Raw genomic sequence first — 62,096 nt, 5'->3', positions numbered from 1 at the left:
GGTGTGGGATAGGAAGCAGGCGTCTTTTGAGCCACTCTGCTTGTGGTCGCCTGTGACAAAGCACAGATAACAACACGGAGGCCAAGCCCCAGGTGTGCCTGTAGCCTGCAGCCCCGCCGGAGAGGACCCACATCCAGCGACATGCCAGCGCCCCTCTCCCAGACACCTCCATCCTCACCCGCCCGCTGCCCACACTCTGCAGGCTCTACAAGTCCACATGAGAGGCCTTGAGGCTCAGCTCCTAACACCAGGAGCTGAGGACAGAGGGAGACAGGGAAGCCTGGGGATCGGGACCCCAGGCCCTCAGCCGCCCTTCCGCACAGCTGAGGAACCCCCGGGGAAGCCTGGACTTCAGGGCCTCCATCGCGGAGCAGAGGGCAACCTTATGGGTGGGCCTGGGTCCATGGGGACGCCGCAGGGCATTATTCCGCCCCCCCATCCCCACCCCGGGGCAGTCACGTCTGGCCGCAAGCACGACCCTTGCTTGCCCCGGGGCTGTGCTCAACAATTTCGTAATCACTGCGGCTTCGGGCCGGCTTCGCCCTGAATCGCAAGAAGGGGGAATTCAGGGTACGGGTGTCTCCAGGAGACAGGGGCGTCCACGCTGGAACACAGAGACGGGGTGGGTTCTGTGTCTCTGACGGCTCCCGGGAGCCCCACGTGCAGGGTGAGAAGACCTCTCCAGGGACTGGTCGATCTGGGGAGGCTGTGAGGCTGGGGGAGGACAGGGCTGGGATTCCAGAGAAGGCCGAGGAGGGAGGAACAGCCCTTACAAGACTGAATGCTGATGTCTGGGGCTCCGGCAGGCCCGCCTCTCGGGGAGGGCGGCCAGGGGATGGGCCCAGGAGCAGGGCCCCTTGCCCTCCACCCCGTGGGATGGCCCCTGCCTGCCTCCTGCACCCCACATCCCACATCTCGCCTGAGCCAGCTGCTGCCACTCAGACCGGCAGCCTCCTTGAGGCTGGCGGGTCAGCAGGGAGGGACCTCATGGAGTGCGGTCATGGTCATGGACGGCAGGCTTTGCTGTCCAGCACGAGCAGACACACCCGTTCCCGACACGGCCTGGATCCCAGAGCCAAGGGGGAAGACAGGCGAGTCTGGATGTCTGCTCTCCTGGATGCGCCCTGAGGGTCCCGCCTAGAACGGGGCGACCGACATGGAAGGGCCCCTACATGCCGGGATGGGCCCTGGCTGGAAGGAGGCCGGGGCCGCCCTGAGCTCAGCTGCCCCCCTGCGACTCTCCACCAGCCTCCACGTCTCCCCGGGTCCCCAGCCAACACCACGGGCACAGTAGACGAAGACCTCTAGAACCACCTCAGTGGGTGCAGTGGACGCATTCCGGGTCCTGTCACCCAACCCGTGATGAGCCCTCTCACAAATGAGGAGCAGACCCCCAACCTGGGAAGGGGTCTCCACCATATCTAGTGGAGTCTGAGACGTGGTCCCCAAAAGTCAAGGGTGAGGCCGGGCGGCCCCCACCGCCCCTTCTCGTCAACATCACAGTGAAGGTCCCAGAAAATGCAGCAAGCCAAGGAAAAAGATACAGGTTCAGGGGTTGTTAAAGAAGGAACAAATAGACATTATTCACCAATGACGGTGGTTTACACAAAAACCCCAAGAGAGGCTCGGACAGCTTTGGAATTAACAAGAAGCCAAGTCTGCAGGGAAAAGTGACCAGAAGTCAACTCTGTTCCTATAGAACCAGCACCCATGAGTTATGAAACGCTCTGAAAAGTTGTGCGGTTAAGACTCCTTGCCCCACCAGGTCCCATGGTTTGTTATTAATACGAAGTTATTTCATGGATGCGTGCATGTGTATATGTGTGTGTACGTGCACGTGTGTATGTGTGTAGGTGTGCATGTGTGTGTGGGTATTTGCTCAGTCGTGTCCAACTCTGCGACCCCATGGACTGTAGCCCACCAGCCTCCTCTGTCCATGGGATTTCCCAGGCAAGAACACTGGAGAGGGTTGTCATTTCCTTCTTCAGGGGATCTTCCTAACCCAGGGATCAAACCCACATCTCCTGCACTGGAGGCAGATTCTTTACTACTGAGCCACCTGGGAAGACCCATTTCATGGATACAGGACAGAAATAAATAAATAACTGTGAAAAAATCCAAAGCCTAGTGTTGAACTATCCCACGTGCGGACTCAATAGAAAGCATGCAGACCTGCAGGGAGAAGTCGGATGTTGTAGCTTCTGCAGAGGGACGCTGAGCTGCCCACTGGTGAAACAGCATCCTGACCTCACAGCCTCCTCATACCCACTCCCGTCAGATTAAAGACCACAGGATGGAAAGAAGAACTGCTGTGAACTTCTAAAGAAAAAAAAAAAGGAAATTTTCCTGAGCCAGCATGGGGAAGAATGTCTCCAGAAAGACACAAATAGCACAAGAGGAAAAGATGAACACTTGTTTACCATTAAAATTGTAAACCACTGTGCCGGAAAAGACAGTGAGAGCCGCTCAGTCGTGTCTGGCTCTTTGTGACCCCATGGTCTATACAGACCATGGAATTTTCCAGGTCAGAACACTGGAGTGGGTAGCCTATCCCTTCTCCAACAGATCTTCCTGACTCAGGAATTGAACCAGGGTCTCCTGCATTGCAGGCGGATTCTTTACAAACTAAGCTATCAGGGAAGCTCAGGGCAAAAAAGCCACAAGTTTGGAGATGATGTTTGAAAAGCGTGTATCCAAAGCAGTGTGTGTGTGTGTGTGTGTGTGTGTGTGTTTAGGAGTATAGGAAGGCTCAAGAATTCATCAGATCTGATTAAGAAGCCTAACATGCTTGTACACTTGGTCGGACCATGGACTTCTCCAGGCCAGAACACTGGAGTGGGTAGCCTATCCCTTCTCCAGCAGATCTTCCCAACCCAGGAATTGAACCAGGGTCTCCTGCATTGCAGGCAGATTCTTTACCAACTAAGCTATCAGGGAAGCTCAGGGAAAAAAAGCCACAAGTTTGGAGATGATGTTTGAAAAGTGTGTATCCAAAGCAGTGTGTGTGTGTGTGTGTTTAGGAGTATAGGAAGGCTCAAGAATTCATCAGATCTGATTAAGAAGCCTAACATGCTTGTACACTTGGTCGCTTCAGTCATGGCCGACTCTGCAACGCCATGGACTGTAGCCCACCAGGCTCCTCTGTCCGTGGGATTCTCCCAGCAAGAATACTGAGTCGGTTGCCATCTCCTCCTCCAGGGAATCTTCTTGACCCAAGGATCAAACCCAAGTCTCCTGCAGTTGCCTGCATTGGCAAGCGGATTCTTGACCTCTAGCGCCACCTGGGAAGCTCAAGAAGCCTCACAGTGATTAGTAAACAGTAAAACCAAGAGCGCCTGGCTGTGTTTCAGCGGCACTTGACATTGAAAGGGCTTTGTTTTGAATCCCAGAAGGGCTTGGCTTGGACAGTTCAGAGTAAAAGCCAGGCAGATGAAACGTTTTATGATTAGGAGCCTGGATTAGCAGATGGGAAAGGGTGCCACGTTACAGACCCATCCGAGCGCTGCAGTCCGGAACACCAACATCCAAGGCTCGTGCGGACGTGGACGGGGAGCTCCGGCTCGCCGCTGGTGGGAATGTGGAACGGTGCAGCCATGGGGGAAAGCAGTTTCTTATGAATCTCAACATCCAGCAGCCAGGCTTCCTTGGTATTTACCCAAAGGAATTGAAAACTTATACCCCCACAAAAACCCACAGATGCATGTTAATAGCAGCTTTATTCATAACTGGCGAAACTTGGAAACAACCAAGATGGCCTTCAGTAGGTGATGATGGATAGATAAATAGCTACCATTCAGAGCTCAAAAGAGACAAGCTATCAAGCCACTGAAAAACATGGGGGGGGGGGGGCGGTGGTGACTTAATCACATGTCTCTAAGTGACAGAAGCCACTCTCAAAAGGCCCCAGACTGTATGAGCCTAGCTATCTGACATTCTGGAAAAGGCAACTGCGGGGTTGGAGGAGACTCCTGAGAGTCCCTTGGACTGCAAAGTGATCCAACCCCTCAGTCCTAAAGGAAATCAGTCCTGAATATTCATTGAAAGGACTGATGCCGAAGCTGAAGCTCCAATACTTCGGCCATCTGATGCAAGGAGTTGACTCATTGGAAAAGACCCTGATGCTGGGAAAGATTGAAGGCGGGAGGAGAAGGGGACGATAGAGGATGAGATGGTTGGATGGCATCACCGACTTGATGAATATGGGTTTTGGTGGACTCTGGGGGTTGGTGATGGACAGGGAGGCCTGGCGTGCTGCGGTTCATGGGGTCACAAAGAGTCAGACACAACTGAGCAACTGAACTGAACTGAAAAAGAGCAGGCATTGCCAAGGGCGGTGGGTGACGGGATGAAAAGGTGGAACACGCGTTTTCAGGGAGGGAGACTCCTCAGGATGACTCCAATGACGAGTATGTGTCATATCAGATTTGTCCAAATCTCCGGAACTGGCAACACCAAGAGTGACCCCCAAAGTAAACCGCGGCCTTTGATGACGGTGATGTCCCCGTGTAATTCACCGATCGTAACAAAGGTACCACTCTGGTGGGGGATGTTCATGGCAGGGTGGGGGTCTGTGCGCGTGCCGGTGGGGAGAGGTACATGGGAACTCTCAGTGCCTTCCCCTCAATTTTTCCATGAATGTAAAACTGCTCTTAAAAAAAAATGGACTAAGGGTCCCCTGAAGGCCAGCAGTGTGGGGCAGTGAATCAAGCGGGGTGACTGAACTCTGGGGGGGGCCCCGGGGCTGCCTTGTTTTGTTTTTTGCCAGGCTTCGTAGCTTTTGGGGTCTTAGTTCCCTGACCAGAGACTGAACCTGGGTCATGACTAAGAAAGCTCCCCGTCCTAACCACGGGACCGCCAGGGAACCCCTGGCCCTCTGGTAATTAAAACCCCCCAAACTCCCTTTGGGAAACTGGAAGGGGGCGGAGAGAGGAACGAGGCTCAGTGTGGCTCTCCGGGTGCAGGGGCTGCGGCGACGGCTGGCCAGGGCGACCCCGACCCCAGTCTGGGGACAAGGAAACGTCGAGACGGCTCTGGGAGGCCCGAGGCTTGCAGGACCCCCTGGGGGACGTGAGTGGGGGCCTCCATGTAGGGAGACCCGGGCAGGACCATGGCCGCCAGCAGAGTGGCACCTAGGTCTGGGGGGGCGGGGGTGAGGTCTTCCCTGATAGCAGAGCCGTCTGAGGGGCCAGGCAGGAAAGCCGCTCAGGGTGGCTGAGTTCAGATCCTAAGGCTGCCACGTCTAAAGCCGAGAGTAACACGGTCATGGTCCATGGGGTTGCAAAGAGCGGGACACGACTGAGTGACTGAACTGAGCTGAACTGAGCGTGGTCATGAGAATCAGGTGAGCACGGTCCCGGCCCCAAGTTTCTCGTAAAGCAGGTGGACGTGGGGACCTGGCATCAGAACCAGTTAAAGCTGGGACTTCCCTAGAGGTGCAGTGGTTAGGACTCCCTACTTCCACTGCAGGGGCCCCAGGTTCCACCCCTGGTCAGGGAACTAAGATCCAGCATGCCTTGCAGCACAGTCCAAAAAAAAAAAAAAAAGTAAAGCTCCCCAGATGACTCTGAGAGTAGGCAGAGTGAGAACCCCAATCATTCTGGCCGTCCTGGGCCATGCCCCCAACTTAGGGGCTCAGAAGTGTGAGGCCTGCCCTCCCCTCCTCACCCTCACCCCAGCACAGCTTTTCCAGGGCTCCTGGGTGCCTGGGGAAGGCTGTAAGCATTGGTCCAAAGCAAGTCCTTCTCCTCTTCAGGCTTCCCCTGCTGGTGGGGGACCCTTTCGGGAAAACAGGGGACAAGATAGGTACACATACGTGTCTGAATGGCAGTCAGTCCTTTTTTAAAACCTTTCACTCGTATACAAGAACCTCATCGTTTCCTGTGGAAGCTGTAACAGAGGCCCACAGACGGGGTGGCTTTAGGACTACAGAATGCTACCCTCTGGTTTCTGGAGGCTTGCAGTCTGGCCTCGCCTCCGGAGGCCCTCAGGCAGGAAGGCTCCATGCCTGTTCCAACAGTGGGGGCCGCCAGCGTGCTTGGCTTGTGGCCACGCCATGCCAGCCTTCAAGGGCAGCATCACATCCTCAGATCTCCCTGCTCCATCTCCACACCCCCGCCTCTCTGCCTCCCCCACTGAAGGACACTTGTGAATGCATGCAGGGTCACCCAGATAAGCAGGAGGCTCTTGATTTAACCACATTTCAGGACCCTTGATTTAACCACATTGCCATAAAAGGTCACAGGATCCAAGGTTTTGGGAGTGGACGTTTTGGAGGCTACCATCCTACCTCTCCCTGGAAAAGGCAATGGCCACCGTCTCCAGTATTCCTGCCTGGAGAATCCCATATGGACGGAGGAGCCTGGCTGGGGTTGCAAAGAGTCGGACATGACTGAGCGATTAACACACACATCCTGCCTCTTACATCCATCAAGGGCAACTCAAACGCTACAGGTGGATTTATAGGGCTGGGTAGAGGAGGTGTGGATCCCACCAAGGGCCACAGGGAAGCGGGCGGGGAGGGGTCGGTCCATCCATACCAGCAGCCTGGGACAGGCAGGCAGTCTGAGTCCCATCCCGCCGCCCTCCCTGGGCGGGAAGGAAGGGTGTGGCCTAGAGCCTGGGAACACGGGTCCTCGGTGGGGGCCACCGGCCCTGCAGGAGGCAGGAGGCAGGAGACAGGAGGGCAGGCGGGTTTCCTCTGGGAAACCTCAGGCCCTCCAGCTGCTGTGAGCATCCTTGACAGCTGCTGCCCTCTGGGTCTGGGGTCTGGACTCTGAGAGCTGGTTTCTTTCCCTTCGGGAGGTCTGTGTGTGTGTGTGTATGTGTGTGTGTGTCAGAGAGAGCAGGTGGAGGAATGAAGGTGGACAGGAATTGATGGGGGGACAGATTGTAGCGAAGACATATTCCCACCCGTGTCTGCCTGGCCCCTTACCTTCCTGGAGGGCACTGACCTTGCCTCTGACCTAGGAAGTAGCATCCTCAAGAAATGCCTGCCTGAGGGGCCAGACAGACCCCAGAAGGGAGCTGTTCAGGAGTGTCAGACACTTTTGACACCCTCACCAGGCACATGAGGGACTGAGGACGGTGATGGGGCGTGTCCAAGGTCGGAGGGGCGTGTCAGAGGCCGGCGGGGCGTGTCCAAGATCAGAAGGGTCCCCACTCTGATGCTCAGAGCTAGGCATCTGTGAGCAAGTCACCCCCCTTTGGACTCTTGTTTTTCTCCTCAGTACCATGGTGATAGTGATGTTGATTTCAGGGATTACTGCGAGGATCATGTGAGGGTGTGTTTGTTAAGCACGAGCCCTCAGTAAATGGCACGGTTCTTATCTTTTTCTGGGAAAAGGCTTGAGAAAAGAACAGAAGGATTACTTATGTGCACTGGGCTTTAACCACCCATCACATCCCCGTTGCACGTGCTCGCTGCCTCCTCTGCCCAGCGGGCTCCTATTCACCCCTCAGGACCCACTGTGAATGGCCCCTTCTCTAAAGCCTTTTCTGGATGCAAGGCCTCCCCGCTGGGACTCCACCTTGCTGTCTATATCTCACTGTGCAGCACTTTTCGTCGGAGACGGTCGCCACCTGTTTGGCTGCCGGGGTCCTGCTCACTGTGAGGTCCAGGGTGGGTCCATCCACCGTCTATGCCAGCCCAGCTCTGGGCCAGCCCCTAGGAAGCTCAGGCAGAAGGCCCAGGGGGCAAGGCCTCCTGATGCAAGGCGGGTCCGCGAGGAGTCAGCCCGCTTCCGTGAGGTTGGCTGGGAAGCAGGCGGGAGTCACCCCAGGGGTTGGGGCCCCAGTGGGGGCCCTCGGGGCGCCCTGCCAGCCTCCCTGGGCCCCAGCAGCAGGTGTGTCTTGCACAGCTAAGAACAGGCTTTGAAGCCACACAGAGGGAGACTTGGCGGATTCCTGCACAGAACAGAAAGTTCTTTTCTCAGAAATCCCTGAAGCGCCTCTTTCCCGGGCCGTATTTTTCACCGTGAGTTATTATCGTGTATTTTTTCCACTGGAGGATGGGCCAGGCGGGCCGCTGCTGGATATCCTGCTGCAGTGCTTTTCCAGGCTGCTGTGAAGTACGCGTCAGACGAGCACCCGCGTGGAAACTCCCGCCCTGACCCACCGCACGTGTGCCAGGTGGACGGTGGGAGCCGAGGCTTTTTCAGGACGAAGTACCTGCAGAGACCGTGTGGACATGGCCCCTCCTGGAAGCTGAGGCCCAGGGTTGAGAAGGACGGAGCCCAGACCCCAGGCGGCGACCGTCTCCCGTGAAGAGTGCTGCACAAGGAGTGTAGAGAGCAAGCTGGAGTCCCAGCGGGGAGGCCTTGCATCCAGAAAAGGCTTTAGAGAAGGGGCCATTCACAGTGGGTCCTGAGGGGTGAATAGGAGCCCGCTGGGCAGAGGAGGCAGCACGCATGTGCAAAGCAGCCTGCAGCCCCCGGGGCCCCAACCTGCACCCAGGGTGGTTTGTCCCGGTAACCCTGGGCTGGTCAGGGCCTGGAGCGGACGCACCCTACGGGAGGCGGGCTGGAGCCTGGCCCGTGTCCAGCAGGGGCTGGGATGTCACTCAAGTCTCCCCCGCACCTGAGTCACCCCCAATGCTTTGCTTGTCTCATTAACGGTATATTCATTTAACTGTTGCCCGGGGACCCTGGGCCCACAGCTAGGGGGAAGAAAATGTCGCTGCGATCTGGGATGAAAAATTAATGGCAGGTGTTATTTGCCTACTGAGCAGGCTGAGAATCTAGCTCTGATCTCCAGGAGGCTGGAAGGCCCTGAGGGCGGTGGTGGGGTGTTGAACAGCAGCCCCCAAACTCAGGTTCGCCCTCAGGTCATGACCTCACTCGGAACTAGGGTTTTGTGGATCACCTGTCGTGGATACCCCTAAGCTCCAACACCCTCTGGCTCAAAGCCCGGCCTCCCCCACTTGCATGGGGGCTCTTGTGGTCCAGGGACACCCAGCCCAGTGTCCCTGCACAGAATCACGCCCTCCTCCAGCCGGCGGGGCCCGGGGTGGGTGCTGGGGTAACCCGGAAGAACAGGGCAACCGTCTGCGGGGGGCAGAGGCGGGTGGCCCTATCTCTGCCCTCAGGCCAGGAGACAAAGGAGGGAAGGGACAGAGAAGGGGTTGGAGATCCCACCGGGGGCTGGGCAGGCTTCCGCCGAGGGGGGCTGTCTGGTGCCTGGCTCCGTGTGACAGCGACGTCTCCAGCTCCTGACCGCACTCTCGGCGCTGCCCATGTGTCCCTGAGGCTCACGGGCGCCATGTGTGGACGGACATGGGGGCAGCAGGTGGAGGGGCATCCGGGGCAATTCCAGGCAGAGCCTGGCCTGGGAGAGGCCCTGGACCAGGTCCAGGAGCTGGCGGGTGTGGCCGAGGCTGAGGCCAGCCCCTCCAGCAGCCTCCAGGGGAGGGTTTGGGGGTGAGCAGCTGTGGACCAGACCCCAGGCTTCCCCTAGAGCCCTATGACCTGCTGGCCTTCCATCCTGGACACCCCTCCCAGCGATGGCTTCCACGGATGCTCACCCAGCAGCTGGCACTGGGCTGCGGGTGGTAGTGAGCGGCAAATAATTCTGGAGATGAGACTCCACGATGGCAGAGGTGCACCAGGCCAAGTGCTCCGACTGGAGGAGAACAAAACCAGCAGAACCTTTCTGGAAGGCAAGGTGGCCCCCAGTGCCAGATCTCAAAGGCATTTATAGCCATGGCCCTGCAGCTGCTCAGGTGGGACCCCTTCCCAAAGAAGCCAGCACGATGCCTGCCAACATTCACGCCCAGGAGCTTTCACCCAGCCTTAACAGGGGCAGCGCCCCGCGCGAGGAGGTGGGATTGACTGACAGGCTGGGTGACACGTGGCCTCCAGAAGCAGGCTTTTGAAAACGTTTAACGAAGCAGAAAGGGGTCGCTCCGGGATGTGACTCAGTAAACACGACCACGTCACCATGGGAGCACCCACTGTACACACCCTGCTACTCGCTGGCCCCCGCTCCCCCAGCACCAGCTTTGTCTTCCCCGCTCTGCCCTGTGTCTGCGGGGAGAAGACCCCTTCCAGGCCGCCGGCCAGCTTCCAGCTGAGCTCAGGAGAGCAGAGGCGTTAGGGACGGGTGATGGGTACGGGAGGCACGCCTGGCCAGGCGATCCCAGGAACCGCCCGCCCCCTGCCCCCCGGGGTGGTGGCAGCTTCATGCCCGGCAGCAGCTCTTCTGTAGCTCCGTCACCACCCTGGTACCCGTCACCAGTCTGAAGTGCCCGGAGTGCTTTCTGTCTTCCCAGCAGGACGTTTTTTAACTTTCTATTGTGAAACGACTTTTGATTTGCAGGAAGTTGCAAAGAGAGTACATGCAGAGACCTCCCGTGTACCCTGCACCCGGTTGCACCTTAGGTAACCGCTTCGCAGAAGGAATGCGTGTGTGCGCGCGCATGTGAGTCTGTGTGCCTTCAGCACAGGTGTAGATCCCGACAAGCGCCCTGCGGTGAGGACACAGAGCTTGTCTCCCCACCACCCCACGACCACTTCCCTACGGCTCACCCACCTCCCGCCTCTAACCCCAGGCACCCACGCCCCTGTTCTCCATCCCTGTGACTCTGTCCTTCCAGGAAGGTGACATGAAGGAATCACACGGTGTGTGAAGCTGTGACAGAGACCTTGTCCCCTCCACGTGATGCCCTGGGGGCCGCCCAGGTTGCTGTGTACCAATAGCTCTTTCCCTGGCGTTGGGAGAGGCGTCCCCAGTGCAGATGAGATGGACGGACACACACGGTTGGCTTCACCACCCACATCGGACACCGGGTCGCCCCCGCTCTGGGCCACAACCCAGAAAATCTCTCTGGAGGATGACCTGCAGGTCTCACGTGAACGTGAGTCTTCCTATCTCTGGAATGAACGCCCAGGAATGTGAAAGCTAGGTCATACATAGATGTTTACTTTAGTGGATTTTTTTTAAGAAGCTACCAGAAAATATTCCAGAGTGGCCGCACCATTGTACACGTCTTGGCAAGATTTTGACCACGCTGCATGCCTCGGAGAAAAGCAGTAACGATGGTTATCTGTGGTTGCCATCGTCCAGGATAAGGTTTATTCCTTCTGTGTATATTCCCATATCTTCTAAGTTTTATGAGATACAGGTGCATTTTCTAGTATAAATTTTTGTCATCAAAAGATGCATTCATGAAAATACTTTATAAAATTAGAAAATGTTCATGAAATCGTGTTTTCTTTTTTAATAAATGAAGATACCACAAGGTCTCTCAGTAAAATCTAAACTATAAAACAGACACATACACAGGCCCCAAGACTCAAGGCCAGAGGATGGCACCCCACATGTCAACAAGGACCCACCCTGACGGCTGGGGTTGGGGTCACTACTCTTTTCCTGGACCTGCCATGACTACCACAAATGGAGTGACTTCAAAGTAGAAGGGCTTCCCAGGTAAAGGAGCCACCGGCCAATGCAAGAGACACAGGTTCCAGCCCTGGGTCAGGAAGATCCCCTGGAGGAGGGCATGGCAACCCACTCCAGTATCCTTGCCTAGAAAATCCCATGGACAGAGGAGCCTGGGGCGCTACAGTTCATGGGGTCGCAGAGTCAGACACGACTAAGCAGTGAGCACAGAACGATAGACATTGATTTTCTTACCGTCTCAGAGGCCAAAACTCCAAATAAAGGTTCTGCAGGGCCGGGTCCCTCCCGAGGCTCTCGGGAAGGAGACCTCCTGCCTCCTTCATCTCCTGGGGGCTCCAGGCGTTCCTGGGCTTATGGCCGCATCACCCAGTCTCTGCCTCCATCATCACACGGACCGTGTCTCCTCCTCTGTCTGTGTCTTACAAGGATTCCCGTCCCTGGATTTAGGACCCTCCCAGGGAACCCAGGGGGGTCCCATCCCAAGACCTTTAACTTAATTACATTTGTAAGGACCCTATTTCCAAATAAGGAAGTTCACATTCACGGAGTCTGGTTTGCCTTTTTTTTTTTAAGTTTTATTTTATATTGAAGCATAATTGAATATTCGTTGGAAGGACCGATGCTGAAGCTGAAGCTCCGATTTGGCCACCTGATATGAAGAGCCGACTCACTGAAAAAGACCCTGATGCTGGGAAAGATTGAGGTCAGGAGGAGAAGGGGGCGGCAGAGGACGAGATGGCTGGATGGCATCACCGACTCGATGGACACGAGTTTGAGTAAACTCCGGGAGTTGGCGATGGACAGGGAGGCCTGGCGTGCTGCGATCCACGGGGTCGCAGTCGGACACGACTGAGCGACTGAAAAACAACAGTTGAATGACCATGTTGTGTTAGCTTCAGGTGTACATCAAAGTGACTCCATTATACGTACACATGTATCTGTTCTTTTTCAAGACCTTTTCCTGTTTAGGTTATTACAGACCACACAGCATCATTCCCTGTGCTACGCAGCAGGCCCTTGTTGGTTATCTAGTTTAAATATAGCAGTGTGTATACATGTCCATCCCCGACTTCTAATGTATCCCTCCCGGTCTGGGGCTTAAGAACTTGGATTCAAAAAAAAAAAAAAAAGAACTTGGATCCATCGTTTTCAGGGCCCCACCATCCAACTTACTGTGAGGGGGTGACTCTAAAAACTTTGTGTCTATTCTTTGCTACTTTCTAGATGACCCACAATAATATTTTATTATTGGAAGCAGCCAGGAGGATTAATAATACTATGGGAAATGAGTTGCACAATAATAGTGGTTATTTTCCCCAACTTGAGAGAGAGCTGGAAACAGGGAGATAGCTGAGGAACACGGTGGGCAGAGGGCCAGACTCCTGGGGGCACAGACGTGCCCGTTTGCTGGTGGCATCATCACACAGGCATTTCTGGGGCGTGCAGGGCCAGGGTGGGGGTCCCACGGCCCGAGAGGACGGAGCCATGGTGGAGGTGAGGCGGGATGTCAGGGGGCAGCGGACGGGAGGCCCTGACGTGTTTACTGAGCGCGGTGCGGGCGGCACCTGGGGGTCGGCCTCGGCGGTCAGCCGTGACCACTGGGTGAGGTCAGCGCGGCGGCCCACGTTGGAGGTGAGGAAACGGCGTCTCAGTGGGTGGGTGGCTGCTCGGGGCTGAGGGCCAGTGAGCGGCGGGGCTGTGACTTGGCCCGGGCACCAGGCTCCAGGATGCTTTCTAACACAGACTCTGGCCAAGTGTAGACCGGACCCTTGTCCCCTGGCCTTGCCTGGTGTGTGCAGTGGTGGTTGATAGATGCTCCTGGACCCGCCTGCTGGAGGGCTGCACTCATGTCTACGCCATCCCCGTGTAGCCGGTGGCCAGCTGGAGAGGCGAAGCCCTGGGGCTGGGCCGTGGAGCTCCGAACCCCCCCACCCCACTCTCTCTCGCTCAGCAATGCCTCCCTGGGCCTCGGCGTCCTCACCTGAGACCCGGACCAGCTCGGCTCCTCCCATCTGTGGTGGCAAAGGGAAGAGCAAGGTGTTGTCCCCGGGAGCCTGGCCTTCCCAGAACCACGCTCAGCACTGTGCTGTCAGCATCCTGGCCCCTGCCAGGGCCCAGCTGGAGGTGCTGGCCTCCCCCGTCCACCTCCCCCTCCTCCCCTCTCCCTCCTCCCTCCCCCTCCTCCTCCCTCCCTCCCCCTCCTCCCCTCCAGAAGGAGTCCCAGGACAGGAAGTCAGGGGAGAACTCTCTCCAGGCCCTGGGAACAGGCTCCCTCAGGGACCAGGACTGTCTGCTGGGCAGGACAGTGGCTGGAGTGTAGATGCCGACACACACCAAGGGAGAGCGTGCACACACTGCACCCACCACACTCACACTGCACACACACGCACCCACACATACACACCACACCCCTGAGCATACATGGACATGCACTGCACACCCAAAGTCATACACACCACATTAGCACACACACACACCACATACACACACATTGCACACACATATACACGTGGGCACATGCATATGTGCACACGTGCGTGCACACACATCTCTTAAAAACCTCCATACGTGTCAACGGAGAAAGAGGCAATCAACAAAGGAAAAATTCACCCAGGGCCCCTTCACCATGGTTCACATGGAGAGTTTCCTTCCAGATTTTGATAGAAAAATGTATAGGCATAGACCCAGGCTAATTTTTACCAACGTGGCCTCCTAGGAGGCCACCAAATGTCACACCAATCTTCAGGGTCATAAATAGCGCTGTGGGAGACATCACAGCCAAGCCTCGATTGTTTATTGATAAATTCCCACGAGCCCGTCGTGAGCAGCATTTTACGTATGCAAGAATCAGTCCCTGTCCGCCCGTCTGTCCAGGAGTCCCCGGCCCCCCACAGGCGCCCAGCACAGGGGGAGAACACCGAGGGTGCCCCCAGGTGAAGTGGGCATTCCACTTGGTTGGAAAGCGGCGCAGGCAGAGGCCTGGAGGTGGGCACCGAAGCTGAAATCTCCCCAGGTGCTGCAGAGGGGATGGAAGTGGGCCGGCGGGCTGACTTCCACTATAGGAGGCCCCTCATTGCTGGTAAAGGAGGTGTAGACTTTTTCTTTTTAACTGTAGTAAAACAGATATAGCATAAAACTTACCTTTTAGATCATTTCCAGGTGTACAGTTCAGGGGCATTAAATACATTCACAACACACAGCCGTCGGCACCATCCCCCTCCAGACAGAAGCGTCACTGCGGGGACCTGGCCAGGCTGGGAGGTAGGGAACTGGGAGCTGGGGGCCCAGGAAGTGGAGAGGAGGACCCAGAACTGCTCCCCGGGGGCGGCCCAGAGCCCAGCCCGCGCTCCAGAGCGCCAGGCCTGGAGCCGGGAGGGGAGCGGGGTGTGGGCAGGGGGCATGCCTTGGGGCTGAGGTCACTCGGGCCGGCTGGGCCGGCGGAGCAGGAGCCCATGCGCTGCGTCTGCACAGACTCAGGGAGGGCTGGGGGTGACCGGAGCCGGCCGAGGGCGGGGTGGGCCCTGAGGCCTCTCGGGGGCAGGGAACCGCAGGCCTCGGGGCTGAAGCTCCCGACCCACCCGCAGGGAAATTACAGGGAACAGCGTGGCGAAGTTGGCAAGGAACACATCCACTCTGGGGCTTGGGTTAAAGAGGCATCGTGCTGGCAGCTGAAAGTGCCACAGAAGTGCCGGGTCCAGCGCTGGACACCCTGGGCCAGCCCAGGCGGGCACCATGCTCTCTCAGCTACTTCGCCCCTCCCCTCCACCACGCAGTCCTTGCCACCCTCAAGGACACGTCAGCCCACCCTCCCGCCCCCTGGCATCCCAGCTTGGAATCTCTAGCCCGAGCCCTCCTCTCCATCTCCGCCTTTCCCCGCATGTCCCCTGCCCACACTCTGGCCACAGAGAGCCAACTTCAGGCTCCCCGGAATGACTGACTCCAGAGAGGGGGAAGGGTCCTGGTGGTCTCCAGGGCTCAGAGCTGTCTCAGAGGGCATGTGAGCAGGACTCAGGGGGTGGGCAAAGGGCGCTGAGACCCCAGCCTCCCACACGCGGATGAGTGAAGCCGGGTCCCTACTGCTCACCAAACACAAAAATCAACTCAGAATGGATCGTAGACCCAAACAGAAGAGCTAAATCTACAGAACTCCTAGCAGAAAATATAGAAATAAATGTTCGTGACCTTGGGTTAGACAAAGGCTTCTTAGATAGGTCACCAAAAACACAAGAAACCAAAGAAAAAACAGACAAATTGGACTTCATCCAAGCCAAACCTCTGGGGAATTCCCTGGCTGTCCAGTGGTTAGGACTCTGTGCTCTCACGACAAGGGCCTGGATTAGATCCTTGGGTGGGGAACTAAGATCCCCAAGCCATATAGCTTAAAAAATAAAAATAAAAACACTCGAAATTTTCGTGCTTCAAGTGTTAGTCGCTCAGTCATGTCCAGCCCTTTGCAATTCCCATAGACTGTAGCCCAACAGGCTCCTCTGTCCATGGAATTCTCTAGGCAAGAATACTGGAGTAGGTTGCCGTGCCCTTCTCCAGGGCATCTTCCCGACCCAGGGGTCAAACCCAGGTCTCCCACATTGCAGATTCTTTACCATCTGAACCACCCGGGAAGCCCGCAAAAGATACCAGTAAAAAGCCCATGGAATGGGAAAAAATATTTATAAACCATATATTTGATAAAGGGCTTTTATCCAGAATGTATAAAGAACTCTTACAACTCAGTATTAAAAATGGCATGTAACCCAATTTAAAGATGGACAAAGGATCTGAATAGACATTTCTCCAAAGGAAATATGCAAAAGGCCAATAAGCACATGAAAAGATGCTCAACATCAAGGGAAATGCAAATCCAAACCACAGTGGAATACCACCTCATATCGAGTAGGATAACTATACGAATTTTTTAAAAGACAGAAAATAACAAGGATGGGCAAGGATGTGGAGACATCAGAGCTTCTACCGCTGGTGGGAATGTAAAATGGTGCAGTCTCTTGGGAAAACAGGCTGGCGGTTCCTCAAATGGTTAAGCATAGAGTTACCATCCTGCCCCGGGGGCTCAGATGGTAAAGAATCTGCCTGCAATGTGGGAGACCTGGGTTTGACCCCTGGGTCGGGAAGATCCCCTGCAGAAGGAAATGGCAACCCACTCCAGTATTCTTGCCTGAAGGATTTCATGGACAGAGGAGCCTGTCGGGCTACAGTCCATGGGGTCACAAAGAGTCGGACACAACCTGAGCAACTAACACTTTCTTTACCATATGACCCCGCAATTCCACTCCCAGGTATATATCGAAGAGAATTGTAAAGTTATCTCCACATAAGCATATATGAATGTCCACAGTATTTTCCCTAAGAACCAAAAAACTGAGCACAATCCAAACATCCACTAACGGATAACAATGGATTATAAATGGACGTACAACAGGTGGCATAGCCATAGAATGGAACAGTACCTAGCCATGGAAAGAAATGAAATACTGTTACATAATGACCACCTGATGAACCCTGAAAACCTCACACTGAGTGAAAGAAGCCAGTCCCAACAGGACCATGTGTCGTGTGAGTCCGTTTGTGAAACGCCCAGACTAGGCAAACCCACAGAGACAGAAACTAGACCAGCGGTTGTCAGGGGCCGCGGTGAGGGAAGGTGGGGAGTGACGGCTGACGGGCACAGGGTTTCTTTTCAGAGTGGGAGATGTTGTAAAATTAATTGTAGTGAGAGTTGTTTTTGTCATTCAGTCTCTCAGTCATGTCTGACTCTTTTCTGCGACCTCATGGACTACAGTACACTTCCCTGTCCATCACCATCTCCCGGACTTTACTCAAACCCATGTCCATTGAGTCGGGGGTGCCATTCAACCATCTCATCCTCTGTCATCCCCTTCTCCTCCCGCTTTCAATCTTTCCCAGCATCAGGGTCTTTTCCAATGAGTCAGCACTTCGCATCAGGTGGCCAAAGTATTGGAATTTCAGCTTCAGCATCAGTCCTTCCAATGAACATGCAGGACTGCCCTCCTTTAGTATGACTGGTTGGATCTCCTTGCAGTCCAAGGGACTCTCAAGAGTCTTCTCCAACACCACAGTTCAAAAGTGTCAGTTCTTCAGCGCTCAGCTTTCTTTATGATCCAACTCTCACATACATACATGACTACTAGAAAAACCATAGATGGATCTTTGTTGGCAAAGTGATGTCTCTGCTTTTTAATACGCTGTCTAGTGATGGTTGTACATAGTGAATATGCTAAAAAAAAAAAAACAAAATACTGAATTGTACTCCATAGAAGGGTGAATTGTATGGCATATGAATCACATCCCAACAAAGTTGTTATATATTTTTTCAAACCAAGGTCAGGGGAAATTCCCTGGCAGTCCAGTGGTTAAGTCTCTGAGCTTCCCCTGCAGGGGGGCATGGATTCAATCTCTGATGGGGAACTAAGATCCCACAGCTAAAAAAAAATAAATAAAACCAAGGAGGATGGTTAGAAATTGAGATTTCAGAGGTGAGCGGTTTCTGGTGATATGAGATCCAGGATGTGGCATGGGGTCCAAGGAAGGGTGGAAGAGGAAGCCCCTGCGGTGAGAGGTCCTGGGAAGAGCCCACAGAATACACGTCCACTCAGTTACTGGGTGGGATGCGGACTGACATTCAGGTTTTGGGAGGGGTGAGGTAAGGACGTGGCAGAACCTACAACTTGAGCTAGGAGCCGCCTGCACCCTGGAGCTGGCTCAGGCCAACACTGTGCTCCCTCCCACGCCCAGGACCCCTGCAGGGATTCCCCCAACCAACCAACACTCCATGACATGTGTGGTCCAAGGAGTGCCAGTGGACTTGCAGGCTGGCTGGCAGGATGGGGTCCACACAGGAGAGCCTCCCCAGATGTCCAGTGTGGCCAGGCTCTGGGCTCCAGCTCACAGGCGCTTCCCCTGTGAGCACCCTCCCTGTGGGAGCGACTGCCCAGGGGCAGAGAACCCACACGGGCTCTGGACTCGGACAAGCCCAAGTTCAAATCCTAGCCTTGGGTAAGGCTCGGAGGATCTATCTCAGATCCTCGCCCACGCAAACGGAACCTCGCCGTGGGGACGTAAAATAGACAGCTCCCGGCACGTGGCAGGCAGTCCGCTAAGTGGCGTAACCCCCACCAAGGGGCTGAGTTCTCGGGGATCCATGTTTATTGTCAGGGTTGGCTGGGCACAGCCCCTGAACAGCAATCTGAGCTGCAGGTATCACAGGAAACTCAATGAAGCTGACCTCAGCATTACGGAGGCTCAGTCATCTGACAGCCGAGAAACAACAGCTTCAGGCATGGCACGATCCAGGCTCAAGACCAGCTTGCTTTCTCTCCTCCGCTCGCTTCCACTCCTCAAGCGGCTCCATTCCAAGGCAGACTCTTCCCTCAAGACCATCAGATGGTGGCCGGTCACTTTTTTCATGGTTCCCACACCCAGGAAAAGAGTCTGTGTAGAAAGAAACGTTTCTTCCTGACAGTGCTAGTGAATGATTGATCCGTCATGCAGATTGGCTCTCATTGGCTAAAGGACTCGCCCCTGAGCCAATCACCATGGAAGGGGGGCAGGGTATGCTGATGAGCTCAGCCAATCAGGGCTCACCCCTGAAGGCACTGGGTTCAGACCCATCTGAGTTTCACGAAGGTCAGGAAACCAGGCTCCGCGTGATGAATAAACGATAAGCAGTTCCAGAAAGGCACCGGGGTCTGCCTCCAGAGCTTGTACGTCACAAGGTGGGCTGAGAGGCAGAGGGGAGCCCAGCCTGGCTGGAGAGACGTGGGTGTGAGGGTCTCCCGGGCCCAGGAACAAAGCGGGGTGGGCTGCCCTGGAGGTGTGCCGGAGGGGTTCCCCTTCCTGCCGGGGGTGCAGGTCATCAGGAGGTTCCCGGAGGGGCCTCTAGCCTCTCAAGGGGCTCCCGCAGGCCCGCACCACCTCATCTTGGCCACTGTGTGACCTCAGTCTCCAGCTGGCCACCGCACAAACCAGGGCCCAGCCGTGAAACCCGCCGGCCAGCACCCTGCTCTTCCGTGCCCTGGCCGTGTGACCCTGGAGGAGTCACTTCCCCTTCTCTAAACCTGTAACACGAGGATGGTAGGAGTTTCTCCGCAGGGACCCTGTGAGGGGTACACCTGGGCGCGGAACACCCTGGGGAAGGGCGTGAATGAGGACCGTTGAGGGGGCGCGGGCCTGGGCAGCAGCTGGACCCCGTTTAGCAGCTTGAAAGCTTGGAGGGGAGCCCCCGGAGGGCCAGAGGCGGCCTCCTCGCCTTCAACACTGCAGCCCTTCCTCTCTGGCTCGTCTGCAGCACAGCAGGCTGCCAGGAACGTGTGGACACCGCTCAGGGGTCCCGGAGGGCAGCATAGCCTGGGGGCCAGGGGAAAGCGGCTCGAGATGCCCTCCCAGCACTCCCACCCAGCCGGCCGGCCTGACACCCTGCGGGGCCAGAGCCAGTCTCTGGGCATCCGCTTGACCCCAGCCCTGGGGAGGATGGAGGACGGTCTCGGGCTCTTCAGAGGGTGGCCAGGGGCCGAGCAGCCTCCAGGACAGCTGCGCCGTCAGCTGGGGTGGGAGGAGGGTGAGCCGGCAGTCCAGGGAGGGCTGCCTTTCTGGAGAGGATGGACAGCATGTACCTTCCCAGTGTGGGGAGGCAGTCTGGTCCAGGGGAAGCTTCACGTCCAACTCCTATCAGCTCTGGGGTGGGGCGGGCAGGGTGATTTCCAAGAAAGTCTTGGGCTGCAGACAGTCAAAGCTAAAAGCTGTTGTCTTAAAAGAAGGGAAAAGGACCAAGCCCTGCTGGCCGGGTGGCCCTGATTTCGTCATTCCATTCAGCTGGGGCCCCTTTCCGACGTCTGTCTGCTCCTTCCTACCAGCTTTCCTTACCCAATCCTCAGTGTCCACTGGTTCTGAACCAGCTTTTGTAGGAGAGGCACGTTGGCTCCCGACTTTATAGCTCCCTCACTTGCTCTGTGACCTTGGACAAGTTATTGAACCTCTCGGTTCCCTCCCTCTTCATCTGTGAAATGCGCATGTCAGCGGGAGCACGGGGTCAGGATCAGATACAGATGGTTTGGGCTCAGTCCGTGTGACCTCCTGTTATCAATTAGCCTGGAGTCTCTGCAACCCACCTCCCCTTCCTGGGCCTCAGTTTTCCCTTCCATAAAATGGACGTAGAACAGAAGTGTGGGGCTGAGGTAACAGCATGAGCTTTGGGGTCAGACCCACCTGTGTTCTAACCCTGGGTCCATCACCTAATGCCTTTGGGGCCTTGAAAAACCACAGCCTCTCCCACGTTGGTTTTCTGCTCCCATTTGGTGGATATCAGTAGTGCCCACCTCATTGTGCCCTCCCTGGAACTTAAAAAGCTCGCAAGAAAGGGCAGACCTGGCCCAGCAGGCAGGGCTCAGGAGTGGCTGTCTCCCGGGCTGGGACCCGGCCCCAGGGTGCAGGGGGTGCCTCCCCTCCTCCAGGCCGTTGTCCCCCCCAGCCCTCCAGTTGCTCCCCGACTCTCTCCCTCTGCTCCTCTGAGTTAACCACCCACCTACTCAGTCCTCACCGCCTATGTTCATTGTCTATGCTCACCACACACCTAGCGGCTGGAAACCGTGCACATTTATTATCTCATGGTGTCTGTGGGTCAAGACCCCAGCACGTTTCAGCCGGTCCTCACTCAGCTGCCCCCACCCCCGGCTGCAGGCTCAGCAGGAGAAATATCTTCAGGCCCTTCAGATTGCTGGTAGAATTCATCTCCTTGTGGGTAGGGCTGAGATCCCCACTATCTTGCAGGCTGTTGGCCAGGGACCACTTAGCTCCTAAAGGTCACTCCAGATCCTTGCCTTGCAACCCCCTCCATGGGTCCCTCACACTTCCGATCTCTCTACACTTGTGTGTCTGACTTCAGGAAGGGCCCAGGGCCTTTTAAGAGCTCACCTGATTAGGCCAGGCCCACCCACACTCAAGGAGAGTGTGAGGGATGTGTACACCCGGGCAGGAGTGTTGGGGACCATCTTACAGCTCTACCTGCTGCCTCTGGTGGTCCTTAGGAACCCCAGGAGGGTTTCCTTCTTTTCATTCTCCAGACAGAGAGAAAACTGAGGCCCAGGGTCACATGGGAACTAATAAGAGAAGAAAGCGCATGAGGTCCAGCCTCTGATGTTTGCAGTCTTCTTCTGGAGATGAGGAATCAGCATTTCCTCCCCAGCCTCCTCGGGTCCAGCAAAGCCGGCAGGTGGGAGTTGCAGGAGGAGCACCTAACCAAATCAGAGAAGGAGCGTTCTAACAGAAGAGAGTGCCGTGGGGGGCAGTGAGCGCCCCAGCACCAGGGGTGTGCAAGCAGCGCGTGCAAGCCTGTGAAGGGTCAGTCACGGGGCAGCTTCTCTCAGCTCGGCCTCTGAGGTGTACCTTCCTGCCATCTGGGACGGTCATCTGGCTGCGAAATGCCGAGCCCAGCAGGAGGTGATCAGAGCTGGACTGGGGGCAGCCCCCAGCTCTGCTGCCTTCGTGGCTGAGTCAGGGATGGACGTGAGAACCACCCTAAGACACACTAGATTTTTCTGGGACTGGGAGGGAAAGGGACCCTCAGAGGACGTGGGTCTGGCTCTGACAGCTGTCCTGCAACCCCCAGGGCCTGAGAATGAAACCAGCGCTGTGGGGAGCACAGCCCACCGGGAGCTCCCGGATCAAGCCACACCTGACGCTAGCCCACCGGCACCCATGGGGAAGCTGCACGCATATGCCCTCTTCAGCTGAAGCCAGGCTTTCTTTCATTTTTTTGCATACAACTTGGGGCCAAAGCATCAGCTTGCCCCTGGGCCCCTGATACACCCTGCTCTGGCCCGCCTGGACCCTCAGGTAACCCCACGTCACGCTGCTACTTCCCCTCCTCCAGGGGTCCTTGCCACCCTAGAGAGAAGGCCTGTCTTCCTGAGCCCCGCTGACCCCCCTTTGCACCCCTGCTCCCTGTCTTCTTGCTCTGCCTGGCAAGCCCCTCCTGCCTTCAGAGCCCGCTCAGGGAAGGCCCTCTTTCCTCCTGGTCCCCTGGACTTCCCTCCGGCCCGGCATCTTCTGGGTGTGCAGTCATGGTGTGGTCGCCCCGAGACAGAGCGTGGACTGACCGTGGGCATGTGCTCTGGAGCCAGACTGCCCGAGTCCACAGCTGGCTTTGTCTCGGGCAGGCTGTGTGCCTTCGGGCATGTTACTCCACCTCTCTGAGCCTTAGCTGCCTCACTTGCAGGGATCTTTTTTTTTGAAAGTCCTTCAGTCCTGTCCAACTCTTTTCAACCCAATACAGTCCATGGAATTCCCCAGACCAGAATACTGGAGAGGGTAGCCTATCCCTTTTCCAGGGGATCTTCCCGACCCAGGGATTGAACCAGGGTCTCCTGCATTGCAGGCGGATTCTTTACCAACTTCCCTGGTGGCTCAGATGGTAAAGCATCTGCCTACAATGTGGGAGACCCGGGTTCAATCCCTGGGTTGGGAAGATCTCCTGGAGAAGGAAATGGCAACCCACTGCAGTATTCTTGCCTGGAAAATCCCATGGACGGAGAAACCTGGTGGGCTGAAGTCCACAGGGTCGCAAAGAGTTGGACAGAACTGAGCGACTTCACTTTCACTTTTCTTTAACAACTGAGCTATCAGGGATCGCAGGAAGCAGGGATCGTGACATCCTGTATCTCCCTGCTTCCCTGAGCAGTCCTGAGGGCTGGCTGGTGCCTGTCCGTGCCCCTCCCCCTTGAGGTCAGGGGCCAGGGTGGGCGCAGGGCTGGGGAGGGAAGTCTCCCTCTCTGAGGGACTTCTTCCTCTCAGTGTGGGGAGGGCCCAGGGGGCAGGGGCTGAAGGCAGAGTGGGTCCCACCCACCCCGACCCCCCTCCCCACCCCACCCCTGTGCAGGGCCCACCCTCTGAGTCACGCTGATGAGTCTGACTTACTGCAGGCCGAGGTGTGGCCGGGATGGCCTTCAGGTCCCCAAAGTGACATGAGTCATGACCTCATCCAGAGTGAAGCCGTGAACAAAGCTGAGGTCAAAGGGCAGAGGCTGCCCAGAGCCCGGGGACCCAGGCCCGGCCGGCTGTCCAGTTCTGCGCAGAGATGCAGGCATGGGAGGGGGGTGCCCCAGGGAGCCCGCACACCCTGGCCCAGCTCAGGTCCCCAGCCGAAGGGACCCGACTCCATTCCCATCAGCGGAAGTAACGTTGGCTGATGCCTAGCCTGGCCAGCACTGCGGAGGTGAGACACTGTCCCCATCATCTGTAAGGGGCTGGCATCTAGAGGGGAGCCAGACCCAGAGAGTGACCGTATTATGATGGAGACCTGGAGCAAGGTCACTTTCTGTAGCAGGAAGCCCGACTTGCAGGTGCAAGACCTCGAGCCCCACAGAAAGCATCCCCTTGGCCCAAGAATCTAGGAGTGTTTCCTGCAGGGTGCTTCTCCCCCAGCTCACAAAGGAGGCGGAGTGCGCAGGGAGCAGGACCGTCCTCTGCCCGCCGCTGCTCTGCTGGTGGTCAGGAACGTGCTGGCCAAGCCTTGGGGCCCTTGGGCACCAGCCTACAGGGAGATTACCTTGGTCCCCTGGGCTATGTTTTGTTAGAGGGCCCTGAAGCGCAGTGTTGGGGCCCTCGCTGACACAGTTCTGATGGCCTTCAGTCCTCGCGGGCCTCCCACCTCTTCTGGAACCTTCTCACCCTGCTGGGTTGTGGGCCACTAGTTAGATGGGCCGACCCAGCCCGTGCACTGGACAAAGGTTCCTGCAGCTCTTTCCCTGCGGTTTAATGTGTCGTGGAGGCAAGGACGGGCGCAGGGAAGACATGCTCATGAATCCGTGAAGCCGGTTCTCATCAATTTCAGTATCACACGCTCTTGCTCCTAAATGAGCTTCCAGGATGTTCTGCCAAGCCTGGGCACCACTGCAGAGCTCCCCTGCCCGCCCGGGGCCAGTCCGAATCCCACCTGCTAACGAATGGCGCTTCTTGAAGCATGCCCAGGCTGCTTGCCCCTCATTCCCACTGAGAACTGTTTTCTGGGGAACCACACAGGACCCACTATGCGGGTGCCAGGACATATCACAGCGTCCTTTCTGAGGGTCCCCTGGGGACGCTCTCTCTTCTCTGTAGTGACAAGTCAGGCTGCTCCAGAGTGACGGTTTGTTTCTGCAACATGGGCATCACATCTCCATCCTTGCCTCGCCGCTAGGAAGCCGGGAGCCAAACTTAGGGCCATGCACCAAAACAGGGGTACCCAGCCCCTGGGATCTGATGCCCGATGTTCTGAGGTGGAGCTAATGTAATAGAAATAAAGTGCACAAAACATGTAATGCACTTGACTCATCCCAAAACCATCCCCTCCAACCCAGGTTGGTGGAAAGGTTGTCTTCAAGGAAATTGGTCCCTGGTGCCAAAAAGTTTGGGGACCACTGCACCAAAAAACAGCGTCTCAGGGCAACAGTTTGTGTCCCAGCCCTACCTCTGGCTACCTGGTTTTTTCCTATCACTCTTTTTGACTTGATTTAGTTTCTCTTCTTTCCTTTTTATCTTGATCTTGTTTGTAAAGGGGCTTAAGTACTGAGGGCAGCAGTGGGGGCTGGGGGATTAAATATAAATGAATAATAAATCGGAGGAACCTCCAACTTCCTTGAAGCTCCACCCAGGAGCATCCTAGGGCTTTGAGGACGCCCACCCTCAGCAGCCATGAAATTAAAAGACACTTGCTCTTTGGAAGAAAAGCTATGACCAACCTAGACAGCATATTAAAAAACAGAGACATTACTGTGCCAACAAATGTTTGTCTAGTCAGAGCTATGGTTTTCCCAGTGGTCATGTATGGATGTAAGAATTGGACCATAAAGAAAGCTGAGCACCAAAGAATTAATGCTTTTGAACTGTGGTGTTGGAGAAGACTCTTAAGAGTCCCTTGGACTGCAAGGACAACCAGTCCGTCCTAAAGGAGATCAGTCCTGAGTGTTCATTGGAAGGACTGATGTCGAAGCTGAAGTTTCAATACTTTGGCCTCTAAGAGCTGACTCATTGGAAAAGACCCTGATGCTGGGAAAGATTAAAGGCAGGAGGAGAAGGGGACAACAGAGGATGAGATGGTTGGATGGCATCACCGACTCAATGGAGATGAGCTTGATTAAACCTGGGAGTTGGTGATGGACAGGGAAGCCTGGCGTGCTGCAGTCCATGGGGTCACAAAGAGTCAGACATGACTGAGAGACTGCTGAACAGAAGTGACCCTCAGGAGGGGCAGGTCTGTGGGGGAGACTGAGATGCGGGGGCGGGGGGCGGGGAGGATTCCTGCCGCCCAAGGGGAAGCCCTGAAGGTGTCCTGGTCTGCACCTGGAGGCAGGACAGACTCTGAACAGCAGGGGGCACTGCTCCCTCTGGCTCCTGGGCACTGCCCAGTCATCTGGAACCCGGTTCCCTTTACCAACAGAGCGCGCGGGGCCTCCAGCCAGCCATGCTCACGGCAGCTTCTGCGACCGGGGGCCTGCCCTTTCCAGGCAAAAACTAACGCGACCCCAGGGGCCTGCACCCCAGTTTCAGATGGGAGAAGGAAAGCGAGGAATGGGTCCTTTGACTTAAGGCTTCAGTTTCCCCATCCGTGGTTCAGTCGCTCAGTCGTGTCCGACTCTTTGCCACCCCATGGCCTGTAGCCCACCAGGTTCCTCTGTCCCTGGGATTCTCCAGGCAAGAATACTGGAGTGGGTTGCCATTTCCTCCTCCAGGGGGTCTCCCCGATGCAGGGATCAAACCCGCATCTCCTGAGTCTCCTGCATTGGCAGGCGGGTTCTTTACCATATACTTTAACAACCGTGTTAATAACAGCATGGCTTCCCCCAGTAAGGCCGTGCAGCTTGCTCTTTGCATGTAAAGCCGTCATTCTGAGCAGGGCTCTCCAGACCTCAGCAGGTGGCCGCAGGGCCCTGCAGAGAGGGTGCAGACCCCCAGCTCCAGGGTCTGCACCCGAAGGCTTTCTCCGCCTGACAGGTCGCCCCTCTGACCTGGCTTTGCTTCCGAGCCTTCACCCAGGTGAGAACTAGCTCCCCACTTGATGCCCACAGCCCCCAGGCCCACTACGGCATCCACTACACCCTCGTAAAGCTCACCTCCAAAGAGGGTTGTATCCGCTCTCTCCTTGGCCCACACCACCCCCCCACAGCCCCGGTCACACTGCAGGCAGCTGGGTCACCAGGCTCTGGGCCCTCGGGGCAGGGCCCCGGGCCTGGAACGGCTTTCCCGAGAACGTGTGCAGAATAATCAGGGGGATGCCACCTGTGGGTTGACTGCGCGCCACCCCTCAAGGTGTAGGATGCCCCCTATACGGCACAGCCCTACACCTTCCCCTTTCCCAGAGAGGAAACTGAGGCACCGGGCTTTCAGGTGACCACACCAGGGTCCCAGGGCACCAAGAGCTCGGCGGGAACCAGACAGACCTCGTGCGGAGCCTGGGGGAGCAACTCCTCCAAGCTCTAAGGACCTGGGACATTGGGGTGTGGGCGCTTCCTGGAGGTTTGTCCCCAGTGTCTCCCCAAGAGGGGCGATGTCCACCTCAACCACCCGCATGGAGGGGGCCAGGCCTGTGTGTCCTGAGGGCACCCAGGCCCAGGAGGCCCGGGATGGGGGGGGGGAGTCGCTGGGACCCAGGGGAGGGAGAGGAGACAGGCTGGGGAGGAGGGGACTAACGGTCTGGCCTTGCCCATTCTATGAAGGGGGAGCTGGGGGGGACCAGGGGGAGTAGCTGAGGTCACTGGAACTGGGACATGAACTGGGCCGGGTCAGATTCCCCGGGGTGGTGCCCGCGGCCTGCACGCGGGGTGGCTCCTCCCCTGCAAGGCCCCTGACACCCGGGGGTGGGGGCCCGTTGCATAGCCATCACCCGGTTTCCCAGACCAGGCAGGCCCAGCTTCTGGCCGCGGGTGGGTCCAGGCCCGGAAGGCCGGGCGCGGGGGTGGAGGGGGGCGGCAGTTGGGCCTGGGCGGGGCTGGCGGAGGGGCCGGGCCGCCCCATTTCTGCGAGGGCGGGCGGCCGGCGCCTTAAAACGCGGCGGGGGCCGGCTGCCCCGCAGACCGTCGGCCGGGCCGGCACGGGGCGCCTCTCCAGTCCCCCTCGCCGCCGCGTTCCCCGCGCCCCGGGCATGTCCCTGCGGTCCCGGCGCCCGCTCGCCTAAGCCCGAGCCGCCGGCGCAGGTGGCCGCGTTCCCTCCGTCGGCGTTCGGAGCCGCGGCCTCCGTGCGCGTCCCCTCCCGGGGCCGATCCCCCGCGCTGCCGCCCGCCGCCGGCCGGTCCGCCATGCAGGCGCGGGCGCTGCTCCTGGCCGCGCTGGCCGCCCTGGCGCTGGCCCGGGAGCCCCCGGCCAAGTCGTGCCCCGCGCGCTGCGATGTGTCGCGGTGCCCGAGCCCCCGCTGCCCCGGCGGCTACGTGCCGGATCTCTGCAACTGCTGCCTCGTCTGCGCCGCCACCGAGGGCGAGCCGTGCGGCCGCCCCGTCGACTCGCCGTGCGGGGAGAGCCTGGAGTGCGTGCGCGGGCTGTGTCGCTGCCGCTGGGCGCACGCCGTGTGTGGCACGGACGGGCACACCTATGCCAACGTGTGCGCGCTGCAGGCGGCCAGCCGCCGCGCGCTGCAGCTCTCCGGGACGCCCGTGCGCCAGCTGCAGAAGGGCGCCTGCCCATCGGGTAAGCGCTCCGCCGGCCGGGGAGGGAGCACCAGCGTCGCTGGTGGGGGTGGGATGGGGGATGAAGAAGCGTCTCCTGGGAAACGGGGCTCAGAGCCACAGCGGAGCGCTCCCCAGGGAACAAGTGACTTTTTCTTTTAGAGATCATCTCACCAGGCTTCTGGTCTTCTGGTCGGGGAACCCAGACGGGGAGAGGTAAAGTGCTGTCCCCAAGGTCACAGAAGTAGCCCACAGTGGTGAGACCAGGGGCTCTCTGACCACCCCAAGGGGCCTGGTCCGCCCAGCATTTCTCCAGCCTCATTAAAATGTACCCACCTTGTGTCTCGTTTCCCCTGGCCCCCATATCCCTGCCCTGCCTGGGTGTTGGATGCAAAGCACTCTTTCCTGGCCCTGATGTCTCAATATTCAAACGCGGATGAACCACGTGTAGTGTTTTCTCTTTTTTTGTACTGCATTTAAAATGCGTCTCTGGAAGGTCATTTAGTAATGGTGAGCCAGCGTGTGGGGTCTCTGGACTGTGTGTGGGGGCTCCGTGGGGACACGCTGTGGGGTAAGAAATCTCTCAGTCCCATCAAAGCTTAGAGCACGCGTGCGTGCGTGCTAAGTGGCTCAGCCGTGTCTTTGTGACTCCATGGACTGTAGCCCGCCAGGCTCCTCTGTCCATGGGGTTCTCCAGGCAAGAATTCTGGAGTGGGTTGCCATGCCCTCCTCCAGGGGGTCTTCCCCACCCAGGGATGGCAGCCACATCTCTCATCTCTGGCCTTGGCAGACCAGTTCTTTACTGCTGAGCCACTGGAGAAGCCCAACCTTAGAGTAGCCCCCCCAGCCTGGGGTTGGCTCCAGATGGCTTCTTGCCACACAGGCTGACCCTGTGAAAGAAAATGCTAGAAAACCCTGCTGTGCCCATGCTCGTCTGGGGCATCTCTTGGGAAGGCAGGCTCCAGCGTTGGTTCCTCAGTGCTCTGAGGGCACACCCTGCACTGAGTTCACAGCAACCGAGAGGAATCAGGCTCTGTGTGTGTCCTCAGCCTGCAGCAGCCGGGGCGACGATAACCCCCAGGACGGGCTCCGCCATGGGGCACAGGGCTGCCTGGGGGGCCGGGGAGCCTGGAGGGGCTGAAGTGCTAGCTCTCCTGGGAAGAGAAGGCAGTGTGAACCGCCACATGGAGACCTTACCGTGTGTGGTGAACTGGGTCGGGGAGAACATGCAGCCCAGAGCAGCTAGTGTGCAGGGGGATGTGTGTGTGCATGCATGTGTGCATGTGTGTGCATGTGTGCGTGCACTTGTGTGTGTGTGCGTGTGCCTGCATGTGTGTATGTGTGTGTGTGCACTTGTGTGTATGTGTGTGTGCACGTGGGTGTGTGCGCGTGCATGTGTATGTGCATGGATATGCGTGTGTGCATGTGTGTGTGCACTTGTGTGTGTGTGCACGTGTGCATGTGTGTATGCGTGCATGTGCGTGTGTCTGCATGTGTGCATGTGGTTGTGTGTGCGTGCATGTGTGTATGTGTGCATGCATATGCGTGTGTGCATGTGTGACACCCAAGGCTGGACAGCTTGGTAGGGACAGGACCACGCATGTCCCATGAAGGTTGTACCTTAGACTTCACCCTTAGACCAGGCTTCCCAAATCGGGTCTGGATTCTGAAAACAAGTGTCCTGGGGCCCAAAAGTTCTGGAAAGTAAACTCCAGCCCTGCAGTGGGGAGTCACACTCAACTTGAGTCTATCAGAGCTCCTGAGAAAACCTGCACCAAGGTAAAAACAAAAACAAAAAAACCCCAAAATGGTAAAAACCCAGGGTTTCCCAAGAGAACTTCAGCAAAGAGCTCCTTCCTGGGAGAATGCACGGGACCTCCCCCAGGCACGCGGGGTTCCAGGGAGCCTGGTTTGGGAAGCATTATGTGGGATTAGCCATGATTATATGGGACAGCCTTTGAAAGGTTTTAAGAGAAGTGAGGGTAATGTGGTCAGACTTGTGCTTGGATTGTGCCCAGGAGACTGGGGGCGTGGGGCCGCTCAATGTCTTGGCGGGGGGGATGTTATCATTTACTGTGCGCCCACCGCACCCTCTGCCTTGGGGCTCAGAGCCAGCGGGCCCATCTCAGGCTATGCTGGCGGGTCAGACAGGCAGAGGGCTCAGTCTGGGCCTGGCGTGGGCACCCCCCAAAGCCAACTCTCCCAAGTAGTGGATGCTCTTAGAGTCAGGCTCCAGGGCGCCAGGGGCTGGAGTGGGTTGGAGGTGGTCTAGGCATTTTGAAGGCTTTATTTTCTTTAATAACTATTAAGTGTTGTATTCTTTTTTTAAATGTTCATTTACTTGGCTGCACCGGGTCTTAGTTGAGGCCCAGGGGATCTTTAGTTGTGGTTGGTGAGCTCTTAATTGTCCCAAGTGGGACCTAGTTCCCGGACCAGGGATTGAACCCTGGGCCCCCTACATTGGGAGCACAGTCTTAGCCACTGGACCACCAGGGACGTCGTGAAACCTTTCTTCTTGGCTGATGGAGTCCCGGCTTGCGAAGCCCCTGCTCTGTGTTTCCTGCTGGCCGTGGGGTGGTAACAAGGCCCCTGCAATGAGGCAGAGCTTGGCTGTGTCCTGGAGAAACTCAGATGCTGGGGGAGACACGGGAGGCTGAGCAGAGAACAGTAACCTGGTGACCACAGGCAGACGCAGAGGGCTCAGGGGCTGAGTGAAGGTCACCAGCTGGGGCCGTCCCTGCCCCTCCTACTAACGCGGTGCCGCCTGCGAGGTCCTTGTCCTCAGTTTCCTCATCTGTAAAGTGGGATGACTGCTCAGTTTTGGGGAATTGGTGCAGAGAGTAATGAGCTCCAGCAAGCAGACACGTGCCTCTAATGAGCGGTGGACCGACAGTCCGTGTATTTTGTGTATGATAAGCATGCTTCTGACGCCTCCCACCGCCCTTTCCATCACCTGGCGAGGCCTGGGAGGCTCCCCAGAGGCGGAGCTCCGGTGCTGAGCCTGGGAGGTGACCTGGGCTCTCTGGACATATGGATGGGGAGGATGCAGGGAGACGGGGAGCCGGGCAGAGGCAGAGGGACCGGCCGCACCAGGCGGGCGCGCAGACCACAAGCCCTGCCTTCAGAGCCCCAGGGGGCAGGGGGCACCCAGAGGGGCTGAGGCCACCGGAGGGCGGGGAGGGGCTGCCTCGGTGGGCGGGGCGGCCTCTGTGGGCGGGGCGGCCTCTGTGGGCGGGGCCAGACGGGCCCAGCCTCCCCTGGGCGCCTTGCACAGCGGGTCCCTGCGCCGCCCGCCCTTGCTCCCGGCGCCCACCGGAGCACAGGGACCTCAGACACCCGGCTTCCCGCGAGGCAGGGGCAGAGTCCAGCCCCTGTGGGACTGGAGCCGGTCCCAGGCTCCGACCGGCGCCATCTCACTTGGCGAATCCGTTCCTTACTCATGCACCCCAGATGTGCTAACAGAGGCTGGGAAGGGCCAAGTGATGGGGCTGAGGTCACTCGGCGGGGAAATGACCGAGGCGGGCCTGGCCCGGGTCTGGCTGGCACTCTTCTGCAGGCAGGGCGGCGGGCCCCTGAGGTCTGGGGTCAGGGTCAGGCCTGGGTCTCCAGCACCAACAGGCTCAACCTCTATAGAGCATCCTGGCAGCGTTACCCACCCCCCAGCCTCCCTGGGGCCTGGTCAGAAATCACCGGGTGACCTCCACGTGTAGCGGCAGGTAAAGGGCTACTGTCTCCAGCGTTTCCCCCCTGGACGTGAGTCCTGCAGCTCCACCCTCACTTGCCTTTGGATGCACCCAGGGTCCTGTCTCCAGCCCCCTCCTTCCCTGAGCCGGAGCCCTGTGTCTCAGCTGGCCCTTACCCTCAACCGACAGGACCACCCCTGGGGAGTTTAGGTCAGAAGCCTTCGTCACCCTTTGACCCCTTACTTCCCCCCATTACTCACTCCCTGTCTGCAGGAGGGTCCTCAGCTCGACCTTGAGATGTTCCCCGCAGGGTCCCTCAGGCCACGCTGGCCTCCGCGGACCTTTGCCGCCTCCCTCATCCTCCCCTTGGTCACTTCTTCACACGGCGGCCAGGATGAATCTGTGCTGCCCGTCACAGGTGGGACCTCTGCAGCAGTTCCCCAACGCCTACCCTGACCCCCAAACCCCTGTGCCGCCTGGGCCTGCCCACCCCTCCAACACCGTCTCCTCCCCTGCTCCAGCCACACTGGTCTCCTTTCCACCTCAGGGTCTTTGCACGTGCGATGTCGGCTGCACCAAATTCCCATTCCCTCACCTTCGTGGGACTGAGTCCTTAACTTGCCTTAGCCTGGATGAGCGGCCCCCCCTGATTGCCTGGGTAATCCCCTTCATTAGCCTCACGGCACACCTTGGGGACTCCTCTGAACCACCTCCCATTTCTTCTCTGACTCAATGCCTTATTTTCATCTTGCGGACGTCTGGTCTGTTTGTTCTCTGTGGGCCTGGTCCAGCAGCTGGGCTCATTTGGTGCCATTGGAATGAAAGGCCAGCCCATGTGGTGGGTGTTCCCTCCTTGCATACCCCCAGTGATGGTGGGCTCACTACCTACCCGGGGAGCTTGTGCACCTTCCCATGTCTGTGCTAGGCAGACGCTACATGTTGGGGATGAGTATCCATCAGCGGGAGAGTAAATCCAAGAGCGCGGCGTCTGCGTGGAGCAGAGGTGTCCCTTTTCACAGCCTCCGCCCACAGCTGCAGACCAGGAGGCCTGCGAGGCTGCAATTAAGTCAGAATTTCAAGCCCCGAGGCGGTTCATTCGTCCTCAGTCGCTTCGTTGTCCAACTCTGTCCGTGGGATTTTCCCAGCAAGAAGCCTGGAGGGCAATTCACAACGTGGCATTTAATCATCGGCTTTTATTGTTCAGCCCCAGAGCAGGTGCCAGTGGAGACTCTGGGCTCTGTTTATTTAAGAGCTTTGTTGACTTTCGGTGTTTAATCCTCTTAGCGGCTTCCCGGGCCTTGCACTCGGGACTCACGGGGCCTCCACCTCTCCCCTCCCCCGCCCAGACCAGGGGCTGACTGCAGCTTCTGGCGACTCCTGAGAACCCGTGAGGAGCCAGGGGTCCGGCCGGGAGGAGCGTAGGGCCTGGAGTGCTGTGCCGCCATCCTTTCCCGGCCAGGGCTTGGCCTGGATGGCACCCTCACCCCACCGTGCTCCCTAAAGCTGTTCTGGAGGTGCGCTGGGATCCCACAGCACTCCATCTGGTCCTGTCTTCCCCAAGGCTGTCCCCTTCCCATGAACCTCCACACGGGACTCCCACTTGCCTTTGGGGACCAAGCAGGACTTCCCTTGCAGCCTGCCGGCTCAGTACCTCCTGGGCTCTGCTTGCTGTCCACCACCACCACCATCACCAGCCGAGTCCCTGTGAAATCCCTGATCATCTGTGCCATGAGGGACAAAGGACAAATGGGTGGAACTCAGGGGGAGAGAGAACCCATCTTTGGGACGGGGAGGGGGAGTGATGAGGGAGGGCTTCCTGGAGGAGGCAGCATCTAAACGGCCATGGAGATGGCAGATGCAAACAGAGCCCGTGCAGAGGAGGATAGCAGGAAACGCTGAGCACAGGCTGGAGGAGCCGTGAGGGTGGCCCATCTTCAGGAAACGAGAGACCCCTGAAGCTCATGGGCAATAGGTGTGCAGAGCAGGGTACAGGGGCCCAGACTGTGGGAGTCTGGTGCCTGAGTGGGTCTGAGCTTGGCTGACAGCTGAGGGGGACAGGCTCCAGAGGCTCTGGGAGCTCATGACTGAGGGGGGCAGGGGCAGGGCAGGTGGGTGGCCAGGCCTTTCCTGAAAGAGCAGGTTTGGAGGGCTCTGATTAGGTTCTGGCGTGGGTTCTGGCAGGGAGAGTGGCCAGTGGGGGACGGGCTTCCATGGCAAAAGCCTGGCTGGCGAGTGGCTCTGTCCCTGCATTGGTGCCGTGTTGCTCTATTTGCATCACTGAGAGGGGACGGTCGGTGTTTGGGGCAGGGCCGCAGGCTTATTGCCCCTCCAGACTGTGGGGCCCCCTCCATGACCTGCAGGGCCCATGGAGCCCCACCCCCACCCCGTCCAATTCTGGGTCTGAGCTGGGCTTCAAGTCCACATCCCAAGGGGACCCGACAGGGACCACCCAGCCACTTGGGGGATGAACTGCCCCGAGTCCGTCACGCCGCGACCATTGTGCCGGGGAAGCCGGAGCTCAGGTGTGACTGGCTCAAACCGCTGACGGCGTCCACCTGGCCTGACACATGCCCCCTCGGCTGCCAAAAGCAGAGAGTCACGTGGCCTCCTTGCAAGCCCGGGGTTCGTGCGAACCGGATGTGGAGCGGTGGGCTGCTGGCTGAGTCCCACCGGAGGGACTGAAAGCCACCTCCTCCCTAGCTGCTCTGATGGAGGGAAGCCAGCAGGCTTTACCAGGGCCAAGGGTGAGACCTTGTGCTGCAGGCTAAATGCCCATCGTGTCTGGATGTGTTTGTCATGGCCTTTATAAGAAAAGACCCCGGCAAGGTACAGTGGCCTGCCCGAGGTCATCAGGTGGGAAGGGACAGCTCTGCCCTGAGCCTGGTCCCTCTGACTGTCCTTGTACACCAGGCAAGCCTCCAGCACCTTGAGGAAGTAGCCTCCCAGCTTAGTTTTGATGAAGGTGTTGAATAGTTGGAAGAAGAGTGAAAGCACAGACTCCTTGCCCTAGAGTAGCACAGACATGGCCAGGACATGTGGGTGTGTGCCTCTCAAATAGAATGCCAGGTCTGCTGCAGAGGGTAGCAGGGGGCCCCCCGGAATTGTGCAGTGCACAACCTGCCCAACCGTATGCTTTAGTCCTCTGGCAGAACCAGGACTGAGACCCAGTTCTGCCCCAGCTCCACCACTTCCCATGATGAGGCCCTGCAAGTCTAGGCTCTCCACACCTTTAGCTTCCCCATCTGTGAAGGGGGGACAACAGACCCTCCTCCCTGGATCATTGACAATTGATGAGATAATTTACCCCAGTGTAAGGGCTAACAGGCATTAGTGGGAACAAACCTAAACATTGCCAAGTGGACGTTTCTGACATGAATGGAGTTTATGAGAGGGAAGCAGAGCCTTTGAGGGTGGGAAGGAGCCAGAAGGCAGCGTTGGCAGAAAGGCTGCCACGTGCCAGGCCTTACCCACGGGGGTTCCCCTGGCCTCGTTTAACCCCCACGTCACAGCTGAGGACCCTGAGCCCAGAGGAGTCAACTGCTAAGCCAGTAGGGCAGGGAAGGCTTCCTGTAAGAGGAAGACCAGGGGGTTGACCCCACCTTAGCTTGCAGGCGGCCCGGAGTCCTCCCTGGCCTGTGGGCCCCTTCAATAAAGTGCAGACAGGCTGGTGGCAGAGCCCTCTGCTCCGTGGCGTTGGCCGCAACCGCAGTGGGATTCACAGCCAGAGGAGCCGGGCTGACCCCAAGCTGAGGACGGGCCATGCCAGGCTCTCCTGGGAGCCAGACAGCCCGTCACCCTGGACAAGGACCAACGAGGAGAAAGAGACGTGTCAGGGGTCGAGGGGCCTGGCTGCCAGCCTTGCTGGGTGCCCTGACCTCTCTGAGCCTTTTTCCTCGTCTGTACAATCGTGACGATCCCTGCCCTGCAGAGCGGCTGTGAAAAGTCCCCAAAGCCCAAATGCCCGGAGCCTGGGCTGGCGTGGCCCGTGGAGTGGAGGTCTGGCTGCAGCCCTCAGCCCTGTGTTCCAGGGACGGGAGGCTGGGGGTCGCAGACAGCAGGGGTCCCCCCTCCCCACCACCCCACCCCGGGAGCCGCAGCAGGATCTGAAGTCACCGTCTTTGGCTGCAGGGAGACAGTTCACTCCGGGACAGGCATGTTTTCAAGAAAAAGAAAAACACAGGCAGGGAGCCATCCTGGGAACTAATTAGATCCGGAAGGCAGCCCCTGGGGCTACAAAGCGGCCCCTTGTGGGTGGTGGGTGGGGCCTGGGGGTGTGGGCGAGAGGCCGCGGAGAGGCCCCTGGGACTGCGCACCCACTCACAGGGCCCCTGTTCCCCGCGGCTCTCTGCTCCCCGCTGTGGGTCAGGGGTGCCCAGGCCACGGGGACATTCTTGAAGGACAGGTCTGGGAGGGGTCACATAGGGCCTTGGGCCCCAGATGACAGAGCTTGGTCCCTGAGCCCACTGAGTCAGGCAGGGGGGCTCCCCAGGGTTAGTGTGTTGGCCTGGGCCTGGGGGGCCACAGGAGAAGCGGGGGGCACTGCAGAGCATGTGTGGTTGGGGAACCACAGCTGAGGGCCCCAGGAGGCTGGTGCGGCACTAGCGAGGCAGCAGGCGTGGGACCTGGATACCCCGGTCCCCAAGCCCTGGTGAGAGCTTGCCATCTGGCCTGCAGGCTGTAGTCAGCATTGTGGACAGATGGGCCCAGCATGGGACCTTGTGGGCACCTGCTGATGACCCCTCCATCCTCAGCTCTTAGCTGACCGCTGGGTGATGGTGGGGGTAGTGGGGGAGTCTTCTGATTGCAGGAGGCAATAGAAGAATGGGCAGTGACCTCCGAGTTAGAGGAAAAAAACTGAGTCTCAGCCCTGGCTCTGCCTGTTGTGTGCTGGACGGGTAGGTGTACAGCCGGGCAGGTTGCACACTGCACAATTCCAAGGGCAGCCGTCATGCTGTGATCTCTGTTAATAATGGTCCCAGAGTTGTGCAGTACACAACCTGTGCGGCAATACGAGTGGCCCTGGGTGGGGTGTCTGGGCCAGTCCCTCTGCCATCCTGGGCCGGGACTTCCCCATCCATTTCCCTGGCCATCGTGAGTATCCAGAGTCAGGACCACACAGTAGGTCCTCTTTCAGGGTCCGCCACTGTCAGCCCTCCCGGAAGCCCTGCCGCCCAGAAACGCAGGAGGAGGGCCCCGGGCACACTCGGCTCTTCTCGCGTCCCCGGGAGGTGCCGCTGGCCCCTGGCCTTGGGAGCTTTGCTCTGATGTCAAGTTCTTCCTGACTAGGACTCCCAAGGCCTGCGGACTACAGCTTATTTTTGAAAACACACACACACACAAATGCTAACAGCTGAATCTGGTCAAGACTGACTGTTGACTTCAGAACTTTGGCTCCAGGACAGGGTGAGGCCGGGGTGGGGGTTGTCAAACCCACCAAATAAACAGAGTCTGCCTCCCAGCCGTGGGGCCCGAGGTTTTCAAGTGGAACGCGGCGGTGGGAACCGCGTCTCTCCTTTCCCACTGATTCATGGGATGATTCATCCGTGTGTGGGGAGGCGTCCCAGGAAGCCCGCCCTGCCCCGCCTCCCACCCCATCCCCACCACCCACCTCGCCCGACTGATTAAAGGGACAGGATCTGGTAGGGGGGCTGTGAACCATCCGGCTGACCCAGGAGCTCTTGGGGTGCACAGAGTCAGGGAGGGCAGAGCCTCAGGAGGCACCAGGCCTGCGTCCACCCTCAACTGTCTTCACCTTCAGCCCGTTTCCTGGCATGCGGCTCCCGCTGCGAGACCTGCTTAGCAGGAACAACCTTTGTGGAGATGTTTGCAGACCTACTGTGTGCTGCTGGATCAGAGGGGGTCTGCCAGAGCATCCCTGCCCTCCATCCTTCCCACCCTCCCCGTCTCAGGGGCCGCCGTGGGGGTCGCCTCTGCTGGTGACAGCTGGGCTGTGGGGCACCCCGACAGGTCTGCTGTGTCCCAAAGGGGCTGGTGCGCGGGTGGGAGGTGAGCCTTGCCCGGCTTCTCCCTGGGGTTCCTGCAGCCACTGGGGCCCTGCCACCTGCCCGCGGGGGCGCCGGAGACACAGCGCAGCCTCCGGCTCACACTCACCAGTCCAGCTCACAGCACCCCCCCACACACACGCCCCGCCCCAACCAGGCCTCTCTGTCTCCTGTCTCTGTCTCACTTGCCTGGGGGAGAACCTTCAGAAAATCCAGAAACCCAAACAAAGTCACCCATCACCCTACCTCTGCCCCAAACGGCCGTCGTGAAATCTTTCGGTGTGTTTTCCTGCCAGCCTGTGGCCCGTGAATATTTTACAGGGGGTTTTTGTTTTTAAATCATCCCATGAAATTGAGTGTCGCCAATTTTAACGCATCTCTGGAGAGGCTGCGTTGGAAAGAACAGCACCTGCAGGGCGGTCCGGATCTGCGGGCGGCCGGGTCGGTGGCTCAGTAGCTTGGTCAGCTTGGGGCGCCCTCAGCTGGCCAGCGGGACCTGGGCTGGATCAGCTGGCAGGGAGCAGACGTGCCTAAAGCTCTGTGGAGTCCCTGAGATGGGGGATGGAGTCAGAGTCCCAGAGGTCGGGGATGAAGCCCCTGAGGTCAGGGATGGGGTCCCTGAGGTTGGGGGATGGGGTCTCTGAGATTGGGGGATGGGGTCCTTGGGATCAGGGATGGAGTCAGAGTCCCTGAGGTTGAGGATGAAGTCTCTGAGGTCGGGGATGGGTTCCCTGAGGTCAGGGGACAGGGTCCCTGAGGTCGGGGATGGGGTCCTTGAGGTCGGGGACGGGGTCCCTAAGGTCGGGGGTGTGGTCCCTGAGGTCAGGGGACAGGGTCCCTGAGGTTGGGGATGGGGTCCCTGAGATGGGGGACGGGGTCCCTGAGGTGGGGGACAGGGTCCCTGAGGTCGTGGGATGAGGTCCCTGAGGTCGGGGACGGGGGCCCTGAGGTCGTGGGATGAGGTCCCTGAGATGGGGGACGGGGTCCCTGAGGTCGTGGGACAAGGTCCCTGAGGTTGGGGACGGGGCCCCTGAGGTCAGGTCACGTGGGTCCCGTGGTAGCACGGCCTCTTCTGACCCGATGCTCTCACCCCTCCTCTGCCTTGCTCACACTGGGCCTGGTTTGCAGTCGGCCGGATCCAGCGGCAGCTGCCCTCCTGCTGTGTCTTTGCACCTCTGTTCCCCCCACCCAGCGCGCCCTTCCAGGCACTGGACTCCACAGCGCACCCTGGGCCTGCCTCTGTCCCGTCGCTGGTCACACGGTGCTGGGACTGGCCAGCCACTGGCCTGTTCCCAGCACGGGGTGTGCGCCCAGAAGGTGCTCGGCATCCCTATGAGAGCGAGCGCGGCGGACCGGGCCTTATGCCGAGAGCCCCAAGGAGGATCTGGGAGAAACCGCCAGGGGGCTGCCTAGAGGAGGCAGGCTTTGAGCTGCACCTGGGACAGGCCGGAACGTCGTGGTAGGGGGGATTCGGGAGAGGTCCGGATGGGAGGAGGCACAGAGAGATGGGCGATGGAGCCGGGGGTGAGTGGCCCCACCGGGAGGGGTGATACCTGGCCTTGCCCATGTGGGCTTGCCTGTCCCAGCGCAGAGCGGTGGTGGGCACGAGCCTAGGCCTAGTGCCAAGCCCTCCCCTGCCTGCGTTCTCCAGGAACCTTAGGGACATGGGGATTGCCTGGTAGGGGAGAACTTTGTGAGACCACGGAACCTGAAATAGCCACTCCACCTTGAAGACAGACATGAATACAGGTTCCCAGCGCCCTTGGACGGGGCAGCAGAGCTAGGCTCAGCCCCCACGGGCTGGCAGGCCAGTAGCTTCTCCCTCAGAATTTCGGGGACTGTTAGCCATCCACCTGGAAATAAACGTGCTGGGCATCTGCGTGTGCTGGGAGCCGCAGAGCCCTGGCCTAGGGTGGGCCCCAAGTCTGTGACCATGACCTCTGAACCTGAGACGCCACCCCTCCACTGGGCTCTGCCTCTGCAGGGGGGCCCCAGGCGGCCCGCAGTTTGATCATCAAGGAGCCAAAAGTGGGGCACATCCCAGCTAGGCTCCGGCCACCCTGGACAGGCGGCCTTTGATTCAGGCTGACCGCGGGAGGCTGGGCCCTCCACGGTCAGTGACCATGGGCTGATTGAGAGGCAGACATCACAGGATCGGTGGGGTGGGCCCTCCTCGCCTCCCCTGACCACGGAGCCCAAGGCAAGCTCTGTTCTGGGCCCCGAGTCCCAGTCAGGCTTCAGTGCACAGTCAGGGCCTTGGAGGGGATGGTCCGGGGCGAGGGAGGGCCCCAAGGACAGGGAGACCTGTGGCCCCATCCAGAACCTGGCTCTGCTCCAACGGAGTTTCCGTTTTTCCACCTTCGGGATGGAACCGATGACCCCTGCCCTGGCCGCCCCCTGGACAGCCGGAGAGATGAGTCTGGCTGTGGGTGGGGACCTCACTTGTCCACAGAGGCTTCCGAGGCCCCGATCGTGGGCCTGCGCTCCTTCCCGTCCCCTTGGACAGTCGGGAAAACCAGATTTTCTCCAGATCCTGGTGGCCGGTCACCTCCCAGAGACCCTCAGCTGCGGAGCTGGGCTTTATGGGCTGAGCCCTCTTCGTTCAGCACCTTCAGGGAGCCTTAAGGTTTGCAAGTCACGGCCTGTTCCCGCAGCTCTCTGGGGCGGGCAGGGGTGGAGAGGCCCAGAGACTGTAAGCGATTTGCCTAAAGCCACACAGCTGGAGCCCAGCCTGGCGCTCCTTTCAGGCCCTGGGAGCCGCTTACAGGCAGTGCAGGGCAGTGTGGGCTCCAGATAACCCTGCTGTCCGGTGGGGGCCCTGAGAGACCCCAGCACGTACGCCCGCAGGGAGACCAAAGGGGCTATGGGCCTTGTGCCACCCACACGCCTCAGGCCTGTGGTCCCGGCAGGCGGCTGCTGACGGCAGCAGAAATCTGAGCCGGTGAAGGCTCTGGGGAAGGTCGCGAGCTGCCTGGCAAGGCGGCCTGGGGCCGGGCCAAGCTCGACACACACAGAGGGGCCCTGGCAACTCAGACGGCGGCAGCCCGATGTGGCCCAGGAGGGGGCCGCCCCACGGCCAGGGAGCGCCCACCCAGGGGGCTTCGGCCGTGACCTTGTCCAGCCACTGCACGGGCCCAGGGCCTGCAGGGACAGGCCAGAGCTGCAAGCTGGGGTGAGGTGGGGGACGGTTTCCTCACGCCAATACACTGCTGTCTCGGAGAGAAAGGGCAAGGGCCCTTGGCAGCTGGCCCAGAGAGATCCAGCCCGAGCTCTGTGAGAGTGCTGTGTGGCCCAAGATAAGTGTCCTGACCTCTCTGAGCCTCTCGGCTGGCCTGGCGATGTGAGGTGGGGAAGCCCGGCGTCCACCACCCTGATCCTGGCGGTCTGGGCCGCACTAATGCACCTGATTCTTCCTGCCAGTGTAGGTCTCCACCAGCTGACCAGCCCGCGGTACAAATTCAACTTCATCGCCGACGTGGTGGAGAAGATCGCGCCAGCCGTGGTCCACATAGAGCTCTTCCTGAGGTGCGTGGAGCCCCTCGTGGCCCGCCCCCACCATCTCCTGGGCCCAGACGAGACTCGATCCTAGCACTGGGGGGGGGCAGTAGAGACCAGAGTGGCTGTGCAATCCAGCGGACCTCGATCAGACCTCCTGACCGCGGCTGCCCTGGGGAGGATGCCCCTCCCCAATCCTGACCTCGTGGCCTAGAGAGGCATAAAGCAGCTCGCACGTGACCCAGCTGCAGTGGCTGCCGCAGGCTCACAGGGGCTGTCTGAGCTGATGCCTCCCTGCAAACCCCCGGCTCCCATGGAATCCTCCCAAATCGACTTAGACACTGCAGCGCTGTCTTAACCTCACGGCTGCTCTGTGTGGAGGGGGCCGGGAGGGGCCCAGACAGGACACACAGGGTCAGACCCACCCCCACTTCCAACCTGTTGCGGTCGGAGGGAGTCAGCCCCTTGCGTGCCACGCTGCCCGAGGGGACCGTCACCAAGGCCTCGGCCACAACCCCAGGGCCTGGCTTGACTTGACTTCACAGCACTTTCCCCGAGCGGTGGGGGCGGCCAGCGTCATCTAACCCCCCCAGGGCACAGGGGACGAGGCAGCCCGCCCCGCACCCCATCCTGGGCAGGGGGCCGGGAGAGGGCAGAATCACTCCCACCCTGACTCCTGGCCCCAGAACAGGATTTGGCCCCTGCCCGCTGGCTGTGGAGCTTGGCCAGTGGGAGCCCCTCTCTCCCGGCATCCCGCCCCTGACCTCTGGAGGGCTGGGGCGGTTCTCAGCACCGACGGTGCTCCAGGGGCCGAGCAGACGCCTGGCGCGAGCTCAGCAGGGTCCTCGGAACCCGCTCTGTGCCCGTCACCACAAGGGCTGCCCTTCCTGCCCTTCCGAGCTGACCCACAGCCCCCGGCCTGGTGCCACCTCCCGGAGGAGACAGCCAGGCCCAGCCGCCCGCCCCTCAGTGCTGACCGACGGCACATGCACCGCACTCCGAGGCCCTCCCACACGTTGGGAAGGCAGGCTCCCATGGCCCCATTTTCTGGATGTGGAAACAGAGACCCAGGCAGCTGCCCCAGGCTCAGGGCTGACTCCCGGGTCTCTGGCATCTCAGAGTCGAGCCCATCCTCCTGCAACATGCTGACCCCTCACTGCACCTTCCACGGGCCTCAGACCCTGAAATGTGTCTTTAGGGAAACGACAGCCCAACATGTGAATGGCCCGTCCTTGGCCTTGCAGGTGGCTTGTGGGGGGGGGGGGGGGCAGCGTCCTTCCAGACACCAGTCCCTGAACCAGCTAGTTTGCTGACTACAGTGGGAGGCAGCAATGCTGGGTCCAGCCTTCCTTGGAGGCTGACGTCCCGGGGTGGGGGCGGGGAGATGCCAAGGTGGGCGTCATCCCAGACACGGGCAGCGTGGTCCTCCTGCACGGGCACCTCCGGCTGTGACCCCGGAGTGCGCGGGGGGAGGCCCTGGGCCACTTGGGGCTCTTCCTCAGACCCGGGGCGAGTCCTGCACCCAGCAGGCCCCGCAGGGCTCGGGTGCAGTTACCTCTCAGGGAACCGCACGGAACCGGGCGGAGGGTGTGGGCAGGAGCTGGTCTCAGGCCTGAGCGACCGAGGGGCTGAGTGGCCAGGCTGCCCGGGGCAAAGCCTGGCTCTGCCCTTCCCCGGCCTGACCCGGGCGGCTGCTTCATGTCCCTGGGCCTGGGTCCCCACCTGTGAACTGATGTGGGCACGAGGCTGACCCCTCTGAGCCTCAGTCTCCTCATCTAGGAAATGGGCTGACACCGCCTCCCCTGAGCTGGGCGGCTGCCCGCCTTGCTTCCCCACCTGTGAACTGGGGGGGCCTCTCTCTCTCTTGTAGGGTGGCTGGGAGCACGATGTGACTTGGCCTCTGGCTCTGTGGGGGCTCTTGGTGACCTTGGTTGTCCCTGACCTGCTGGGGAGGTGGCGTTTCTGCACTTCCCAGAGATCCGCTCCGCTGTTCCTCCCCGCCCTGCCCCATCCCTGCCCCCTAACACACACACACACACACAGTTAGACCCTTTATGTCTGGGGTCTGTCCAGCAGCCTCGGGCATGGATGACTTGCCCCGTCCAGGCCCCAAAGACAGAGGCGACCCTCCCCGGGGAAGGCTCTGAGCCTTCCGGGACTTCAGGGCAGACAGCCAAGGCTCCGGAGGGAGGTGGGAGCATGGGCCCCTCAATGTTTACGACCTTCTCTCTGTGCAGCTGGAGATCTGGGACACTGACGTTCCCCAGGGACCTGCTGAGTCCCGTGGAGCCGTGTGCACACCCTCCTGTCTTCCCTATGGCTTATTGACCAACTGCCTGCCGGCGGGCACCCTGCTTGCTGGAGCAGGTGGTGTTGGCCCATTTCCCAGATGTGGAGACTGAGGCTCAGAGGGGTCAGCCTCCTGACTGTCCACAGCCAGGCAGATGTAAGTGGGGACTGGACCTGAGGTTACAATCCTGGTCTGTCTGGCTCCAGGGCAGGAAGTGCCTGCTGCATCATCATGGTGCTGACAGTCACAGGCCTCATGTCTCGTCCTTGCAAATAGCAAGTCACAGGTCATCATCCCCCTATCTGTGGCTGTGAAATGAGTCCAGACTTAACGACTGGCCAAGGCCACAGCCAGGAGGTGGCAGAGCCAGGATTCAATCCTAAGGCCCGGTGGATGCTCGTCTCCCTTGGCCCCTGGCTGTGGCCGCCCCCACCCGCAGTCCTGACCCAGCCCACCCACCTGCCTCCCCCACAGACATCCTCTGTTTGGCCGCAACGTGCCCCTGTCCAGCGGCTCAGGCTTCATCATGTCAGAGGCGGGCTTGATCGTCACCAACGCTCACGTGGTGTCCAGCACCAACACCGTCTCGGGCCGGCAGCAGCTCAAGGTGCAGCTGCAGAACGGTGACACCTACGAGGCCACCATCAAGGACATTGACAAGAAGTCGGACATCGCCACAATCAAGATTCACCCCAAGGTCAGTGGGTGGTGAGGGGGGTGGGGAGACCTTCCTGGACCCTGGAGCTCAGAGACCTCTCAGCCCCACTTCCCATCAGACACTCAGAGGAATCAAGGCCCCTGGGGACTGGCAACATGTCCTAGTCTTGGGTCTAGTCAGACTAGAATCCCGATATCTGGACACTGCCCTCCAGGACCTAAGTGGCCCGTGCAGGGCAGAGCAGGCTGCCTTCCAGGAAATGTGCCGCTCCCACGCGGAGAGCGGAGGATCTCCAGGGCTGGGGACACTTCCATTGTCCCTCCCGGGCCTATTGCTGGAGATGCAGTGTCCCCCTGGGGGTCACAGAAGAGGCAACACCCTCCTGCATGTTTCTTGGTGTTCAGCATCGTGGTTCCGGCTCCTTGGGGCACTGTGGGCTCACCTGGGGTGACCTGTGCCCTGAGCACGCCATGCAGTCCATGGCAGGGGGGGACGGGCCCATGTGGGCCGGGGAGTCCAGCTTGGTTGAGCTTGCACCCAGCTTCTGCTCTTTCTGAATAAAAGTTGCCAGGATTTGAGATGACCAGCGCTTTGCAACGAGGCCTCCCCTTGCCCGGTCACAGGAGAGGGAATTCAGAGGCTCCACGAAATTATCCTAACGGAGACCCTTGCCCACTTTCAGAGCCCGTTCACAGTCGTTCCTGAGCCCAGGACACCATCTTTATGTTGGAGACGGGGAAACTGGGGATGATGGGAGGGCCGTACTCAAGGTCAGAGGATGGCAGACGTTTTCCGTGAAGCGCCGGACAGCGAACGATGTAGGCTTCACAGGCCCTGTGGTCTCTGTCGCAACCTCTCCACTCTGAACCGTCCTGGGAAGGCAGCCACAGGCCAGACAGATGGCTGGGCTGCGGTCCAGGGAAAGATGTGTTTACAGAAGAGGCTGCTGGATCTGGCTGGATTTGGCCAAGGGCCGCAATGTGCACCCCCTGCCCGAGGACCCCTGTGGGGAGAAGCAGAGCCTTTAGAGCCCCAGGTGGGCGGTCGTTGGGTCTCTCCCCTTCCAGGCGCTGGAATCTCCCCCTGGGGAGTGGAGGGGTGCATCCTAGCAGCCACCAAAGATGCTGGCAGGGTCAGTAGGACCAGGTGCCCAGATATTCCCGGTGCCTGCAGGGGTTCTGCTGACCGCAGGTCTGACTCCCGGCCCCCAGCCCTGCGTTAAACTGGGCTCTGGGCAAAGTGCTGACCCGCATTGTCCCCTCTGGGTCCTCGTCCCAGATGCCGCTCCCTGGGTCCTCACCTGGGACGCCGTGTGCCTCTTGCCGAGGCTTCACTGCCCAGCAGCATAGAGTGTGGCGCGCTGAGGCTCCACGCCTCCCACGTGGCCACAGCTCTCAACGCCTGCTTAACCCTCGCTTGTGTGAACAGCGTTTTTCCTGTTTATCAAGAGCTGCTGGGAAAACCAGAAAACTCCTCACTTGACTTGGAGGCAGACAGTACGCAGGGGACGCTCCTGACACGGGAGGAGAGGCTGGCTGGATGGAGCCCACGGTCCTGAGGGTCTGTGGCTCAGGGTCCCGCCCTCTGACCTCCTCCGGAGTCAGCAGAGGCCCCTGGGATCTGGGCGCGGCTGTGCCCCCGGGCCCTGCCCAGCCGGACCTCTCTGTCCTCCCTGCCATGGACCCTGTGGCCTGCCTTGGGGAGACCTGTGGTCGCTGTGAATGCCAGCCCTGGGTCTGGTGGCCCCCAAGGGTCAGCCAGCCTTGCATTGGCGTGGAGCTCTGGGGACCACCCTGCCGGGGGCCTGGCCATAATTTGGCTCTGGTCCCACCAAAGGCCCACCACTGAGCTTCTTTTCCCACGTCCTCCCTGCCTCCTCCCCAGAAAAAGCTCCCGGCGCTGCTGCTGGGCCACTCGGCAGACCTGCGGCCTGGTGAGTTCGTGGTGGCCATTGGCAGCCCCTTCGCCCTGCAGAACACGGTGACCACCGGCATCGTCAGCACAGCCCAGCGGGACGGCCGGGAGCTGGGCCTCCGGGACTCAGACATGGACTACATCCAGACGGATGCCATCATCAACGTGAGTCCGCACAGCGGCCTCAAGATCGGTCCCCAGAGCCCCGCCCCAGGGCCCCGCCCCCAGAGCCCCGCCCCCCAGAGCCCCTCCGTCTCTGACATGTCCACTGGCTGGAAAGTTCTTTCCTTACATTAAGTGCAGCTCTGACTCCCAGGACACCAGGCCAGTCCTCGCAGTCTTAGAGGCTGCAACCCTGATCTGGGACAGCCCTTCAGAGTCGTAGAGACACAGCCAAGACCTCAGAAATATCTTTGCCTAAATCACACACCCCGTCAACGTCATTATTACTGCTACTATCGTTATTCCATTGGATGCCACCTCTTGCATTCACAAAGCCCTTTGCCCAGACACCCAGCACCTGCCGCCTCTCTGCTTTACCATGGTTCAGACCCTCTTCTGGGAAGTGCTGGTCTTTGAAAGACTTCTCGATGCCAGTGGGATGAGAAGCAGTGCCCTGTCTTGCATCCGCTGGGGAGGGTGGAAACACGGATGAGAGGCTGGAGGGAACCCGTGAGGTCTGGGCGGACAGCACCGGCCAGCTGAGACTGGGATGGTCAGAGTCGGCCGTGCACTGGGCCGCCGCGGGCCTCAGCCGTCTCGTCTGTGGAATGGGCGCTGAGGCCTTTCAAGCCTGTGGTGCTCAGTCGCTTCATCGTGTCCGACTCTTTGCGACCCCATGGACTGTAGCCTGCCAGGCTCCTCTATCCATGGAATTTTCGGGGCAAGAATAGTGGAGTGGGCTGCCCTTTCCTTCTCCATTCAACCCCGTTGCGGGAGGAAATTCAATTACATGTTTCTGGGCCAGTTGGATGGTAATTTCTGAAGAAAAGCTTCAGAAACCCTCCAGGAGGGGAGATTTGGGGCCCGGCTCATGTGGTATTTCCTCCTCTGCAGTATGGGAACTCCGGGGGACCGCTGGTGAACCTGGTGAGTGTCTCCTAGAGTGGAAGCCTTGAGTTTTCTGGGGCCCTGTTCACACTGGGGCGGGCGGCACAGCCTCGAGGGGTGCTTGGGACCCAGAACACGGGCCTGGTGCCTTCACACCCAAGGGTCTGGGGGCCCTGGAGGGGGATGCGACCCCAAGCACGTGCTGCCCCCAGGGGAGCTGGTGCCGTCGGAGGAGTGAGGGAGGTCTGAGAGCAGCAGGACCCGTGCCTGTGGTGGGCCTGGGGCAGGGGACACGGGTCGGGGGCCGGTCCCCTCGTCATCGTGTTGACGGGGGAGGGGCTGGGCTTACCACGCACCCCGGCCCCCAGGCTCCCTGGGGCTGGCCCCTACATCAACCGTATAAGGATGGACACGGGGGCGGGGGGGTCCCGCAGGAATGCTGGGGCAGGGGTGTCTGCCGGGCACCCCGGGAAGAGCTGCGGCCAGGAGTGGGGTCTCAGGTGGCAGATCAGGCCAAGCTGCACCCGCCTCCTGGGGGCTGCAGGACAGGGAGGGAGCCCAGCTCGAAAGGGACGAACAGTGGAGGAGGCTGGGGGCTGCCCTGGCCCCAGGTCCCCCCACCTGCCTCCCGAAAGAGGGGATAGAGGGTCCCCCAGTCCTCACCACGTCCCTCTCGGCTCCAGCCCCTCAGAAGGCTGGCTGGGGGGGGTCCTCGGTCAGTAGGCGCAGCTTCTTGGGGGCAGACTGTAGCTTCCCAGGTCAACACTCTGCAGTGATGGAGCTAGGGGGTCAGGTGTGGAGGCGAACGGTGGGAGAGGTGGGGGACCCTGACTCAGACCTGGACCCCAGAGCACCTTTAGGGAGCTTCTCAGGGACGGCGCTGATGGCCAGGGCCACCCGTCTGGGAGCCGAGTCGCACGGACACGCTGCTCTGCCACTGAGCCCAGTGGCCGCTTGGGTTCTCGGAGTGACCGCCCGCTCTGATCTCCCGCCCAGGACGGCGAGGTCATCGGCATCAACACGCTCAAGGTCGCGGCCGGCATCTCCTTTGCCATCCCCTCGGACCGCATCACACGCTTCCTCTCAGAGTTCCAGGACAAGACTGGCAAAGGTACGGAGCCCCCACGTGGGGTCAGGGACGCTGTCCCAGGGCTGAGCTCACAGCCTCCAGCAGGGCCAGGCGATCCCGCAGTGCTCTGTGATGGCACCCACTCCCCATTCCACCCTGATGTCCCGAGACCCCCACACCTCAGCCTCTCTCCCATGCTCTCCTCACCTCATGACGATGATCACCCCCACGCCTCTAGACTGTCCCCTCTGGCTGGGGATCATCTATCTCACCTCCCACCTCCTAAGGTGGTGGCCCCCAAATTTCACTTGTCTGAGCTGCTCCACAGTTGTCAGAACCCAGGTAGAACTTCCTTCTATCCCATTAACCCATCTGCCCCCCAACCACCAACCCATCCACCCATCCACCAACCTATCCACCTCCTCACCAACCCTCCCATCCATCCATCCTTCCTCCCACCCATGCACCAACTCATCCATCCATCCACTCATCCCTTCCTCCGCCTATCCTTCCTTTCTACCTTCTTTTTCTTGCTTTCCTTCCTTCCATCCTTCCTTCTGTTCATCCATCCATCCATCCACCCCTCCTGCATCTTTTTATCTATCTAGTTTTTGAGATGATGGTTTTCTTTCTTCATCTTTTGATATGGTAAATTTCTTTGGTTGGTTTTAAAATATTAAACTATCCTTGCATTCCTGGAATAAAACTCACTTAGTGGTGATGTATTATCCTTTTTGATATATTGTTGGGTTTGATTTGCTGAAAGCATTTCAAGACTTTTCACATCTATCTTCATGAGGAATGTGGGTCTAGTTCTCTTTCCAGTTCGGGTGTTGGGATAATGAGTTGCAGACTGGCTTAGGAAAAACACTCCCTCTTCTACTTTCCATTTTCTACTGCAATGCTGTTTTACTTCTGACACATCTGGTCAGCAAAAAGTGGGGTTTCCCCCTGCCAAGCAGGGTGTCTTACAATTTAACTCAATTCTGACACTGTCTACCCAGAGATAGCATCAGACCCCACAAGTTAAGGGCTCAGTCCTATGACTGCCCCAGCCCTGCCTTCAGATGCCCGTTGTACACTGTGACGATAAAATCAGAATTGCCCATGACCCCTTTCTGGGGTTGGATTGTTTACTAGAGCAGGAAAGCTGTTTGCTTGAGAGATAACCAGTTTATTGTAAAGCATACGTCCCAGGAACAGCCTGATGAAAGAGACGCGTCGGGCAAGGTGTGGGGGAGGGGCGGGGAGCCCACGGTCTCTGGGTGCCCCTCCACACGATCGCCAGCCCAGAAGCTCTTCAAACCCATCTTTTTGGGGTTTTGTGGCGGCTTCATGACATAGGCATGGTTGACTAAGCTACTGTGTGTGTGTTAGTCTCCCAGTTGGGCTGGACTCTATGCAACCCCATGGACTGTGGCTTACCTACTGCAGACCATAGCTCCTCCGTCCATGGGGTTCTCCAGGCAAGAATACCAGAGTGGATTGCCACGCCCTCCTCCAGGGGATCTCCCCGACCCAGGGACTGAAGCTGGGTCTCCTGCATTGCAGGCGGACTCTACCATCTGAGCCACAGGGAAGCCTCTGAATAAGTTACTAGCCATTGGCAATTGATTCAACCTCTAGTTCGTCTCCTCTCCCCGAAGCAAGGCAGAGAAGGCTGAGGAGGAACGTTCCAATCCTCCAATTACGTGGTCGGTTCCCCTTGCAACCAACCTGACACCCTTACAAACTTTCCAAAGTTTACCTCATTAACATAAAGTCAAGTGTGATTGAAAGGGACTTGTTGTGAATAACGAAAAGCCATGTGAGAGTTAGACCATAAAGAAGGCTGAGCACCAAAGAATTGATGCTTTCAAACTGTGATGCTGGATAAGACTCTTGAGAGTCCCATGGACAGCAAAGAGATCAAACTAGGCAATCCTAAATGAAATCAACAATAGAATATTCATTGGAAGGACTGATGCTGAAGCTGAAGCTCCAGTATTTTGGCCACATGATGCAAAGAGCTGTCACATTGGAAAAGACTCTGATGTTAGGAAAGATTGAGGACAGGAGGAGAAGGGGATGACAGAGGATGAGATGGTTGGATGGCATCATCGACTCGATGAACATGAGTTTGAGCAAACTCCAGGAGATGGTGAAGGATAGGGAAGCCTGGCGTGCTGCAGTCCATGGGGCTGCAAAGAGTTGGACATGACTTAGCGACTGAACAACAATAACAATTTCACCTTTAGAGGTCTGGAACTATTTCAGGAGCTGCGAGAAAAAGATGTCCCTTAGAGGTCTAATCACTTTAGGGAAATACAAAAGTTTTAGAAGCTATGTGTTAGGAACCCTGGATGAAGACCAAATTACGTATACATTTCCTATTATTAGTCACAGTATCACAGAAATAGTCACTCATTTTCAGTTTTCTGGAACCATTTGTTTAGAACTGATATGATGTCTTCCTTAGGTGTCAGTTAGAGATTCTCCTGTAAGACCGTCTGGGCTTGAAGTTACTTTGTGGCAAGATTTTTAACTACTTCAATTTCTCTAATAGACACGGGGCTATAAAAACTGTGAGTCTCTCAGTCTTGTCTGACTCTTTGCAATCCCGTGGACTGTAGCCCACCAGGCTCCTCTGTCCGTGGGGATTCTCCTGGCAAGAATACTGAGTGGGTTGCCAGTCCCTCCTCCAGGGGATCTTCCCGACCCGAGGATTGAAACCAGGTCCCCTGCCTCACAGACTCCTTACTGTCTGAGTCAGTAGGGAAGCCCATACAGGGTTATGGAGGGTATCTGTTTCTTCTTGAGTGAACTTTGCTAGTCTGAAATTTTCAAGAGGTATATTCAGTTTACCTCTGTTGTCAAGTTTATTGACATCTAGTTGTTCATATTAGTCTCTTACCTTCTTAATACCTATAGAATCTGTAGTGATGTCACCTCTCCCATTCCTGATATTGATCATTGTGTCTTTTTACCCCTAATTAGTCTGGCTAAAAACTTATCAATTTTATTGATTACAAAAAGTCAACTTTCGGTTTTCATTTATTTTTTCCACTTTTTCCATTTTCTATTTCTTTGATTTCTATTCTTTATTATTTCTTTTCTTCTGCCTACATTAGATTTCATTTGATCTTCTTTTTCTAGTTTTAAGGAGAAGGCTGAAGTCAATGATTTGATATCGTCCTTCTTTTCTGATATTGGTACTTTAGTGCTATTAATTCCCCTCTAAGTACTGCTTTACCTCCATCCCACGAAGTTTGGTATGTTGTATTTTTTTTGTTTTTTCAATTTAAAATGCTTTCTAATTTCTCTTTTGATCTATTCCTTAGAGTTGGGTTTTTTAGAAGTATATATATTTACTTTCTAAGTTATTGTGACTCTTGCAGATACCTTGTAGTTTAATTCCACTGTGGCCAGGGAGCGTGTTTTTATGACATGATATTTTAAAAATGTGCTGAGACTTGCTTAAGTTTGTTGTTGTTCAGTCGCTCAGTTGTGTCCGACTCTTTGTGACCCCATGGACTGCAGCACGCCCGGCTTCCCTGTCCTTCACCATGTTTAGGTTTGGACTATGTGAAGGCTGTTTTGGGGTCTAAGACATCTGCTGCATCACAGACTGGAGAAGCTGGGGGCCTAGAGCTACCACCTCAGCCTCTATGTTTGTATTGCCCCAGCCAGGGGGCCTGCTGCGTCGTTAGAGCTCACTGGGTGTTATCAATTAATATCTGGTTTATGGAGAAGGCAGGAGAAGGTGACCAGTTCAGATCAGAGCAAGGCAACTTGGGGAGCCTTCAGGATGGAGGCTGGGTTGGGGAGCTCCCCTGTCCACTGGGGTCGAGTGGAGCCCAGCAAGGGAGCAGATGTCAGAGCCGATGTGGGTGAATGTTGCCTGGCGATGCGGGTGGGCCCGAAGCCACTAGATCAGAACCACGACCTCTCCCAGGCCCTCAGGAGCAGCCAGGTGGGGAGAGGTGCCTCTGAGCACCTGAGCACACAGGAGCTGGGCTGGCCCGGCCCCTGCTGCCTTCTGCTCCTTAGCCCGGCCCCTCGGGGAGCACTGAGGCTTTCATGGTGGCGCTAACCGAGTCCCGACATGCTCTGTTTCTAGACTGGAAGAAGCGCTTCATCGGCATCCGGATGCGGACCATCACGCCAAGGTGAGTGTCCAAAGGACGCTGGCGCCCACCGCCCCTCCATTCTCGCCCCTCACCCCCACCCTCCTCCCGGACCCTGGCCCCGACATGCCTGGCCACCGGCAGGTGCTCCCATGGACCAGACACACCCAGGCTTCTGAGCCTTTGCTCAGGTCAGTCCCTTGGCCTGGAACACCTTTCCCCCTCAGCCTGATCCAAAGGACTCCGTTCAGGTGCTCCTCCTCCAGGAAGCCTCCCAGATGAGTTTTCCTGGGGCCACCATAACAAATCACCCCCGAGTTAGTGGCTTAAAACAACAGAAATTCATTCTGTCAACAGTTCTGGAAGCCCGCAGTCCAAACTCAAGGGGTCAGCAGGGCTGCGCTCCCTGGATGCTTCAGGGAAGGGTCCTTCCTTGTATCTCCCAGCTTCTGGTGGTTCCTGTTGTTTCTTGGGTTGTATTTGCATCACTGCAAGCTCTGCCTTTCTCGTCGCATGGTGGGCACAAAGCCCCCAGATTAGAGCCAGGACATCTCCCAGACTCTCAAGAGCAGCCACGTGGGGAGATGTGACTCGGGGCACCTGATTACACAGGAGCTGGGCTGGCCGAAGGAGGGTGGCCCCTGCTCCCTTCTTCCTCTTGTTTCTCTGATAAAAAACACTGGCCATCGGGTTTCGGGACCACCCTAAGTCAGGCTGATCTCATCTCGAGATTCTTAACCAGCCGCATCAGCCAAGTCCCTATGTCCAAACAAGGTCACGTTCTGAGGCCTGAGCAGACTTGAACTCTGGGAACGGGACACCATTCTCCCTCCCCGGAGGCTACTTCAAGGGGAGGAGAGTCTCCTCTTCACTTGCACAGTTGTGCTTCCCTCCCCAGCTTGCACTGGGTCCCCCAGTGTCAGAGCTGCCCACCCCCAACCTTGGCCATGAGCTGTTTGTGAGCCGGGACTGTGTCCTGCTCACCCCCAGGGCCAGGGCTATAACAGAGCAGGTGTCTGCAAATTCTGAGTGCGTGAAATAGGGGAGGGGCAGGGGAAGAGGAGGGACAGGGAGGAAGGAAAGGAGGCCGAAGGGAAGAAACTGCAAAGTCCAAGGGCTTAGAGAAGGAAGAGGTCACTGCGCTGGGGGGCTCTGGGGAGAACTAAGCTCGCCTGAGTGACCCTCCCACCCACACAGTCCCTAAGATGACATTCCTTCCTATGTCGGCAGCCGCTCCTCTAGGGAATAAATCTGAAAGCAATTTGGAATCAAGACCAATGTGCCAATTTACCGTCTAAAGGTGCTAATTTTCTCTTCCGTCCAGCTGTCCATCACACCATCCTTCCAGGCTTCTGTGTCTCCATGTTCACCCGTTGTCTGTTCATCCTCCTTCCGTCTGCCTGTCTATCCGTCACTCTTTCCTTCCCTCCATCCCGCCATCTGATCACCCATCCCTCTGCCTTTCCTTCCCTCCTTTCCCCTCCTGCCGCTCATCCTCCCATCTGTCCATCACCCTCCCCACTCCACACTTCCTACCATCCACCCTCACTGAGATTTCTCTTGAGGAGCCCGAGTTGAGTGGGGGTCACAGACAAGAACCAGTGACAACCCAGAGTGGTCCGTGGCAGGACCGGGCAGCGTGGGGGCACAGAGGAGGCGCCTCATCCTGGGTGGAGGAGGGGATGAGGGGGCAGCTTTGTACTAAGGAGTCAGCTTAGAGGCCCAGAAGAAGTGCCTTAATGGTGGGACTGTCTTTTCAGTTTGGTGGAGGAGCTAAAGGCCAGTAACCCAGACTTCCCGGCGGTCAGCAGTGGGATTTATGTGCAAGAGGTTGTTCCGAATTCACCTTCTCAGAGGTAGGCTCCACCGGAGGAAGCAAGGAGGCTGGGCGGGCGGGCTCGGGGCCTGGGCTGGACTTGATTGACCTTGCATGACTTTGAGCTTCCTGGCAATGTGGTGTAACGTGAAAGTGGCAGGCGGGATCCTGGCCAGTCCTTTAAGCTGGGCTCAGGCTGGAGGGTGAAGGCCGTCCCCTCCTTGGCCCAGAGTGTCCTTCCCTTTGGGTCTGGAGAGACAGAGTAGTGGAGGTCCCCTCCCCGAGCTGAGAACATCACGCCAGCCTCACTCTCACCAGCCTCTCGAGTCAGCCTGGGTCTTTCCTGGCCAGTTTCCACATCTGTGAAATGGGCATGATTCTGCCTACTCTTCCTCTCCCACGAGACACTGTCAAGATCAAATGGGGGACAAAGGCTTGCTTCCTCGGAAACCACTGAATACACGAGAAAGGTCGAATGTTGCAGCACGGTGGGCTTAAGCAGGCCGTGCGGGGGTGATGGCACGCGTGAGCCTGTGCCCTGGGCTGGCTCTGAACACGCGCCCACCCCTCCTCCTCCAGGGTCCATCTGTGCCGTGGGGGGGGTGCTCCTTGGGATCCTGCTTCTACACTGCAGCTTTGGGACCAAGACGTAGCCCATGTGGGGTCTGGGGCTCCTCTGGGGGTGTGTGGAGCCAGGCAGGAGGGTCCCCCCACCCCTTCAACCCAACAGGACCCGTTTTCTCTGTTTTGTGTGCTGGGCTGGAAGACGCGGATCCCTGGGGTCTTCCTGCCCTGAACACGGCCCGCGTGCTCAGCGCGCAGCCGGCCTGCAGTAAAAACTGTCGAGATACAGATCTGTGATGCCAAAGAATAATCACCCCCAACTCAAGCTCTCTGTTCGGGGGTGCTGGGGCAGCAGGCAGGCGTCAGGGAGAGTGGCCACATGCAGGGCACCCTGGACAGGGGAGCTCGTTGGGGACAGTGACCATGGCTGACCCAGGCTGGGCTGTGAGCTGGGTATTCCAGGTGCGTCCCCTCAGGGGCTTCTCACTGGAGCCCGTGAGGTGTGGGCTCTCAGCCCAAATGGGAAGACTGAGCTTTGACGCAGTCATTCCTCTGAGGTCACGCAGCTCGAGCATGTGGATCTGGGTCCTGTCACCCGTGAACCTGACCTCGGTGCCACCCTGCCTGCCCTCTGGATGGAGGGGAAGGTCATGGCAAGTCAGGTGCAGAAGGGCGCTGGCCTCGCTCGCTCCAGCCCTGACGGGAAGGTCTTAGCAACTGCAGCAGTGGTGGAATCAATACCCTGGACATCACTGTAATTTGCAAAGAGTGTCCCCACCCAGGGCTGCAGTGGCGGGAACCGAGGCTCACGGGGCCGTGTCCCTGGCCCAGGTGGGGAGGCCACAGCCAGAACGTGACCCCAGCCCCTCTGCTGTACAGAAAAGCCGACCAGCAAAGCGCTAGCCGCTGGTCAGACAGTGGTCTCCGCCTGGGGTGAGAGCCTGGTGGTCAGCACCCTGTTCTCACCTGTTGAGTGACCTTCCTTAAGCCCGCGGCTGTTAGAGGCATGCAGGCCCTAGCCTCTCGGGGATGAGCTGTGACCGCCTCTCTCTCCCCCATTGGCAGGGGGGGCATCCAAGATGGCGACATCATCGTCAAGGTCAACGGGCGGCCCCTGGCCGACTCGAGCGAGCTGCAGGAGGCTGTGCTGACCGAGTCCCCTCTGCTGCTGGAGGTGCGGCGGGGCAATGACGACCTGCTCTTCAGCATCGCGCCCGAGGTGGTCCTGTGAAGGCGGGGCCGTCTCCCCCCAACCCCACCCATCGCTGAGGACTGGGGCCCACGGGCCAGCTCCCTCCAGAGCCGCTGCCCCTCCACGGGATCAGGACGAAGGACCCGGGTCGGTCCTCAGCACAGCCAGCGGACTCTTCCCGGCGTCCAGCACTGGAACCACAGGCTGGCTGGGCGTGGCCAGGGGCCTGCATCTCAGCCTGCATCACAGTGCCCTGGGGGGCAGTCCAATGCCCACCATCTCTACCAAATGCTCTGGAGGGCCCTTCCACGTTCCCGGATCTAGAAGACTCTCATATTCCCCGCAAAGCCCCTCCTCTCTCCCGCCTTCCTGCCTTTGCACCCAAGCGTAGGATACCTCTCTGTAGATGCCCGCTGTTCCTTCCCCACCCTCACCTCCCCAGCTCTCACTGACCAGGTCTCGGGCCCCCAGCCTCCTCCTCTCCCCGGGGCGCCCCTCTGCACCCCCAGCAGAGCGCCCATCACCTTAAATGACCAGGGCTGTCTGCCTGGCTCACCCACTCCCACTGAGGAGTCGGGCATGGCGGGTCTGGCCGGCAGCTGGCACCGTGAAGCGTCCCCTGACGACCTAGCTGAGCCCTAGGGCTGCCCAGGTGGGAGGGGAGCAAGCAGAGAAGGAGCAGAGAGTGTCTGCCCCCCGCCCCCCGCCACTGGGAGGCTGGCCTGTCCTCCCGGAGAGGACCCTGGGGTGGGGTGGGGTGGGGAGCTGCGGAGGAAGCTGGGACCGTGGGCAAGGGGAGGCGAGGACTGAGCCGCCGGCCTCCCGAGCCGCTCTGCAGGCAGCGGGGACTCGTGGCGTCCCCAGGAGCTCAGGCGGTCCCCTCTCAGCGGGGAGCCTGTTTCCAGGTGACCCCGTGAGCTTCCCAGTGCAGTCCGGTCCCCGAGTTGCTTGTACTGTATGTTTCTCTACTGTATGGAAATTAAAGTTTACAAGCACATGTTTCTGGGCCAGCAAGGGCGCATCTGGGGCCCCCTGCCCACTCCTGCACAGTTCCTCCTGACCCAGAGCTGACCCATGCCTCAGTAGGCGGAGATGGGGGGTGGTGTCAACCACTGGAGCGGCGCCCGGGCATTGCCACGCCCCAGCCACCCTGCCCTCAGCCCCAGGATCCCCACTTTGACTCCTGGCCCCTGGTCCCCAGCAAGGTGCCTCCCTTCCCCATTGCAGGAGCCTCTCCCCCGACACAGGAGGGTCCTGAGACCACCCGCCTCCTGGCAGTCGGGCAGAGCCCTTGGAGAGGTGCCCGGCTGGCAACGGCGAGCCCACCGAGTGTGCAGTGCGTGCCCGGTCAGGCCGTGGGGTGAAGTCCCCCAGTGTCCGCGCTGCGTCATCCTCACTGCCGACCACCCGGCAAGGGTGCTCGAGGCAGAACCGGGGAGGGCGGGACAGAGCCAGCTGCCCAGGACCCCAGCGGGGGCTGCAGGCAGAGACCGAGAGCTGTGAAGTCGCCCAGAGCCCGCCTCCAGGGTCGCATGAGCGGGAGGGTGAGGGGCGCTGAGCCGGGCTGAGAAGGAGAGCCCAGCCCGGAGTTCTGGACCACCACCCTGAAAAGATGGAGACCCCTTTGGTCCAAACCTCTCAGAGCGGCAGGGCCTGCCCCCAGCTGACCTCTGTGTGACCATAGCCAGCTTGTCCCTCGGAGATGGGGGTGGGGAAACTACAGCCTTCACGCTTTCCCAACTCCAAGAGCCTGAGATTCGACAGGTCCAGACTTAAATGACCCGCCAAGGGGGCTAATTTTAGGTGCTAGCCTCGGATGGCCATGGCGGTGGCTGGAATCCCGGTCAGTACCTAGAGGGACTCACAGGAGACAGGCCGGGAGGGCAGGGGGCTGGAGGTGCTGAGTGGGGCTGACTGTGTGGCCGCGGGCTGGCTGGGTGAATGGGGTCGGGGTGGGGGATAGGGAATCAGACTGAAGAGCTCTCAGCACCCACAGCCATAAAAGAACCCGAGATCATCTGACGATGCCGTGATCTGGTTCACCATCCTAGTTTTGCGATCCCAGGGTTCAGGCGATCACAGAACTGAGCACACTCCCCACCCGCCCCCCAGGCCACGTCCAGGCCCTGCTGGGGAAGGAGGGGCCCGGCACAGAGGCCACCTTGCAAGGCGCCTCCCAGCTCCACCACGCGGTGGTCCCTGAGGTCCCTGTCCGAGCACAGCCCCAGAGCCTGGCCCAGCCAGTACGGTGGGACCGCCCACCTCGCAGAGAGCCCCCGTGCCCCTCGCCCATGCAGGGTGGACCAGACCATCCCCAGAGAGCAGGCCTGTGCCATCTCATCCCCCCTGCCCCTTCGCCCATCCACTGCCCAACCTGGAACAGTCCTGATGCCCAGGGTTGGTCCGCTTGCTGAGGTCTCTGTCTCACCCGCCTCGGGCGGGCCCCTGCTTTGCGCACCCACGACAGCGCGCAGAGCATGGTCCTTGTTCTCCATCTCTGGCCCCCTGACTGTGTGCCCAGCGGCCACGTGGTCCTTCCCCGGGGTAGGGAGCCCCGGGGAGCTGGGGCAGCTGTTCGGGTCAAGGCCGCTGGTCTGGGGGCCTGGGCTTGGGCAGATGATGAGCTGGAAGTAGGGCACTCAGGGCGGAGCCTTGGACTTGAGCGGGGCCATGCGTCTGAGAGGGCTCTGGGGTCTGCAGTCAAGGGGGTCAGTTCGATTCCCGGTGAGAGCTGCTTCCTGGCCTGGCAGAGGCTGCTGCTGGCTCTATGCCCAGGAGGCGAGGTCGGGGTGGGGAGGGGGCGGGAGAAGACTGGAGTCCCTTCCTACAGGGGCGGCAAGCCCACCGTGAAGTTCCCCGTCCCATCTAACCCTGTTCGCTCCCCCAAGGCCCTGCCTCCACTTCCCATGACACTGAGGGGAGGGCTTCGCTTGTGAAATTGGGGGACACCATCCAGTCCTTAGCACAGCGGTGCAGGTGGGGGAGGAACAGAGGGGGAAGCGAGAGAAGCCGACAGGTGTTGCGCTGGAGGGATCAGGGGATGACGAAGCCGGCTGAGCCCCTCTGAAGAGCTGTGAGGTGGAAAGCTGGTGGCAGTGGTGGTCCCGCCTGCCCTCCTCCCAGGGGGTGTAGCTAGTGTCCCCTGGGCCCAGAGGGGACCCCCAGGCCTAGAGGGAGCCCTGAGCCCAGAACTGTCCCTTGCAGCTACAGGTGTCCTCAGAGGTGTGGGTGTGGGGGGACATGGCCAGCCGCTCCCGCCCGAGACTTGGAGAGACAGACAGCGGGATGCCCAGCACCTGCCCAGAGGTCCAGCAGGGTCACATACTTGCAAGTGCCCAGGATGGGTTGCCAGCACCTTCCAGGCATTTTCTGGAACCATCTTCCCCTGAGGTCTGGCGCTGGGGTGGACCAGGCTCCCTGACATGGCCTCTGCGGGTGTTGATGATGACCAGCCCATCAGCATCGCGCCCCCACTTCCACCACCACCCGGAAACCCTCATATTTGGAGGGGAGTCATGGTTACGGCCCAAAGTGGGAGGAGCTTCCCTGGTGGTCCAGGGGTTAGGACTCAGAGCTTTCACTCAGGGGGTGAGAGTCCAGTTCTTGGTCAGGAAACTAAGGTCCTGCAAGCCCTGTGTGTAATCAAAAAAAAAAGATTACAAAGGAGGTTCCTGACTCACAGTCTGGCCCCAGAGTGCCCAAAATATCACTTCATATCCGGTCATTTCCTGCACCAGCCCCTGGGGGACAGGGCTACCCTGCCCTCTGCGACCTCAGGCCATCTGTATGTGAAATGCGGGGTGGGATGAGAGGGTCTCAGCTCAGGCCCCTCGCTGCCTGACTTCTGCAGGCGCCCTTGACTTTGTGCTTCAGCCTTCAGGGAGGCCCATGGATACCACCTCTGGGGCGGAGAGACCTCTTATCTGAGGATAGGAGCAGCCCGCTCCCCTGCCCCTGGGCTGGCTCTGCAGCAGCAGGCTCTTTGGGGGTCAAGGCCTCTGACCTCCACCCGCCACTCTGCCCAACCACCCCCAGCCGGGTAGACCTGGCCTCTGCGCAGCTGTTTCAGCAGCTCCTGGTGAAAAACAACTTTTTCAGAGCCCGCCAGCTACCGCCTGAGCCGTTGTGCAACCCTCAGGCTCCTGACGCAAGCCCCTGGTGGCTGGGCCCGCAGTCCTGGGAGCTGCAAACGAGGTTCTCAGAAGGTCAAAGGCAGCCCCTCACTTCTGACTTCGGGGTTTCCCCCACCCAAACACCTGGATCTCTAGATGGACGGGACTGGAAGGGGGCATCACAGCTTCCCTGGTTTGAACAACCCATTGCACAGAGGCCAAAACTGAGGCCCAGAGGGGAAAAGGACACACAGGGTCACACGTGAGCCAGGGACTGGCTCCTGCAGGGCACCGGGCTGAGCCGGAGCAGACAGCTGTGGCCGCAGCTGCATCCGGACAAACATCCATCTGCCCGAGTGTGTGCGGCCCAGGCCGGGAGCTCCAGGAGCCAGCGTTCCGGGGGGTGGATGGCTGTTGTTCCTGTGAGCTACGGACCTGCAGGGCATCTTCCTCCCCTCCCCCTCTGGGATTAGTGAATCCAGAACACAGTGACCAAAGATGGAAGTTCTGGAATGGGTCAGATGAGAGGGAAACAGCAGGGGGCCTGGCACGTCTCCCCCAGTCTCGGGCGACGGCACCTGGGGGAACTGCTGGGGCCCGCCTGCCAACACTGCCCAGCTCTGGGTCTGCGTCAGGCAGCCTCCCGCCTCCCGTCCACGCCTCCACTCCCCCGCAGGCCGGGACGCTGGTCCCCCTTCTTGCTGCCCCCGTGGCTGCCCTGCCCTCGATCCACGATTTTCGGGTCTTTCGGGGTCTGGCTCTGCTCCCATCTCCTGTGCTTTCCCCGCCTCTGTGGAAGCTGCCCTTCTCTCGGGACGCTCTCCAGGCTGCTCTGTGTCTGCTTCTTTCTACTGACCATCTTCTCCGTGACGGGCTGAGAAGTGGTCTCCAAAGTGTCCACATCATAGCCCCGGGGAACCTGTCTTGTCAGCTCACCTGGCCCAAAGGAGCTTGCAGGTGTGATCCGATGTAAGATGCTGCGATGGGAGGCCGCCCTGGATTTTCCAGGGCCAGGGCACGAGACCACAGGGTCCTTAGAGAAAGAGGCAGGAGAGTCAGACAGTGGACGCGAGGTCGGGGTGACGTGAAGAAGGGGCTGAAGACTGTGGACGCCTCTGGAAGCTGACAACGAGGTCTCCCCTGGAGACCCCCAGCGGAACCAGCCCCGCCCACACCTGGACTCCAGCAGTGACCCTGACCCTGACCCTTCGTGACAGTCAGTGGCTTTGTTCACTTAGCGTACTTGTGACCCCTGAGAGCAGGAAGCCCAAACCATCTCGGAAGCCCGTCCACCTCTCCCGCATCCCGCTTGTCCCATTAATCAGCCCCATGCCGACCGCTTCCTACCTTGGAAGGCTGGCTCCAGGATCAGGCAAACTGTGAACATCTCTGAAGTCCCAGCCGTGTCCCCAGAGCCAGTTCTGTCCCCGCAGCAGAGCGGGTGCTTAGGGAGAACCCTCCAGAACCCATGCTTGCCGCATCACTGCAGACCAGACTCCCAGTTCCACATCAGGGGAGACCAGGTGCCAGGTAGGGCCCGGGGAGGGGAGGGGAGGGCACCACCTTCCTTATCGCCACGCATTTCTCTAAATCCCAGGAGCAAGCACCGCCCCCCACAGGCGTCCTTGCAGATGGAGCAGGTCACATGCTGTCCCCTTACCCACTCGGGGTCACCAAGCCCTGCCCGAGACCCGCTGCAGCCTCCAGGGACACCCCCGGCCAGGGAGCCTCCAGGGGGAATGGACCCTCCTCCTCACACCCGCCAGCCCCAGCCTCTGCCCCATTCCCTCCCCCCACTTCAAAGGAGACCCCCACTCTGGGCCCCCCAGGGCTCCAAGGGGGAGCCCCTCACCCTACCCCTCACCACTGATCGCCCAAGTCCTCTCTGACTTCCAGTGTCTCCTCAGAGGGTGGTCACAAACCACACACAGCTTTCTGTTCCCAACAGCTGCCCTCTACCTCTCAGGTTCCGAGGGGAGGCTAGAGGCCAGCCCTGACCCCCTGCAAACCCTCCAAGCCCTCCAAACCCGGGCAAACACAACCAGGATGACCAGTATGGGCTCACTGCACATGTGACTATGCACACGGCA

General features: G+C 59.0%; 1 protein-coding gene across 1 annotated transcript; it reads left to right on the top strand.

The window, feature by feature from the left end:
• Positions 1-27,343: 27,343 nt before the first annotated feature.
• HTRA3 (HtrA serine peptidase 3) lies at positions 27,344-56,891 on the top strand. The gene is made up of 9 exons (XM_043906085.1): positions 27,344-28,077; positions 41,166-41,265; positions 44,000-44,222; positions 46,068-46,262; positions 47,154-47,186; positions 48,144-48,258; positions 52,316-52,364; positions 54,083-54,178; positions 55,768-56,891. The coding sequence occupies exons 1-9, from the start codon at positions 27,693-27,695 to the stop codon at positions 55,931-55,933; spliced, it is 1,362 nt and encodes a 453-aa protein (XP_043762020.1). The 5' UTR covers positions 27,344-27,692; the 3' UTR covers positions 55,934-56,891.
• Positions 56,892-62,096: the final 5,205 nt, after the last annotated feature.

Source organism: Cervus elaphus, chromosome 6, assembly GCF_910594005.1.
Source record: "Cervus elaphus chromosome 6, mCerEla1.1, whole genome shotgun sequence".
NCBI classification, from domain to species: domain Eukaryota; kingdom Metazoa; phylum Chordata; class Mammalia; order Artiodactyla; family Cervidae; genus Cervus; species Cervus elaphus.
The sequence above is the reverse complement of the archived record's forward strand: the minus strand, read 5'-3'. Positions and strand labels throughout refer to the sequence as shown.

Coding starts and splice junctions, on each gene's coding strand:
- HTRA3 (XM_043906085.1), top strand. CDS start 27,693: ATGCAGGCGCGGGCGCTGCTCCTGGCCGCGCTGGCCGCCCTGGCGCTG. Junction 28,078..41,165: donor GAAGGGCGCCTGCCCATCGG/GTAAGCGCTCCG, acceptor CTGCCAGTGTAG/GTCTCCACCAGCTGACCAGC. Junction 47,187..48,143: donor GGGGACCGCTGGTGAACCTG/GTGAGTGTCTCC, acceptor TCTCCCGCCCAG/GACGGCGAGGTCATCGGCAT.